Source organism: Bombina bombina, chromosome 1, assembly GCF_027579735.1.
Source record: "Bombina bombina isolate aBomBom1 chromosome 1, aBomBom1.pri, whole genome shotgun sequence".
NCBI classification, from domain to species: Eukaryota; Metazoa; Chordata; class Amphibia; order Anura; family Bombinatoridae; genus Bombina; species Bombina bombina.
The window spans coordinates 689,439,290-689,511,378 of NC_069499.1; the positions used below are offsets into that span (position 1 = coordinate 689,439,290).

Sequence of the window (72,089 nt, forward strand, 5' to 3'; positions counted from 1 at the left end):
CGAATAATGCTGATCTATACTCTATTTGTGCTATTGTAAGCCCTTTAATGCCTGGGGAGTGACGTAATTTGGATGCTAGGACTTCCATAGAGAGAACAAAAAGCAAAGGGGAGAGAGGACAACCTTGTCTTGTACCATTATGTATGGGGAAGGAATTTGATAATAGGCCATTAACCTTAACCTTTTTCTTTAGCGTACACTTAAGAAAAGACCAGTCTAAAAGGTCAAATGCTTTTTCGGCATCTGTAGAAACAAATAGTGATGGAATATTGTGGGATTCCGCATAATCAAGTAAGTGAAGAATTTTATTGGTATTGTCTTTAGCTTCTCTGTTTTGTACAAAACCCGTTTGGTCAGTATGGATCAAATGGCATAGAATGGGGTTGAGACAGTTTGCCAAGATTTTCATATATATTTTTAGGTCGACATTGAGGAGAGATATAGGGTGAAAGTTTGATGGGGTGTCTGCAGATTTACCAGGTTTGGGCAATACTGTAACATGAACTTCAAGCATAGTAGTGGGTAATGAAGAACGGGAAGTTGCTGAGTTGAATAAGGTTAATAAGTGGGGTGAGAGTATGGTTTTATAAAATTTGTAGTAAAGGCTACTAAAGCCATCCAGATCTGGACTCTTTCCTTGCTTTAGAGAGGCTATAACATCCTCTAGTTCTTGGATATTTATTGGTAATCGAAGAGAGTCAATATTTTTAGCACTAATTTGTGGTAATATTACTGAATCCAAATAGGCTGAGCATTTTTGAAGGTGAGTGCTTTGATTTCTATTAGGAAAAAGGTTATACAGGTTAGTGTAGTACTTATTAAAAGCATTTGCGATAGATTTGGAATTTGTTTGTTGTTCAACACCTATATTCTTCAAGCTATGGACGTAAGAAGATATTCTTTTACTTTTTAGGGCTCTAACTAAAAGCTTGCCCGGTTTATTACCTTGACTATAATATTTTTGACATAGGAAGAAAGCTATATTTTGTTCTTTAATTTCCAGAAGATCATTTAATTGACTTCTGGCATGTTTTAATTTCTCTTTTATTTTCAAATCTAAAGGATGGCGTTTATGGGCGTAATCTAGTTTTAGGATATCTTGTGAAAGTTCAAGATTTTTTTTATTTTGTTTATTTTTAATAGCTTTGTCCTTTATAAGGATGCCTCTAATACAACACTTATGAGCCTCCCACAAGATACCAGGAGTGATAGAAGGCGTGTTATTGAGTACAAAATAGTAGGTACAGACGCCTCCTTGGACAGAGGCGAAAATTGTCGAAAGAGGGCACCAGACCTAACATTCTTACTACCAGGCAGGTAGGAGACCACATAATTAAACCAAGACAAAAATAGCGCCCATCTGGCCTGTTGGGGCAACAAACGTTTTGCTTCAGATAGATAAGTTAAATTCTTGTGGTCAGTAAGAATGAGCACTGGTATGGTAGTACCCTTGAGAAGATGCCTCCATTCCTTGAGTGCCAAAATTATGGCCAGTAATTCCCTGTCATCAATTTCATAATTACACTCTGCTGGAGACAATTTCTTAGAGAAGAAACCGCATGGATGCAAGGAACCGTCAGGCGTAGGATGTTGAGACAAGAGGGCACCTACTCCAGTCTCAGACGCATCGACCTCAAGAATGAAAGGCAGGGCAGGGTTAGGATGAGCCAGAACTGGAGCGGCAGCAAAGGCAGTCTTAAAACTATCAAAGGCCTTAATGGCAGTAGGCGACCAATGGAATGGATCATTCTCTTTACGGGTCATGTCTGTAATAGGTTTGACCAAGGAAGAAAAGTTTTTAATAAACTTTTTATAGTAATTGGCGAACCCCAAAAAATGTTGAATAGACCGAAGACCAACTGGGCGAGGCCACTGCAGAACTGCAGACAACTTTTCAGGATCCATGGAGAACCCTGCAACTGAGATAACATAACCTAGGAAGGTTACTTGAGTCTGATGGAACTTGCATTTCTCGAGTTTACAAAACAGGCCGTTCTCACGTAGTCTCTGAAGAACCTGTGTAACATCAGAACGATGAGCCTCAAGTGTGGGTGAGTGTATGAGGATGTCGTCTAAATACACCACAACACACTGTTGCAACATATCTCGTAGGACATCATTAATAAATTCCTGAAAAACAGCAGGAGCATTACATAGGCCAAAGGGCATTACAAGATACTCATAATGCCCGCTCCTGGTGTTAAATGCTGTTTTCAATTCGTGGCCCTCCTTGATCCTAACAAGATTGTACGCTCCTCTCAAATCAAGTTTAGAAAAGACCGTAGCTCCCTTGAGGCAGTCAAAGAGTTCCGTAATGAACGGAATAGGGTAAGCATTCTTAATGGTAAGATGATTAAGACCCCTATAATCGATTCATGGTCTTAACTCACCACCCTTTTTCTTCACAAACGAAGAAGTCAGCCCCTGCAGGAGAGCAGGATTTGCGGATGATCCCCTGTGACAGAGCATCGGCAACATACTCCTCCATAGCACAATTCTCCACAACAGACAGAGGGTAAACCTGGCCCGAGGAGGAATGGCTCCGGGTTGCAGGTCTATGGCACAATCGTAAGACCGGTGAGGAGGCAACATACCGGCATGCACCTTGTCAAAAACATCTAGCAACTCTCGGTACTCCTCTGGCAATTGAGATACTGAAGAAGTGCACAAGACTTTAACTGGTTTCCAAAGACAAGTGGAAATACATTGCGGAGACCACGACAAAATTTCGGACCTGTGCCAGTCAAGACTGGGATTGTGCTTTTGGAGCCAGGGATAACCCAGAACAACTGGAAAATGTGGAGAATTTATCACCTGGAACTGGAGGGTTTAAAAATGGAGAGCCCCAACAGCCATGGATAACGGAGCGGTCTCGTGAGTAACGAGTGCAGGCTGAAGAGGCCTGCCATCAATGGCCTCAATAGCAGAACGGACCGAGGCAAAACAGGAATGGAGGGCTTTGATACAAAAGCACTGTCAATGAAATAGCCTGCAGCACCAGAGTCAACAAGAGCCTGGGTGACTATAGAGGAGTCCATCCAGGAAAGGACAACCATGACCAAAGGTTTCTCCTTTAGCGGTTCCAAGGACGAGGATAAACCACCCAAGGTCTGCCCCCGACAGGACCTTAGGTGTGAGCGTTTTTCCGGCCGTGTAGGACAAGACTTCAAAAGGTGGCCCTGTAACCCACAATAGAGGCAGAGCCCCTCCCTCCTCCTAAAGGCCCTTTCCGCCGCGGAGAGACGCGTGAATCCCAACTGCATCGGCTCAGCAGTACCTGGTGACTCGGGACCAGTAGGCATGGGAGGAGAGGGAGGCATGGGTGGAATGAACACGTAGGAGACACCGGAACAGGAGGCTTCCGCAAGCGCTCCTTGAAAGAGGGCCTCTCTCTGAGTCTGATGTCAATTAGGATCAAAAAAGACACCAATGCCTCGAGATCCTCTGGTAAATCTCTGTCAGCAACTTCGTCTTTAATCGCATCAGAGAGCCCATGAAAGAAGGCGGCAACAAGGGCTCCATTGTTCCAACCTACTTCTGCGGCAAGCGTACGTAACTCAATGGCATGCTGAGCAACGGATCTTGTACCTTGCTGAATGGACATGAGTCATTTAGTAGCAGAGGAGGAGCGAGCCGGAACATCAAATACTCTTCGAAAGGAGGCCACAAATTCAGGGTAATTTGAAATTACAGGTTTAGATTAGCCCAGGCAAGAGCTGTGTCAGAGAGTAACGAGATGAGAAATCCCACCCACGCCTGAGGTAACATCTCAAAGTAAATGCCCACCTGGTTCAAAAACCCTCTGCACTGAATAGGATCAACTCAATATCGCTGAGGTAGAGGTGCAGAACCGGACATGCTCCTGGTAGGACTAGGTGCAGCAGCGGAAACAGGAGCAGCCATACCTTGCGGGACATTTTGGTCCAAATGTGCAGTGCGAGTCAGCAGGGTTTGCAGGGCTAGTGCAAATTGATCCAAACGGTGATCCTGTTCATCCATCCTGGAAATGATGGTAGGTAAAGGTGGATTATTAGCACCATCAGGATTCATGGCCCTTGCGTAATGTCAGGGTGCCAGGAATCAGACTGAGACGAGAAGTGCAAAAATAATCACACCTTTTTTACTAGCAAACAATAATAAAAAGTCCACAAGTCAAATAACAAGCCAAGAGTCAAAACCAGAGCTGGTTGTCAGACGAGCCGAGTCAGGAGCCAAAGTGAGTAGTCAGACGAGCCAGAATCAGGAACATGGAGAACAGCAGAGTCAGGAACAAGCCAGGGATCAGGAACCAGGAGGGACATCAGACAGCCAGGTAATACACAGGAACTGGAACTCTCACAAACAGTTCTGAGAAAACGCAAGGGCAAAGCATACTGATTAGAGGCCCTTTAAATAATAAGTGATGACATCACAATTCTGAGACTGCAACCTGTCTCACATGGATGATGTACACCAGTCTGGCCATAAAAGTGGATGCAGGAAATGAGCAGCATCACACACTATGCACCAGAGTCAGCAAGAGAGGTGAGTAAAATGGCTGTTTGGTAGGGTTAGACTGTCTAGCTGGTGGGGAATCTAGCACACCTGAAGTAAACTTTATCCCAAAGTTTAAAGAGTTATAGTTAGTTGTAGTAGGTGGCGCAAACCAAGTTGCTATTCCCAATGTGTCTCTTACTGTAAATATGTGTGATAATATGTGGGCTCAATATATGTTAATGTTTTGATGAGTACTATTTTATATTCTCTTTCGGAATCGAATCGGATGTCGAATTCTCTTTCGACATCCAATTTTTTTCCGAAAGAGAATATAAAATAGTACTCATCAAAACATTAACATATATTGAGCCCACATATTATCACACATATTTACAGTAAGACACATTGGGAATAGCAACTTGGTTTGCGCCACCTACTACAACTGAGTAAAATGGCTGCCAGCATCACATGGCAAACAAAGCAGGGAAAAAATCCTGACACTCCTGGAGACTAGCGAGTTTGTGGATCTGGTAAAGTTTGCTTCCCAAACACTTCCCCAAATGCTTGGCATGCAGCCTCATACAGAGAGAATCTTGGTTGGAGCGGGCACACAGAACAGGGTCTCTAAGGAAGTTCAGTGATGGGAACAGTAGACCTCTCATAGTGGTGATAAGGTACCTTAACTTTCAGGATAAAGTCAATATCCTGAGACACTTTAGACAGGCAAATACATTAATGGTGGGCAATACTCGCATACACTTGTTCCAGGATTTCTTGGCAGAGACTGCTGCAAAGAGAAGGGAAATGGCCCCGTACTAAACCGCACTAATTAAAGCAGGGCTCAGGGCAGGATTGAGATACCCAGTTCAAATTATAGTTGATATGGATGGGGGTACCAATACACTCAATAATATAACAGAGGGACATCTCTTTTTTGAGAGAAATAAGATAGACCTTGCAGCACTAGATAGGAAAGGTAATCCCATTATTTAGCTGGAAATCTAGTAGGGGACTGGTAAAAGGTATCTCAGATGTACTAGGAAAGGCAAAGAGGCTAAGTTATGGTTGTCAATGACAAGTTTGTTTCAGTATGTAAACCCTTCTTACAACAGAAGGGAATGTTTTGTGTGTTTTTTTAATATTGAATGATGTTTTTATTGGGTCACAAGATGTACACTTTTTAATTTTTGTGTTTTATAAAAATAGATTCATTTTTTATGGCCTTCTGTAACTTTCTGAAGGATTATGAGGAATTGGGAAATTTGCTGTATAATTTTTTTTGATCAGTTAATACCTACACATGGTTTCCAATATATGATTTGTTCTATTATTGTTGTATTATTGCATTTCATGGTAAGATGTAAATTTTGTGAGCTTAGAATTTCATATATATCGCATACAAATAATTTTAAAAACAAAAATAAAAATTATGCTTACCTGATTAATGAATTTATTTCATGGTGATGAGTGTCCAGAAGCCATTACTCTGACTCTGACGTATATCCAAGAAGGAAGTAGAAAGGTAAGAAATGAGAAAGCAGGGAAAAAAGAGGTGCAAACTAGAATGGCCACTAGAAAAAATAAGTTAAAAAAAATAGAAATTGTGTGGTCTTGTAAATTCTCCACCATGAAAGAAATTAATTTATCAGGTAAGTATAACTATTTTTTTCTTTTATAAGGTGGTGAGAGTCCACAAGCCATTACTCCTGAGAAATAGTACCAAAGCAGTCCACAAGTAATTGGTCAGGACAAAAAAATGTTTTAGGGCAGGCACCTAATTACCAGACTCTACTGCATGAAGGACTTTCCTACCAAACACATAAAAGTGGTAGAAATTAGATTAAGGGCTAGATTTATTAAGCCCTTACGGCAGCAAGTTCTCACAAGAACTTGCTCGCCGCGATTTAACAAGCAGCGGTCACCAGACTGCTGCTTCCCTAAACTCTTCGCCACCTCTAAACTGGCGAAATTCAATCTCCGCGGTCGAGTCCGACCAAGGAGATTGACAGCTCCTGCCCGCGCGTGATTGGTTGTGCGCGGGCAGGGGGCGGGATTGCTTGCAAGTGCAAAATTGCGCTCGTGTGCAATGTTAATTACCTACGGGTAATTTTGCCCCGCCACAGGCGAGCTGAGACGTACAGGGGCGCGTATACGTGCCCCTGTACGCCTCAGCTATGATAAATCTAGCCCTAAGTATGTAAGAAAAAAAACAGTTGCTGCCTTGCAAATTTGTACAATATCATTCCTGAAAAAGAGGAAACTGATTCAGTAAAATGGACAACAATACATGTTGGAAAAAACTATTCTGCCTCCCAATGAGCCAGAAACATCTGAGATTGCCTGACCTTTACATGGAGTAAGGGACAAACAAATTAAAGGGTTGTCTAATTTATTTATTTTTTTCTGAGCAAAAGAGTGATTATGTAGAAGAACTTGCATTCTTGGAGGAGGCTAAGCCGCCACAACTTAAGAATTATAGACCACACAAACCTTTAAACCCTGGAGCAAAATCTGAAGCACTCCCTTGTATAAAGGAAACAAAGAGAGGTCAGATTCCCTTAGAGGCTATAGCAGCAGGCTCCTTTGGCCATGTATCTAATAGGTGTTTGGAAATGAATGCCAAAGTATGTCTTGTCATTTGTTGGCTCCTTCCTGTGCCTTATACACTGCAGCATCACAAGTGTACATACCAACATTCCGGAGTAATCAAGCATTGGTATGTATAATAGAGTCTTTAAATTCTGGGAATGTCCGAGAGATCTCTGTAATCCTTCAGTAGCATTCTCTGAGGTCTTTTTTTTTTTTTTTTAACCAACACAATCTAAAACAATCAACTTAATTATTAAAACAAAACAAATAATTAAACAGTTGAACAAAATTCCGATAGATAGCAAGTCACTCATGTGTAGTGCCAGAATCGTTACAGCATATTATATAAACAAAAACAAATAGCATGAGACTGTGCTGCACCTCAATCCCCCTCCCTCTAAAGGTATCAATCAAAGTTTAGGTTCCATTCCCCCCTAACCTTGCATTGAGTATGTACTCCGTGTTGTAGAGAAGCTGAGTTTGCATTTGTGTAGGCATGGTTAGTATGTATTCCTCCCACTTTTTCATAAAAGTTTGGGTTCTGAGTGTCATGTCCCCCATTGAGTCATGTAATTCTACTGTTAACTGATGGAGGAGGGATTTTTTAAGCTGTGCAATAGTTGGGATAGATCTCGAATTCCATGCTGCAAAGACTAATCTCCTTGCTAAAAGGATGGTAGTGCATACTATCTTTCTGAGGTGTTTCATACCCCTAGGTAGGTGTAGTAGCAGCACCGTCTCATCACTAATACCTAGTTGGATTTTGTGATTGCTTTGAAGCCAGTAGGCAATGGAATGCCAGTATTTTACTAATCTCGGGCAGCGCCAAATCAGGTGAGATAGGTCGGGGTTGTGTTTCTGGCATTTAGGGCAGATATTGTCTGTGTGTGGCGCCCACTTCTGAAACATTTTTGGCGTGATGCAAGCCTTATGCAGTAATCGCATGTGTGAGTCCCTTAAGTCTTTTGACAGGGTGCTATTTCTTAATGTTTCTAAACTTGTCTGGATCAGTTTTTTTTCAATTGGTATTCCCAGAGATGAGGCCCAGGACTGTGTAATATGTTCTAGCGTTTGTGTATTGATAGACTCAAGTAGCACTCTATATATTGGGGAAATTGAGAATATCCCTTGCGTGAATAATGAAACCATCTGTTCAATAGGCCACGTTTTTTTGATAACCTCTCCTTTTTAGATTAAGCTGGTGATGTAATGTCTCGTCTGTAAATAAGCAAAGTGATGCATGCTGGGTAGGGAGTATTGATTTTGCATAGCTCTAAAACTTTTAATCATGTTGTCTGTATCATCTAAAAAGGGTTGAATATTCATTAACCCCCGTTGTTGCCAATCTTTAAAAGGCTGTGTAGTGAGACCTGCTATGAAGTTGGGGTTTCCTAAAAGCGGTAGATATCTAGTGCAGGTCTGTGGGATCTTAAGCCACTTACAGAGCGCCCTCCATGTACGTAAAGGTTCAGTTATTGGGAGCAAGTCTCCTATGTGTTGTCGAGCCTGTTGTCTCGTCAAATGTGGTAGTACCGTTAGGGAGTATGGCGCTATCAACTCTTCTTCTAAGGCCTTGAAAGTGAAATGTTCTTTTTGACTCAACCAGTCATTCTATTACTATTTTAGAGACCGCCGCCCAGTTATAGAGCATAAGATTTGGTAGACCCAGCCCTCCAAACGGCACTGAACTAGATAGTTTCTGAGAGCTTATTCGGTGTCTCTTGCCCACCCATATGAAATTTAGAATTTTTGTGTTAATCAACTTCAAGTCGGTCTTTCGCCCACAGACTTCTTGTTTCACTTATACTAATAAGCTGTAAACAAGCTTGCAGGACAATATTATATTTAAGCAGGCTCACTTACCTTAATGCTGAGGAGCTCCAACATTGACGCACTCCCTCTGCAGCCACTCGGTCACAAATAGACTGAAGTGCAAGTGCCTCTAATTTTTGTTGGTTAGCGCTCTCCCTTGGCAGCGAAGAACACTTTAGGCAAATAAAGGAACTTTCAACATAAAGTATTTTATACTACCTGACTGAAATTCCACTTTATGTGTTCCACTGGTAAATCCTAGCGTTTCAAAAACATAATTTCAAACGCCAGTGCACACTTGCTGGTTGTCAGTGTTGGGAGCGTGCTCTCTTGCCGGCTTTTGAGACACAGCTCCACATTGTCATATTGTTTTATTGCTGCCTTTAAGCCTTACCATAACATCTTAAGACACAGGATCCCACGGATTTCAGTGAGGACAAGTGGAGGTCTAGGGAGGATAAGGAGCAATCTATCCTGATACAGAGAAACATCTGCCCCCTATTTGGACCCTATTCCCATTGGACCACAAGTTCCTCCGGCCGTGGAGTGAGACTGATGTTCACGAAAGAGCCTAACACACGTTTTGGATACCTCATTGTTTATTGAGGTTTGAATATGTGAGTGCACACTTTTTAGTTTTATCATTTAATGTGTTATTGAGTGCACCCATATCCTTTTTTATGACACATAAGAAAATACACTTGTGATTTTTTGCAACATAATTGTATTTTTTTTTTTACTCATTGTTACTATTTACATTGCTGATTGTACGCTTATTTTTTCTATGGATAATGATTTATGAATTGTATAGTATTTGTGTGAGCACTTCTATGAACTTGGCTCTCTAAAGTAGTTGTAATGTCTGCACTCTTACCTGTCTCTCTCTCACACAAGCGTATCAGGGGTTTCTCCCACTCTCTAAGTCTTTATGTCTGACCTCCCACCTGTCTCTCTCACACACAAGCGTAACAGAGCTGACTCTTATTCTCTAAGACAGTATGTCTGCACTCTCACCTCAATGTCTCTCATACACAAGCGTACTAGCAGCGTCTCCCACTCCCTAAACCTGTATGACTGCACTCTCACCTGTCTCTCTTATACACAAACGTACCAGAGGTGTCTCTCACTCTCTAAGCCTGTATGTCTGCACTCTCACCTGTCTCTCTCACACACAGTGGCGTAGCGTGGGGGGGGCCACAGGGGCGGTTGCCCCGGGCGCAAAATTCTGGGGGGCGCAAAATGCTTGGCTCCCAGCCTCCCCAGTCCCCACCATCTCAAGACAGTAGACAGTCACAGTCCCACTCCAAGCGGCGCTACAGGGAGGCTAAAAAATCTGACAGGCGCCTGCGCCCAGCCATTCTGTCTCTCAAGTGAACTGTCTACTACTCTGAAGTCAAGACGTGCTGTGTAATGATTTAATTATCATAATTTTATGAGTGTAATCCTATCCGACCGTTACCTGCTGCTAGACTAGTGTTTATGCCACTAGTTAGCACGGTCCACTCCCACTCCCAGCGCACATGTCAGGAGGGAGGAAGAAGTCAGAGCAGCAGAGCCAGAGTGGAGTCAGACTAGTACGCCGCGCCCGCAATGATAAGGTAAGTAGTGTCAACAGAAATTACCAAACTCATCACCGGGTCCGTATCAGAACCAGACCACCAGTGCCACTGCCAGCCAGAATTATAATTAAATTATTATAGCCCCTGTTTTTGCCTGGGCCCTGGGGAATAGGGATTGGAAATGGCAATGCACGCAAAATGCAGCTTAGCCTCTACCGTTACCCAGGTGACGTCGCAGGGCCAGCCAGCCAAGTTCCAAAGGACCCAGAGTCACTCTGAGCCAGCCAGCCAGCCAAATTCCAACTTCCAAAGGACCCAGAGTCTGAGCCAGACAGCATGCCAGAGTGTGAGAGTGATCTATGCTGCTTTAAAGTGAAAGCTGGTTATTTTATTTCAAATTCATTTTTAACCTGGGTAAAATAAAACATACAAGATGTAAATGATCTACATCTTGTATGTTTTACCCAGGTTAAAAATGAATTTAAAAAAAATAACTGGCTTTCACTTTAAAGCAGCATAGATCACTCTCACACTCTGGCATGCTGGCTCAGATGTATTTAAAAATTAAATCCCATGTTTAAATATTAAACCATAAAAAATTTAATTGTTAAGTTATATAATCTACTTACTTAATGTATATAATAAAGTAATGGCTGCCTGCCTCGCTACTGTACTGGTGGAAGAGACTCAGTCAGTGCTAATGGATTAGGGGGGCGCAATTCTTGCCTTGCCCTGGGCGCTGAGAAGCCACGCTACGCCACTGCTCACACACAAGCATATCAGAGGTGTCTCCCACTCTCTAAGCCTGTATGTCTGCACTCTCACCTGTCTCTCTCACACACAAGCGTACCAGAGGTGTCTCCCATTCTCTAAGCTTGTATGTCTGCACTCTTTTCACCTCAGTGTCTCTCTCATACACAAGTATGCCAAAGATGTCTCCCACTAGTAACCCATTAGGTCTGCACTCTCACCTGCATCTCACACACACAGGCATACCAGGAGTGTCTTCAACTCTCTAAGCCAGTATGTCTGAATTATCACACCTCAGTGTCTTTCTCTCTCACACACATGTCTCCCACTCTATATCCCAGTATGTCTGCACTCTCTTACATAAGTCTCTCTTACACACATTTTTACCAGGAGTGTATCCCACTCTATATCCCAGTAAGTCTGCACTCTCTTACCGCAGTGTATCACACACTCACATTGTACCAGGAGTGTCTCCCATTCTATATACCAGTATGTCTGCACTCACACATGTGTACCAGGACTGTCTCATACTCTATATCCCAGTATGACATCATTCTCACCTTAGTGTCTCTCTCATACTCAAGTGTACAATAAGTGTCTCCCACTATCTAAGCAAGTATGTTTGCAGTCTCTCACAAATACAGATGTACCAAGAGTGCCTCCCACTCTCTAAGCCAGTATGCCTACATTCTCTCACCTCATTGTGTCTCACACACAGAAGTGTACCAGGAGTGTCTCGAATTCTCTAACCCAGTAGGTGTGCAATCTCACCTCAGGGTGTCTCTCACAAAGGCATCAGCCCCCTTTCACTATAGTGTGTGTCTCTCCAGGACCAGAACTTTCTGCACTCTCTTCACTCTGCATCTCACATGCTGCTACATGGCAGGAGTCTATCCGCACTCTCTCCCCGAAGACACGTGTCTTCACATTCTCTTTCCAAGGTCACTCACCTCGGTGTCTCTTCACACACTTTCTTTCACAAGGCACTCATGTCAGTGTCTATCCGCAGTCCCTGCTTCCCACTTTCCATCCTGCGGCTCTCGCTATAGCTCTCCAGCTGTCATGGACAAATGAGCAGAATGGGGGGGGGGGAACCACATTACATTACTACACAACTTCTGATTGGTAGACATGTAGAGGCCGGTGAGCCACAGACTATCTACAAAGCCTGAGGGGGCATAGTTAGGGAGCAAGCATAGGCAGGGGCATGAATGACAGGAACACCTGGCCCGGTGTTCTATAATTTTTCTCTACCCCATAAGAATTCTGGACCACATCACTTCCGGTGATGTAGAATCAGCTGTTTGACTGCAAATCAAATTCCTTCACTGTGCATGCGCTCCACCTTGTCACCACATTATCCAGTGCATCACCACATTTCAATATCCGCAAGTCTGTCAGATCAGCCACATCTGAATTGAATCACTGTGCATGCGCTCCACCACAGAAGCTAATCTCTACAACAGAACTGCTTGCTAATCAGACATATATATATATATATACAAAGCACTATAATTCCCCCATCTACACTATTTTTTGCCTCCATCTGGGGGGGTTCAAGGGGGTGCCCCGCCGATCCTCTGGCATCCACCCCAAGTAAACCTTGTGGAATGAGGTTTACGATTAAGCACGGGGTTGTGTGATGGGCGTGGGGCCCTCAGGGGAGATCTTTGACCTCCCTAACGGCCCTTTGAAATGCTACAGTGCTCCTCCAGCCCTGTGTGCCCAGGCACACCCCGTACACACGCCTATACTCTGCTGTTAACACTCTCTCTCTCTCTCTCTCTCTCTCTGCTGTTCAACTCTCTCTCAAATGTTCAACTGCTCTTCGTAGTTTAATTACTAAATTGTACCTCTGTTGCTCAACTCTCTTTTTCTAACAAGCTGCCTGCTCCCCCTACCAATCAGACACCACCAAAAAGGTGTGCAAACTTCTCCCACCCCCTGTTACACGTGTCCACCAATGCAGCATGCAGGGAGCTGCTAACAGCTTCAGATATTGCATGTGATACTGCTACAATGGACATAAAAACAAAACCAGCACGAGCGTTGGACATATATACAAAAAATTGAATAAGTAAACAGAGCAAGAGGCAATAGCAGAAATCAATCTCCCAGCAAGGGGTGGGAGAGAGCAGCGGCTTGTCTGAGTAGGCCAATTCCACTATCAAAGGAATGAACAGGTAAGCATGTACTGAGAGTTAATCAAGAGCTAAACACAACCACCATCTGTCTTTCATTCTGAGAATCAGTCTTTCTTTTAAGAACAAATCTCCCAACTCTACTAACCCCATACAATAGCCCTCTATTATTGGACAACAGTATCAAGAAAAGAAAAATGACTAGTGTAATGGTGACAAACTGTAACCACACCTGTGTAAGCTTATGTATTTTGTACAGTTCAGTCTTAGTTTGTTCTATGCTAAAGTCCATAAAAAGCAAATAAAGATAACCCTCTTTTTAGAAGGTCTGCCAACAATTGTTATATAATGCCTCAAGGAAAATCCACTGCTGTTCTCCAGTTATATTATATTAGTCAGGGGTCAAGTCATACAAAAAAAAAGTGTGGGAGCTCACCAAGACTTCCACCCCCCCTCACAATTAATATTGATATATATATAAATATGTATATATATATATATATATATATATATATATATATATATATATACTGTATATACACACATACATATATATATATATATATATATATATATATACTCACTTACACACACTGTATTTATATGTATATAGACATTGGTTAATAAAAGAAAATTAAATCCAATGAAGTGTTGCATGGTTTTCTTTGGGCCTGAGAATCCTCCTCTGTCACAGAGTCTCACCCACTTAAGGTGCAATAGTTCTATTTCTGCTGAGGGGAGCTAAATAACCCCAGAGCAAGCCACACAGAAATGCAAGCACCATATGCAATAAAAGATAATAAAAATATCAATAACAGTGGTCATAACACAGCAGGACCGCTGACAGTCTTACATTTAGTGTATTGTAGGAAGTGTTACTGCCCATTACTAGAGGATCTCACTATCCCTCTAACCAGATTGTGGTCCAGTACCTCCCACCAGCAGCAGCAGTGTTTATTGAAGTGTTTCTTAGTTCCTCCTGCAAAAATAGTGCAGGAACTCAGTTCCCATGCGTTCCCGCCCAACTTGACCCCTTATATTAGTATGTATGTCCATTTGTATTGCATATGTTTCATTGTTTTAGTTTGGCCCATGAGACGGAGACCATCAGTAACCTTGGTCAACTCTGCTTATTTTATATATTTTCAAGGATCATGAACATGTTACCTGGGCATATATCAATAGAATATTTACTGCAGGGAAATACATCTTAAACAATTTGACTAACCTGAAGAATACCAGAATATGTCTTTGGCTATCTATCTATCTATCTATCTATCTATCTATCTTTCTATCTAGGTATATATATATATATATATATATATATATATATATATATATATATATATATATATATATATATATATATACATATATATATCAAAATAACAAGAGTATTACATTGAGCAATGATACTTTTTTTATTGGACTAACTATACATTTATAAGTTGACAAGCTTTCGGAAGAGTTCCTTCCTTTATCAAGTCTGAAGCAATACTGACCTATTCAATGAAATTTACAGATTATATCATAAAACACAGAATAGGTAAGAAGACAGAAAGTGCAGGGAGAGGAGGAGGTGTCGTAAAAATCATGAGGGGGGCTTAGGTAACAGGCAGACAGTGTCCAGTGTAGGAGAACAGACAGGGGAAATATATAAATATACATAGAGCATATACTGACATAAAGTTATATATCAACATTGAAACATAAAGATGTGAAATTGTATATACAGGGGGAATACAAAAGTTAAAAAAAGACAAAAATGTGGACATAGGCTTACCTGTGTACCTATGTATAAAGAATGTGGAATATACAATGTAATTGACTAAATGAAAGTACATTACAAAATTTTTTGATAATGTGTTAGGAATCCAGAGTTCACATTTAGTCCAGAATTAAACAAGTTGAAGCATTATCATTTTCATTTCAAAGGTTTTTCTTTCCATGGTGTTTTTGAAGTTGCCTCTGAGAATTTTGATTTTGAGGTTTTGGATGGAGTGGTCAGGTTGGGTGAAATGGTGACCAACAGGGGTGCAGTATTTTGTTTCACAGTGGTTTTTGATTGAGTGTCTGTGTAAGTTCATCCGAAGGTGCAGTTTTTGGCTTGTTTCTCCAATATAGCATCCCACTTCACATGCAGTGCAATGTATCATGTATACCACATTTGCAGATATACATGAATAGGCCCCTTTAATGTTATAGGATTTATTATTGTGATTTGCTGTGCTGCTTTCACAAATGTGTTGACACAGTTTACAGAGAGCTTTATAGCAGCACTTGGATCTATAAAGCTTTCTGTTCTTTTTCTCAAGGGGTAGCTTCCTATGTACCAGTTTCTGCTTTAGGTTAGGTGGTTGTCTGTATGCCAGGATTGGGGGTTTTGGAAAGATTTTTTTGAGTGTGGGATCCTCTAGGAGTAGTGGCTGTAATTCTTTTATGATTTCCTTCCACAGCAGGGTTGTATTTGACAACTAGTGGGATGCGTGATATGTTTTTCTTCTCCCTATATTGTAGTAAGTGTTCACGTGGAATATTGAGGGCAGAGTTAATTTTTTTATTTATAATCCTCGTTTTGTAACCTTTTTCTCTGAATGATTGGGACAGTGTGATGAGGTGTTTGTCACGGTCCTTGGTATCTGAGCAAATTCTGTGGTATCTTGTAGCCTGACTGTAGAGAGAGGAGCAGTGGTTATCATGAATACACAGGACTACATCACAGAGGGAAATAGACAATTATCAGATCAAACTTATTACAAAAAACTGGAAAAGGACCCCACCCAGGAATACACTTTGAAACTTAGAAAACTAATTAAAACATTCCCTAAACACACGCAACATAAACTGAACAAACTGGTGGCCTCTAACCCTAGCATAGGGACATTCTACATGCTCCCAAAAATCCACAAACCAGGGAACCCAGGAAGACCAATAATAACAGGCATGGACACTCTGACTGAGCAAATATCGGGCCTAGTGGAGAATATTCTTAAGCCTTTAGTTATTAACACCACTAGCTTTATAAAAGACACCACTGATTTTCTTAACAAAATCAGCCAGATAACAGAATTGCCAGAGGATACTATACTTGTGGCAATGGATGTGGAATCCCTGTACAGCAATATTCCACATAAAGATGGTATTGATGCCTGCTTAAACTTTCTTTCCTCCGACAGCCCTAACCAGACATATAGTGCTTCTACAGTCAGTAAACTTACAAAATTTATACTTACTCACAATTATTTCATCTTCAACCATTCCATCTACTTAAAAAACCATGGGAACAGCCATGGGCACCAAAATGACACCACAGTACGCAAACCTCTTCATGGCTGATTTAGAACAGAGATTCCTAGCCACTCACCCTTACAAACCCTTCAAATACTTTCGCTACATAGATGATATTTTCATCATATGGACAGAAGGAGAAAAAAACCTTGAACATTTTGATAAATCATTTAATCTATTTCATGCATCAATCAAGCTTAAAATGAACTTTTCTAGAGACTGTGTCAGCTTCCTGGATACAACAATATCCATCACAAATAGCAAACTGCCTTCATCTGTATACAGGAAACCAACAGATAGATGCAGCTACCTCCACAACTCCAGCTCCCACCCCAATCACATTAAAAAATCCATAATCTACAGTCAGGCTACAAGATACCACAGAATTTGCTCAGAAACCAAGGACCGTGACAAACACCTCATCACACTGTCCCAATCATTCAGAGAAAAAGGTTACAAAACAAGGATTATAAATAAAAAAATTAACTCTGCCCTCAATACTCCACGTGAACACTTACTTCAATACATGGAGAAGAAAAACATATCACGTATCCCACTAGTAGTCAAATACAACCATGCTGTGGAAGGGATACGAGAAATCATAAAAGACTTACAGCCACTACTCCTAGAGGATCCCACACTCAAAAAAATCTTTCCAAAACCCCCAATCCTGGCATACAGACAGCCACCTAACCTAAAGCAGAAACTGGTACATAGAAAGCTACCCCTTGAGAAAAAGAACACTCAGAATGGAACCAAGTGCTGCTATAAAGCTCTCTGCAAACTGTGTCAACACGTTTGTGAAAGCAGCAAAGCAAATCACAATAACAAATCCTATAACATTAAAGGGGCATATTCATATATATCTGCAAATGTGGTATACATGATATATTACACTGCATGTGAAGTGGGATGCTATATTGGAGAAACAAGCCAAAAACTGCACCTTCTGATGAAATTACACAGCCACTCAATCAAAAACCACCGTGGAACAAAATACTGCACCCCTGTTGGTCACCACTTCAACCAACCTGACCACTCCATCCAAAACCTTAAAATCAAAATTCTCAGAGGCAACTTCAAAATCACCATGGAAAGAAAAACCTTTGAAATGAAAATGATAATGCACTTCAACTTGTTTAATTCTGGACTAAATGTGGACTCTGGATCCTTAACACATTATCAATTTTTTTTGTAATGTACTTTCATTTAGTCAATTACATTGTATATTCCACATTCTTTATACATAGGTACACAGGTAAGCCTATGTCCACACTTTTGTCTTTTTTTTACTGTTGTATTCCTCCTGTATATACAATTTCACATCTTTATAGATATTGATTCAATGTTGATATATAACTTTATGTCAGTATATGCTCTATGTATAGCTATATATTTCCCCTGTCTGTTCTCCTACACTGGACACTGTCTGCCTGTTACCTAAGCCCCCATCATGATTTTTACGACACCTCCTCCTCTCCCTGTACTTTCTGTCTTCTTAGCTATTCTGTGTTTTAAGATATAATTTGTAAATTTCATTGAATAGATCAGTATTGCTTCAGACTTGATAAAGGAAGGAACTCTTCTGAAAGCTTGTCAACTTATAAATGTATAGTTAGTCCAATAAAAAAGTATCATTGCTCAATGCAATACTCTTGTTATTTTGATATCTAAATCTCTGGACTAACACGGCTACTCCAATCAACATATACAGTATATATATATATATATATATATATATATATATATATATATATATATATATATATATATAAGAAGAAGTCCTGACTGACTGACTCATCAACGCCCAGCTCAAACCGTTTAACCTAGGAACAAGAAATTTGGAAGGTATGTTGTTTTTATGACGTAGGCACCCACTAAGGAAGGATTTTTGCAAATTACTTCCCTAAGGGGGTATACCTATTTCTCAAAAATCAAACATGTTACAGACGTGAAAATTGGTATTTAGATTCTCCTTTAATAATAAAAAAAAAAATGTTTTACCATTTCCCAAAAATCCACTTAAGGGGGGTGAAAGGGGGGGGTGATTTATGAGGATACCTATAACTTAAAAACTGAAGATGTTAGAAAAGTAAAAATTATAATTTAAAATATTCATTATAAAGTAAGTTTGCATGCCAAATTTCTTGCTCCTAACATCAGTAGTTCTCAAGATATGGGCATCACAAAGAAAAGGGGGGATGTGATTTATGAGGATAATTTAAAATCTTCATTATAAAGTAAGTTTACATGCCAAATGTCTTACTCCTAACGTCAGTAGTTCTCAAGCTATGGATATCACTAAAAAAAAGAATACTCTTTTTTCCACATCTGACAGTTGAGTCATAATATATAACTACAATTTAATATAAGTAATTGTAAACAGAATAAAAATAAAATATTTTTATTGTGCCAGACGGATGACCCGCCCACAACTTAGCTGATTGGTGCCCATGTATGAGAAACATAGAGAATTAACGAAAACTCTAACAAAGTTAATGTCAGCGAGTGTGCAACCTGAACAGGCACACATGTGAGGGCACATCTCATGCAAGTGGTCGCGCTTTACACATATTTTAAATGTGCCTGATGGAAACACCGCCCACAACTTAGCTGATTGGTCGTTGCGCACATTGTTGCGAGTGGTCGCATTTTGTAAGTCTCATTCTTTGTTTGTAATTACAACACTAAAAAAATCCTGGACGCACATCAATGGAACAACTATCTTTCAGCAGAATTACAAGTTGTGCGGTACGGCTATACCGCTGAAAAATTGGCCATTGAGCGCGGAATATGCAGGTCTCTCGAATTACAAGTCGCGATGGTACGACTAATTTTGTTTAGTATTTTTTGTAATCTTAGTTTTTTTTTATTTTTCGTAATTTTAGTGTTTTTTGTAATGTTATAATATTTTTAATTTTCGTAATTTAGTGTTGTTTTTTGGGTTTGGGTATGTTAGTTTTTTTGTGTTAGGATTTTTTAATATTGTAATTTAGTTTTTTTTATTTTTAGTTTATTTAATTTTTTCAAATAGTTATATTAGGTTAATTTATAGTTTAATCTTAGTTTTTTTTTAATTTCACAGGTAAGTTTTTATTTATTTTAAGGTAGTTATATTGTACTTTTAATTTAAAGTTAGGGGGGGTTTAGGGGTTAATAGTTTAATTTAGTGTTTTGCGATGTGGGGGGCGGTGGTTTAGGGGTTAATAGTTTTAGTTTAGTATTATCGATGTGGGGGGCCGGCGGTTTTGGGGGTTAATAGTTTTAGTTTAATATTATTGATGTGGGGTGCCGGAGGTTTAAGGGTCAATACTTTATTTTAGTGTTGGCGATGTGGGGGGTCGGCGGTTTAGGGGTTAATATGTTTATTTAGTGTCGGCGATGTCAGAGGGTGGCGGTTAATGGGTTAATAACTTTAATTAGTGTTGGTGATGTTGGGGGGCGGCTGATTAGGTGTATTTAGACTAGGGGTTTATGTTAGGGTGTTAGGTTTTTACATAACTTTCTTTTCCCCACAGACATCAATGGGGATTGCGTTACGGCAATCGCCATTTCGCGATCGCAGGTGTTTGTTTTTCTAACACTTTCTCTCCATTGATGTCTATGGGGAAAACGTGCACGAGCATGTCAATTCAGACCTTGGGTTTGGCGCGGTATGGAGCTTATCGCACCATATCGCACATCAAAAGAAGGTTTTTCAGTAACTTGTAATGGCAGCGCTATGGAGTGTGCCTAACCGCTAATTTTGTTGCATTATTTACGCACCCGGTTTAGCGTATAACTTGTAATCTTGGTGTTTGTTTTGTAGCCAATACACCCAGACTAACGTCTGCAATAAACATTGCTTATTACGTTAAGACAACAACCTACAAATTATATTTCAGAGATTTTGGACTCATGTTTCTTTTAAAAACAATTGTCAGAAAATTCACACGAGCGAAGCCGCAGGCAACGGCTAGTTCAAAATATTAAGAGGTACAAAATACAGTCACAAGTTACACAGTTTAAACAGTGTGCAATATGAATTAAGTTTCATTGGAAAGCTTGCTGTGCAATGGTTGTAGTAAACTACAGAAATGTGCTCCTGTTTGCACTGCTATTTCTAAGGGTTAATGTTTTTCTCCAAGGACTCATAAAGGAAGTAAACAATTGCACAAAGGTCCTTTCCATGTGACCTCTGTTTGTAGATTACGTTGTAACTTCTCAGTTTCAGCTTCTCTTCCTTCTTGCTTCATTTGACTCTGAGGCTACTGTGAACGAAGGGAACAAGACAAACCTGTTCAGGTGCAGAGGATTCCGCTGCAAAGAAATCTCTGCTGGTTACTGGTATTTGTAAGTAGAATTTGGCACTTTCTGTGGGACTTTACATGGAAGGGAAAAATCTGAGAGAGAAGGGAGGGACGGACTCTGGACATTAATCTGTATTCAGGTTGGGATTCTTACTCACCTTTTCCTGTAGGTTTAATTATTTCTTTCTGTGTATTTGTCTTTTACGTTTTCTCTGTAAATATCTGCCTGAAGTAGAGGCTTTTATCATATGTCTTGAAAGATTTAACTTTGTTGTTAAACTATAATGACAGCAGAATTTAATTTTCTACTCTACACAAAGTTTTATTTGTAATAGATCTATGTATGGAAAGTGGCATTAAAGAAATAAAGAGAAATGTAAGTAACAATCTTTACAAAGGTAATTATACTGTGTAAAAGGATTTGATGACACATTAAGTTAATGGAACATTTCAGAGATGTAGATGTTCAGAGAGCAGGACTGGTTATAGACCATAACATGTGGAGGTATGAAAGTTTTTAGTGGTAAGGATGAAGAGGTTACTGATAGGGCCACATCTTTTTAAATCCATTTTCCCTCCCTTACTTCCCTCTCTTCTTACTCACTGTAGAGCTCTGGCATATAAAAAGGCACTGCCTTGCTAATTCAGAGTAGCTGGCACATTTGAAGTTTTGGGATGAACCTTGGGCCCCCAGATGTTTTGGAACTATATTTCCCATAATGCTCAGACAGCCTAAAGAGTGTATCAGCATCATGGGAAATGTAGTTCCAAAACCTCTAGGGGCCCAAGGTTGCTGATCCTTGTCCTAGAAAATGATAGATAGATAGATAGAGTATATTTAACATTCTGTCTGTCATTATGGAAATTATGTATGATCTGTGGTTCTCAGCTACAGTATTATAACACCAGATTAAACTTTGAAGATATTGATGCTTCAGAACATACATTGTGTATTACTTTATCATGAGGGGCCATAAACCACAGCAGGATTTTTTTTCCCTTCTTGTAGGTGATATATACATTTTTAGAAATTTGACTAGAGCATGTAATATCCTGTATACAAACTTTAAATAAGTGAATATTTTATAAAGAAAAGGAGAAAATCTACATGTACACAAACCAGGAATGAGCCAGCTGCCGAGAAGAGACACACAGTTTGTGGAGGTGTAGTGGGGTCAGATAAAGAGCACTTACTAAAGATAAAGCCATACTGTGGGCTCTGAAATTTAGGATGAACACCCATGGAGTGTAAATACAGTAGCTGTTGTTTAGGTCATTGAAAGTAAATAACGTATAATAACAGCTTTAAAAAGTGTTAAAAGCTTAAAATGTTCTAAAAAATATTTCTAAATACTTAAAGGGATATGAAACGCAATTTTTTTCTTTCATGATTCAGATAGAGCATGCAGTTTTAAGCAACTTTCTAATTGATGCCTATTATCAGTTTTGCATGCTCTATCTGAATCATGAAAGAAAAAAAAAATGGGTTGCATATCCCTTTAATTCCTTAAAGGGACATTATTATTATTATATGAATGCGTATATCTAACCCCTGCAAAGTGCTTAATTATTTATATATATTTAATTCTGCATATATATGATATGGGGACATCTCTTTGTGTTTTTAAAAGACCTGTGTAATTTTTACTAACTAATTTTTGCCCTTTTTGACTAAACAGAATAGGTAATTGCCCTTATCACAGTATAAAGAAGAGTACCAACACATGCCTTCTGTTTGCCATGCTGAATCCCTGCAAGTCACATGCAGCTGGAAGCTTCCAATCAGCTTGTCACTGGCTTTAAATAACCTTGACAGAGTTAAGTTACCTGGGGATACATGATTATGGATATGAAAGCTGCCATTCTACGTTGGACAAGCAACAACAAAGAAGATAAGACAGGCAAACAACATCAGTGCATGAGTGCAAAAAGATGGAATAATATTAGGCAAGATGGTACAATTACCATGTCTTTAAGGATTTCAAAAGATGCTGAGAGTATGATGCAGGTGGAGAGTTACAACAGGACGCCCTCTCCTGCCACAATAAGCAGGAGAAAGAGAGGACCAAGAGGGAGCTTGTTTGGTAAAACTGGGTCTCTACCTCTAGGAGGGGTAAGGATCTCCACAGCTTATTCTGATGGATGCAACAGTCAAGATGGGCAAGAGCCAGAATCCATTCGCAGCAGCCTGGTCCTGGACCCTGTAGAACATGCATGGATGATTATGGCTGCAGAGGGCAAGTTTGACGAGTTGCAAGAGTCACTACAGCAGGATCCAAGCCTCGTGTACAAAAAGGATTTTGTAACTGGATACTCCATTCTCCATTGGATGGCCAAGCATGGGAACCATGAGGACCTGATCAAGCTTATGGACTTTGCAGGTGCTAGAGAATACAAAATTGATATTAATGCCTGTGCTAGTGGGGGGCTTACACCACTCCATATAGCAGCTATTCAGGGGCATGGGATGCTCATCAAAGTGTTAGTTGGGGCATACAGTGCAGATATCAATGCCAGAGACCACAATGGACGCAAAGCCTGGCAGTACCTGAAGCATCATACTCCAAGACCACTTTTAGAATTATTGGGAGCTCCAGAAGAAGATGAGTCTGATGCTTTAATTGTAATGAATATTAATAACAATTGTTTGCCTTCTGATTGCCAGGGCAGGGTGCAGCATCGCTATGATGAAATGGATTCTGCATCCAAACTAACACTCACAGTATCACCTCTCACAAACCTTTTCAGAAATGCATACAGCTTCTTTAAAAAATGGTGACTATCAATTTTAATGCATACGGTAATTAACAGGCATGTGTTATATACATTTTACAATTGTTTTGCTCCTGTTTTATCCAAGGGAAACACATTTTGGTTATATTAAAGGGACATTCTAATGTATATATTGCATGCTTTGTTAAAGTTTGTAATTTTGCATCACTGAACCTAGATAACTATTTGTTTAACTTGAAAAAATAGGTTAAAAACATAGGGAAAAGTACAGCTCGGGAGCAGCAAGCATTGCAGCTCTAAAGAAAAACATGCATCGTGATTGGCAGGTCATGTGACTGACACCGCTTTATTAGCTAGATCATCTATGTCCTGCTTCAGAGCTGTAATGTTTGCAGTTTTTTAGTAGTGGGTTAAGCATATAGTCATCTGGGGTTAGTAATGCAAAAGAAATACTAAATTATTATTATCATTTATTTGTATAGGGCAGCCAACTTCCATATCGCTGAATAAGAACAGCTGTTTCATATGATGCTAAAGATCACCATTTGGAAAAACAAACACAAGTGAATGGAGTATATAGACAACAATTCTATAACTGTAAATATAAAACTACACACATTTTTGCAAAATTCTTGGGTTGAAGAAAATCCTCTCACAGTGGCCTAGATGCATTAAAGTTTGTTCTGCCAGCTGCTGCTACAAACTGTGTCAAAACGGCACACTCCTTTACAAGATGAAATAAACATTTTATATTAAAGCATTTGGTACTTTTTCCTTTTAAGAAATGGAAATGTGGTGCAAACACTCAAATACAAGTGAAATATCATTTATGTTCACTTCTAATAGACTTTAGTAGTTACTACCAGGTGCAATCATGTTCACCCTCACGGCCCTCTGCAAAAGCTACTTTCCACTGAGCCCCTTTACTTTGTGTTTAGCAGCTAACAGGAATTCAGGCCTAGTGGAGTGCAGTTTATAACGCAGGATGCTTTATCTTGTGTTTAGTCTGAAACTAAGAATAACGCACAATCATGTATTAAAAGTGGATAGTTAAAATAACCGGAGCATCTTAATGTGGTTGAAACTTTTTTACACTTCCTATACTTTTAATGGATTGCGTATATATGGATTGCTTAATATGCTCACATTACAAGTGGTGAGATTGTGCATTTAATGGATTGAGTAATATGCTCATATTACAAGTGGTGAGATTGTGCATTTAATGGGTTAAGTAATATGCTCATTACAAGTGGTGAGATTGTGCATTTAATGGATTGAGTAATATGCTCATATTACAAGTAGTGAGATTGTGCATTTAATGGGTTGAGTAATATGCTCATATTACAAGTGGTGAGATTGTGCATTTAATGGGTTGAGTAATATGCTCATATTACAAGTGGTGATATTGTGCATTTAATGGGTCGAGTAATATGCTCATATTACAAGTGGTGAGATTGTGCATTTAATGGGTTGAGTAATATGCTCATATTACAAGTGGTGAGATTGTGCATTTAATGGGTTGAGTAATATTCTCATATTACAAGTGGTGAGATTGTGCATTTAATGGGTCGAGTAATATGCTCATATTACAAGTGGTGAGATTGTGCATTTAATGGGTTGAGTAATATGCTCATATTACAAGTGGTGATATTGTGCATTTAATGGGTCGAGTAATATGCTCATATTACAAGTGGTGAGATTGTGCATTTAATGGGTTGAGTAATATGCTCATATTACAAGTGGTGAGATTGTGCATTTAATGGGTTGAGTAATATTCTCATATTACAAGTGGTGAGATTGTGCATTTAATGGGTCGAGTAATATGCTCATATTACAAGTGGTGAGATTGTGCATTTAATGGGTTGAGTAATATGCTCATATTACAAGTGGTGAGATTGTGCATTTAATGGGTTGAGTAATATGCTCATATTACAAGTGGTGAGATTGTGCATTTAATGGGTTGAGTAATATGCTCATATTACAAGTGGTGAGTTACATGTTGCGCTTGGCACAATCCAAAATACTGCTGTAAAATGTAGCCCTTTTTGAATCTTGAAGTGAACCATTGTTGTTAATATACAGATAGTACGCAGATAGTACGCCGCACTATCTGTTAAGCACTCAAGCCATATCCTACATGAATTTTACCACACACCTCCATACAAGTCTTTTATGATTTAGAGCACCCACGCTATCTGACAAGTTAGCACGCACCAGACTATCACTTAAGAAATAAAAATTACTTTGCACTTGTAATATGAGCGCAAAAATAAAAACTCTATTTATTACATCAGAGCAATGCTAATTCACAGTACAGATAATATTTCTGTGCTACACTTGTAATGTAGCCCTCAAAGTTTAGCGTTGTTCTATATTACCGGTATATTTAGTGTGAACTGACAATTCACGCACAGAGGACTTGAATGTATCTTGGCCATTATGAGAAAGGAGCATAAACCCTGCAAGATCTGTACATTTAGCCTATTTATATTGCACGAGCTATGACTATATGTTTACATGATATGTATATTAGGTACGTGATAAAAGCCAGCTGAGAATAGCTGAATATGTTTTCTCTGTCAAATTATAGATGATCTCCCATGTTTACTGTGCTACTAAAAAGTACATTTAACCTCTACTATTCAGGGGAATAGTAATTCCTATCAATATAACATTTAAACCAAAAGTCACTTTCCAAAGAGGTACTACCTTAAAGGGACATGAAACTCAAAATTTTTCTTTCATGATTCATATAGAGAATACAATTTTAATCACTTTTCCAATGCACTTCTATTATTTAATTTGCTTTCTTCTCTTGTTATACTTTGCTAAAAGGTTTATCTTGGCAAACTCAGGGGCAGCAAAGAACCTAGGTTCTCAGTGCTGATTAGTAGCTGCATATAGATACCGATTGTCATTGGCTCACCCATGTGTTTAGTTACAAACCAGTAGTGCATTGCTGCTCCTTCAACAAATGATACCAAGAAAATGAAACAAATTAGATAATAGAAGTAAATTAGAAAGTTGTTTAAAGTTGTATTCTCTTTCCGAATCATGAAAGACATTTTTTGTTTTTTATGTCCCTTTAAATAACTTATTTTAATGTGCCTCTAATCATAAATAGGCAGTTATAGTTTACTACATGTGCACTGAATTCCTGGTGTTAATAATTTGTGCACTCCTAAACATATTGTGGAAAAAAAACTTTACAGCCCATTAAAAGAATTCTCTGCTTTATTTTTAAATATTTAAAAGGGACATAACCCCCCAAAAAATAATAATGCCATGATTCAGATAAAGCATGTAATTTTAAACAACTTTCTAATTTGCTTGTATTAGCAAATCTTCTTCATTCGTTTTGTATCTTTTGTTGAAAAGCAGGGGGCGCAAGATGAGGGGCATGTACATTTGTGGAGCGCTATATGGCAGCAGTTTTGCAAGAATGTTATCAGTATGCAAGGGCAGTAGATGGCTGCATTATTTCCTGCCATGTACTGTTTCAGACACCTACTTAGGTATCTCTTCAACAAAAAATACCATAGGAACGAAACAAATTTGATAACAGAAGTAAATTTGAATTTTTAAAAAAAAAAATGTATGCTCTATCTGAATTACAAAAGAAAATTTTTGAGTTTCATATTCCTTTAATTTTTTAAAGAATGACCTGTCTCGCAGCTAATTCTTTCACAGGAGCACACTGTTGTACCGTGCTTGCATCCTCTTTATAGGAAAAAGAAATATTATACAGGGGGGGGGGGGGGGGGGGCTCCCAGCTAATTGAGTTTAGGTTTGTATTAAAGGGATAGTAAACCCCAAAATGTTCTTTTATGATTCTGATAGAACATACAATTTTAAACAACTTTCCAATTTAATTCTATTATCACATTTTCTTCATTCTCTTGTTATCTATTGCTGAAGGGACAGCATTGCACTACTAACAGGAAGCTGAAAATATATATTTAGCCAATCACAAAATACAAATGTGTGCAGGCACCAATTAGCAGCAGCTCCCACTAGTGTATGATATGTGCATATTCATTTTTTAACAAGGGATACTAAGAGAATGAATCACATTTAAAAATAGAAGTGAATTTAAAAAAAGTGTCTTAAAATGACATGCTCTATCTGAATCATGCAAGTTTAATTTTTACTTTCCTATCATTTTAAACAATTTTTTTTTTAAAGTACTCTTTTATAGAGCCCATTTTAGGCAAAACATCACATATATACGGTGCATAGATTACAATGCACTCTTTAATACCCACACAGTTATCACTACTACAGCTACAAATTCCAAAAGCAATGATTCCAAAATCCAAAATTATTAAAAAATCCAAACTTTTTAATTTTTAATAATATTTCTTTAAAAATTAAATTATTAAAAATTATAATTTTTCTCACTGGTAAGTCACAGTTTTCTCTTTATTTAAAACAACTATTGCTTTTCTGACTACAGTACTGGACTAGCTTTCTGATGGTGCTATGTATACAAAATTATTAAAATGATATAAAACTGCCTTTAGGTTGTATTTATAATCTGGACTATGACATGTAAATATTGCCTAAATGATATAAGATATTGTTGTTTACACTTGATCCTCTCCAAGTTGTCCCATTTTACAGATACAAATATTTTGAAATCCAAACTATTCCAAAATCCAACCCTTTTTCTGTCCCAAGCAGTTTAGATAAATGGTTTTATGCCTGTACTACTATCACTTTAACAACATAGTGCACAAGAAGAATTTGTTTAAAAAAAAATAAACTGTTCTAACAAAATAATAAAATATCCCTTTAAGACAATACATTTTTAATATGGTTGTTGATATTTGTTGAAAAAAATTATTAAAATATATATATATATAATCTCAGTGGAAAAAATATATTGTTCAGAGACCCTTTCCTGGATCTTGTTGAGGGATTTTTTTTCAGTAAAGTAAGAGTAGATCATTCATGTTGTCTTTGAACATGTGAATTAAAATCAGTAACATATATATATATATATATATATATATATATATATATATATATATATGTGTGTGTGTGTGTGTGTGTGTGTATGTATCTATGGTTACCCCACAGCTGGTATTTTACCGACACAGCTGGTATTTTTAAGGTTCAGGTAAAAGTTGAAAATGAAGAATTAATATAGAAATAAAAATGATATCATATGAAACTTCTTCTAAGTGTGTTAGAATCTAATTGTTGACCATTGATTATTTAATATCAGTCCTAGCAGCTTTAGTTACTAAGTTATGCTGTATATTTATTTATGCAAATTGATGTTAATGAGTATGGCCGGTATTTTTATCCAGAAAAGGTAGCAACCCTATGTATATCTACTATGTCAGATTTAACGTATTCACTGGTTGATTTATCTTGCAGTATGGGTGTCTATATACTGTACATCCACCATATTCCCTGCCATAATGGCTTTGTTTGCAGTTTGTCACAAAATGAATGTGGCCTAGAAATAAAATAATATAACTGCAGTAAAATGTTAATAAAACTGCTCAGATGCATAAAAAATAAAAATATATATTTTAAATATGCCAAAGACTAAATTAATTGTGTGTTATCAGTATTCTAAAAAAAAATCAAAGGAAAATATACCATACACTAAAAATACACATATGGCTGCTTATTGCCACAGAACAAAATGATCACCGCACAAGCAACAAAAAGGGGCATATGATGAGACCCCATTCCTTTGCCACAAGGGGTCTTGCCATTAATTTAAATACTGTATTGGTTGGTACTAACTCCAAAGAAGCCGCTATCCTTTAAGGAAACCACAAGCATATACAAAAAAAATCAGGGAATAGGGTCCCCATCATTGCCCCCACAATACATAAACATAACTCCCCTTATTTGATAAAATAATCCTTTTCTTTCAAATAAGTGCAGCTGCCATGTGACAGTCATTATAAAGGCAAATACACCACAGCATTTTTGGTCCAAGTATTTTATGTTTGGTTTAGTATTTTTTTACTAAGCTAATTGAATTTCGCCCATCATTAGAATTTTGCATAGTTTTAAAATCTATATAATATTTATACGCTTAAATATTATATTAATAGTTTTATGGTTAAATATTCTATTCTAAAATGACAAAAACAATCAATATTTTCTTCAATTTTTTTTTCTTAATTTTTTTATTGAAAACAACTTATACAATTGTTACATTGCATCGAGCATACAATATATAAGAAATTTGTTACAATATGGGAACAAACATTGTTAGTAGATATTTTGTGTTTGGTACATAAGGTATCTTGTAAGATTTAATACAGCGCTATAATTTAGGTAAGTTATTTCTAATGTAGTTTATTTTATGACGGTCTAAGACGTTTAGATCCAGTTTATTTAGTGAGAGTTACAATAAGTAACAATAAAGTTACAATAACCTTCCCAGAGGAAATTCATAGCTAGAAAGTCATCTATACGCTTAGGGGTCGATTTATGAAGCAGCAGATGCTGTTTCCAACCCACTCCACTTCAGGTCCATCTGAAGCGGAAGTAAAGAAGCAGCGGTCATAAAACCGCTGCTTCTTAACTCGTCCACCACCTCTGAGGCGTCAGACAGCAATTAGCCCGATCAGATACGATTGTTTTGATTGACACCTGTTGCTAGTGGCCGATTGGCCGCGAATGTGCAGGGAGCAGCATTGCACAAGCATGTAAAGAGAAATGCTTATGCAATGATAAATGCCGATAGCATATGCTATCGGCATTTATCAATGTGCGGCAGACATGATCCGCTACTAAGGATTTCCATTCTGAAATAGAAGGCACAATAGTTGATTTCCAGTTTCTAGGGATCAATCTTTTAGCACAGTTAACCATAAGGAACATCAGCTTAAGTCACAGGTTGCATTTAAAGGATTACTAACTTTTGGATTTTTAACCAAAAACGGAACCTATATTTTAAAATAAAGATATAATAAATAAATCACTAACCTATTTTCAGATTCAAACGAAGCTGAATAACAGCATAAAAATAAGTTTTATTTTTTTAATCCTGACGTCACCTAATCCAGCCCTACCATTTGGTAGTATTGAAGATTTGGCCTAGCTAGGCCATCTCTAGCTTTAGGTCTATATGTAGTGGATTTAGTAATCAGAGGGGGGGGGGGGGGGGTTGCCAAAGGTAAGCATTCAATGTACCTTGGAGTTTATTAAGGAATGTTGTAGGTAAGCTGGTTGGTACCGTTTGGAAGAGATATAGGGGCTGAATTATCAAGCTCCGAACAGGCTCACCAGAAACAGCAGTTATGAAGCAGCAGTTTTAAGACTGCTGGTCCGCTGCCTCGGAGGCTGCGGTCTGCAATCTGCTCGATCCTATACGATCGGGTTGATTGACATCCCCTGCTAGCAAATATGCAGGGGGCGGCATTGCACAAGCAGTTCTGGTGAACTGCTTGTGCAATGTTAAATGCCTACAGCATATCATGTCGGACAGACATTGATAAATTGGCCACATAGAATTTTAGGCAAGATGGTCATCCTAATAGCATGTAATCTTCTAAGCCAATTCATGGTTTTGTTTTGCCAGGAATTTATTGGATGTTTTTTAGCAGTGGGTAATTATTTGCAGAAAATAGGTTTTGTGGGTCTTTAGTTATTTGTATCCCCAGATATTTTATTAAAGGGACAGTCTAGTCCAAAAAAAAACTTTCATGATTCAGATAGGGCATGAAATTTTAAACAATTTTCCAATTTACTTTTATCACCAATTTTTCGTTGTTCTCTTGGTATTCTTAGTTGAAAGCTTAACCTAGGAAGTTCATATGCTAATTTCTTAGACCTTGAAGGCCGCCTCTTAAGAATGCATTTTAGCAGGTGTTTCACCACTAGAGGGTGTTAGTTCATGTTTTTCATACAGATAACACTGTGCTCGTGCACGTGAAGTTACCTGGGCGCCATCACTGATTGGCTAAACTGCAAGTCTGTCAAATAACTGAAATAAAGGGGCAGTCTGCAGAGGCTTAGATACAAGATAATCACAGAGGTAAAAAATATGTAAATATAACTGTGTTGGTTATGCAAAACTAGGGAATGGGTAAAAAAGGGATTATCTATCTTTTAAAACAATAACAATTCTGGTGTAGACTGTCACTTTAAGGTTTTAAGAAATGTATATGAATGGATTTTCATTATTTGGTCAGTTATTTCGTAAGGAACAACAATGCTCATATATTCAGATTTTCAAGCGTTTATTTTAAAATTGAAGAATTTGAAATATAATTGGAATATTTTCTTTTAATGTTTATAAATGAGTGATAGAGGTATAGAATTCTAAATATTACTGTTTTGGGAAGGTGAACTGAATAAAATATGGAATGTGTTTTTTTATGAAATACAAGGTAATAATGACTATCATGCTCTTGTTAACTATAAAAAATAGATTTCATTTCATATAGTTCCATTTTCTAAAAGTGCTTAAACTGCTAACAATAACCACAAAAAAAAAAAAAAATAACAACAAAGACAAATGCTTTGGTAGAGGGGTGTGAAATGGCTTAGCAGTGAAGGGGTTAAAATTGTACCTGTTCCAAAAGCTTTCTGCAACACACTTTGGAGTTTTGTCATTCTCAGCTATTAATGTATCTAATAAGAAACTCGACTCAATAACTACTTTCTTAAAAAAAAAAAAAAAAAAAAAAAAAAAGAAATGTGTTTCAGGATAGGGGATCTCACCCAAACCCAAAATCGTCAAAGCAAAACCCTCCTTATTAACTGTAATCCAAACATATAAATGATGTGAGAGAGTGACATAATGTATTTGATTTCCCTTTGTGGTCATGCAAGGACCCTCTGAGGCACAAAATGACTAGAAATATTAAAGTTTTGTATTAAAGTATTATAATAGTGGATTTCAGTAGATTTGTTTTATAAACAGCAGAAATAGTCTGTTGATCCATAGTTAAAAACAGAAACTGTCTGTTTATCATAGTTAAAAGCACTTCCTATATGACACTAAGGGTGTTGGCACATCCTGAGCAGGAAACATAGAAGACATCCTTAATTAAAGGCTCTAAAATAAATATCACAGAATAATATATATATATTTATACACAGGGCTTGAAATTTCCAGTGGTCCAGTGGTACCGGATGCAGCGGACCATTAAGAAAATTGACTTTTTGCTATCTTTAACATTGAGTGGACTACTAACTTTTCCCTCTGGGTTAGTAGCTTTTAACCCCTGCCTAGTGAACCATATAGTGATATTTTTCCACCCCTGTATAAATATATTTATAAAATCAAGGTATTCACAGATGCAACATGTTTTCAAAAAGTTGTCTTAGCTCTGGTTAAAAGATGTATACTGTACATCTATTCTTCTTATTTGCCTTGATCATAAATAGTTAAGGATATATTAGTCTAACAGAAGAACATATTTCACTCAGTTTATTTACTCAAACGTTGCCATTTAAATTCCATATTGACATAGCTCTGCACTACATTTTCTATATATGACTCATTCTCTGTATATATACAAAACACTAATTTACTGGCCTGTGCTCACTGCTCACACAGATATAATTTAAAAAAAAAAAAACGGACAACCCAGAATTAAAAAAACAAAAACACAACACATTTCAAATTTTTTTTTTTTTTTTTAATGTTTCTGTGCAGAATAAACCTTTTTTTTTTTATTAGGCTAGTAGAGTTCTTTCCTAGCATTAGAATTATGGAAATTTTTAGCGGTTATCATGTCTGCTTCACATGCTTAAAGGGACACTGAACCCAATTTTTTTCTTTTGTGATTCAGAAAGAGCATGCAATTTTAAGCAGCTTTCTAATTTACTCCTATTATCAATTTTTCTTCGTTCTCTTGCTATCTTTATTTGAAAAAGGAGGCATCTAAGCTCGGAGCCAGCCAATTTTTGTTTCAGAAACCCTGGACAGCACTTGTTTATTGGTGGGTGAATTTATCCACGAATCAGCAAGAAAAACCCAGGTTGTTCACCAAAAATGGGCCGGCATCTAAACTTACATTCTTGCTTTTCAAAAAAAGATACTAAGAGAATGAAGAAAAATTGATAATAGGAGTAAATTAGAAAGTTGCTTAAAATTGCATGCTCTATCTGAATCACGAAAGAAAAAAATTTGGGTTCAGTATCCCTTTAAGGTCCAGGGTTCATAGCCCAATGGGGCTAATTCTTTGCAGTCCCATTGTATAGTAACATTTTGGAAGTTTTCAAAAGATTAACAAGCTTTAATGAAATATAGCAGCTTACTTTTTTATTAGTGTCCCTTTAATGTTTTGGAAGTTTAAACTGAGATAAAATTATGAAATGATATAGAATCAGTTTAAGTAAATGGGTTTGGAACTGAAAACCTTCTCATTTTGACAATTGTTATTTATTTTATTTATTAATTCTATTCAGCTGTTTTCAGACAGAGTAACGTACTGAGACTGAAAACATTATACAATGTGTAGAAACTAGCAGAAGCACAGTAGCTATTGGTAAAGTAGCCAAAGGACTTCATGGATACAGAACTATATGCCAAGTACTATGTAGCTGACAAAATGTATATTTATGATTAAATGTATATGATCATGATTTAGAGATTTTTGAGCTTCTTACCTCTAATACTTTGTTGTAAAGTATTTGAATGTTCCTTTAGATACACTTTTGACAAAATCATTGCACTGAATTTAAGAGGAAATGACAGTTACAATTAAACTTTCATGTTTCAAATAGAGCATGTCATTTGAAAGACTTTTCAGTTTCGTTCTATTATCAAATTGACTTTGTTCTCTTGGTATCTTTTGTTTCAAAGCATACTTAGGTAGGCTCAGGAGCAGGAATACACTACTGGGAGCTAGCTGGTGGCTACACACGTCATTGGCTCACCAGATGTGTTTATCTAAGTCCCCGTAGTACATCACTGCTCTAGAGCTAATTTAAAATATGCATTTAACAACTTTATAGAAATTAAGCACATAACACTTTTTATGTCCTTTTAATCACAAATGCTCCCGCCCCCCTCAAAACAAATCTAAAGAGCAGGTGGTTCTTTTTAAACAAAACCAAAACAATGTTGAGTGTTATTTCCCTTACTAAGTTTTCTGGAACTTGTTTATCAACAAATCCATGGAAACTGACATTACTATAGGATATATTGTTTGTAATCCCTCTTCATTTATTGGGGTATGCATGAGAGTTATAAATGCTTTGCACAGTATAAAAATATGTAAATAATCTCTACGGACATAAGTGGATATCCTGGCAGTCTCTTGCTTAAAGGGATATGAAACCCAAAAAAATTATTTTGTGATTCAGACAGAACATACCATTTTAAAAGAGTTTCCAATTTACTTCTGTTATAAAATGAATGGTCCTTTATAAGACTATTTTATAAATCTGTATTGGGATAATGAATTTTCTTAAAGGGATAGCAAATTCAACTTTCATTATTTAAATAGGCCATGTCATTTTAAGCTACTTTCTAATTTACTTTTATCATCAAATTTGCTTTGTTCTCTTGGTATTCTTAGTTGAAAGCTAAACCTAGGTAGGCTCATGTGCAAATTTCTAAACCCTTGAAGGTCACCTCTTATATGAATGCATTTGATAGTTTTTCACAGCTAGAGGGCGCTTGTTCATGTGTTTCATATAGATAACATTGTGCACATGCAAGTGAAGTTATTTAAAGTGAATGTAAAGTTAAATTGTTTACCTAAAGTGAAACGATAGACGTTAAAAAAATGAATGAGAGTTTAATTCATGAAATCTTTAGGATATACTTATCTTCAGAGCTATTTCACTATAAACGCTACACGGATAAGAGCTGAAGCTCCGGTCGCCATTTTCATCAATTGATTGACAGATGACTCATCTGCAATCAACTTATCCATGTTTCCCCCCCAGGGCGTTCAGCCCCTTTGCACAAACGTCACTGCCCGGGGGAAAACAATGAACAAATGAGTAATCTGTCAATCAATTGATGAAAATGGTGACCGGAGCTTCAGCCCTTATCCGTTCAGCATTTATAGTGAAATAGCTCTTACAATAAGTATATCCTAAAGATTTCATGAATTAAACTCTCATCCCATTAAGTACACAAAACACCAAAAAGTAAGTGCTCTAATGTTGTAGAAAATGTATTATTGCACAATTACTTAAATACAGCTGTGTTCTTCAAGACATTGTTAACGTCAGCTCTATTGCAGCATTGTACTACTAAGATTTAGCTGGACACATCTGGTGACACGATTACAAGACATATGTCTGTAGCCACAAATCACCAGCTAGATCAGTAGTGCATTGCTGCTCCTGAGTCTACAGTAGTATGCTTTTAAACAAACAATGCCAAGAGAACAAAGTAGATTTGAGAAGATTGAAAAGTCTCTAGCTGAACCTTGAACGTTTAAAGGGACATAAAACACAGTTTTTTTAATTTCATGAATCAGACAGAGCATTCAATTTTAAACACTTTCCAATTTAGTTCAACTATAATTTTTGCTTTGTTCTCTTTGTATCCTTGGTTGAAAAAGCAGTAATAAAATACTGGGAGCTAGCTGAACATATGAGATAAACCAATGACAAGTCATGTGCAGCTACCAATCAGCAGCTAGTTCCCGTTGTGTTTTGCTGCTTCCAAACCTACCTAGGTTTTTTTTTTGTTTTTCAACAAAGGATTGCAAAAGAATTAAGCAAATTAGATAATAGAAGTAAATTTCAAAGTTGTTTAAAATTAAATGTTCTATATAAATCATGTAATACATTTTTTTTATTTATATCCCTTTAATTTTGACTTTCAGAGCTCTTTAAGTAAAGAATTGTGAGGGTGCTCAGGACAATATTGCCAGTGCTATCGTACAGACCCCAAAACGGTTTGTTTTCAAATATGGCAGTGAAATAGTTTATATAGATGATTTGTGCGCTTTAAGATAAAATATGGAATCAGTTTAGCATATGTATGTGCATTGATTTCTATGGATATTGTTATAGTTTGCTTTTGTGTTGCCTGTTAGATTTGGTACATGCTCAAAATTAAAGTGAATGTAAAATTTATGCTTAAGTGCCCGTTTTTTAAAAATTCAATTAAAAACAGGGGCACTTTAATTCATCAAAATTTACATTTCACTCCTGTTGTGAAAAAAACTTACCTTTTAATCTTCACAGCAGCTCCAGCTTCCTCCGGTAGTCGCAAGCCATTTCTGATGTCAGAAATGATGGATAGGTCATCCTCCAATCACGGCTTCCCCCCCAGGGGAATCAGTGTCTGATTCAACGCCGTGATTGGAGGAAGCCGGATTCCTCATTTTAGACCCAGGAAGAGGCTTTGCGACGGGTGGAGGAAGCTGGAGCTGCTGTGAACATAGGCGTAGCTACAGGGGGGCATGGGGGGCAATTGCCCCCTGAATATTATTCTTTGCCCCCCTGTGTGCCACCCCCTGCAAAAATCTCCTTCATCTGCCTGTTGCGTCCGCCACCCTAACAGTTAACTTTTAAATCAGAGCGTTGCCGTGGATTACCATGGCAATGCTCTGAAACATTTGCTGCTAATCAGGAAAGAAAGAGCTGTCTGCAGGCAGACAAGCTACATATCCCACATGACCACCAGGGTTCAGGACTCCCCCCTCCCTGGTATAAGGTACACTAGTGGTGGATCCAGGGGGAGGGCAACAGGCAATTGCCCCTCCCAACAGCTAGGACTGTGTGTGCATGGTGTAAGCAGAGGCCGCCCTAGCGTTAGGCAAAATAGGTGGTCGTCTAAGGCTGCATATAAGCACCGCAACAACAGCACTACTAGTAAAAAAAGGCACTAAGATTGCGCAGCTGTCAGATGTTTAAACATTTGTATTTAATTTTTGCACATGATCATCATGGTCTATACCGGGTGACAGATTTTATAAAGAAAGATGTGGGCGGGGATGAGCCATTGGAGGCAGAGCTATAGCAGCCTTGATTCAGGACCTTAGTGACAACGGAACTGCAGAGGTCAGGTAACATTCAATATATTTTGTGCTAAATCCAATTGGTGCGTCACTATCAACACTTGAAGGAGGCAAGTGGGAGGAATTTCTCACGAGCAGAGTGTACTCTGTATCTGCTCTCTGCTGCTGGCTTCCCTGCTGGTGTAGTGCCTGTGCCACTGCCAGCCCATGCCTTACAGACTCTACTATCTGCTTTAGCGAGGTAACAGAAAGCAAGCAGCCTAATAAAAACCTCAGTGCAGTGAAAATTAAATAATACCTAGCTAGACTCTAGACCAGTGCTTTCCAAACTGTGTGTCGGGACACACTAGTGTGTCGGCAGCAGTGTGTAGGTGTGTCCCTGCTTCAGCACAAATTTTTTTAAATTTAAATTATTTTTTTTTAAATTGTTTTTTGGTTTCTGACTTTCCACCTGCTTGCTACGCATATCACATGGTTGACACGTGAGTGATACCTAGTGGGTCACAGATCATCTTAACCAATTGGCACAGCTCAGTGGGAACTGAAATTATTACCATTGGCAGATTTGGCGGCACATTGACTCCTGACTGCACGTGTAGTCTCCTTAATTGGCTCGTGACTGCAAGTGTAGCTAGTGAGTGTGACAGCAGTGTGTTTGCAGCGCGGGCAGTAGTCAGTCGGGCTCACAGAGCTCTGAGGGTGGCAGCTTAAACGCTGAGCTGAAGTCAGAAGTCAGTGGGATTTCTTTGCAACTAGCTCCCAGTAGTGCATTGCTGCTCCTGCCCTTGATATATGGATAGGAAGTGGAAGCTTAAAAATGCTTGATGATGAAATGTAAGTGTCTTTATCTAATATTACACCAAATATTCTGAAACTGTGTTCATCTCATCAACCTCATACATCCCATTAAAATAGTAAGTAGCTATTGGTGTTATTAAACATGTTTTTTAATTCTTGCACATACTGTTACTTGTAAATACATTTTGTTATTATATAATTTATGTATGTGTCCGTATCTCTTAAAACAAGTTAGTTTAACCTCCTTTTTGCTAGTACAACTGAATTACTGTGTCGCGAAATTATGTAGGTTTAAACAGTGTGTCACCAACATGAAAAGTTTGGAAAGCTCTGCTCTAGACATTCTGGCCTGAATGTCTTTCCAAAACTGATTTTTGTCATTTGAAAGTTTTTTAATGCATTGCTCCGTGTTTGCACTAAGTAAGAAATCAGGGGGAGGAGTTTCCCCCTAGGAGTCTGTAGAGTGTGCTCTATCTGCACTCTGCTGCTGGCTTCCTGGGTTTGCAACAGCCTTTCATACTCTTCTGCCTGCTTCAGTAAGGCATGCAACAGCAGAACAAGCAGCCTAAAAAAACAACTCCTCCTAGTGCAGTTTAAGGTCAGTACTGTGTATGTATCAGCTACAGCTAGCCTTTAGTATTGCCCCTCCTAATGGTTATGTGATTTGTCATTTTTAGTGCTGTGTGCATGTAAGGCATATCTGATGCAGTCCTAAAAAAGTACCATATATTCTTACAATAAATCTTCTTTTATTTTGTTGTTTATGTGCTCAAATATCTTTTCAAAATATTACATTTCATTAAGCAGTCATACTATACTATCATGTAGGGTTTTTTTCTTTGAAGATTATATATATATAAGTATGTGTATAAATATATGCATTTTTTGTGCAGGGATTATATACACTTACCAATTAGTCAGGAGGATTACTACAAAGTAATTTGTAAATGTATGCATCTGTGTAAAAACACTATATACACTACACCCCCTATACCCCAGATACAGCTCCTATCCCCTTACTACAGCCCCTATCCCCCTACAGCCCTTATACCCCCAATACAGCTTCTATCCCCTTACTACAGCCCATAAAGCCTCTATAGCCCACTACAGCCCCTATACCCCCAATACAGCTGCTATCCCCTTACTACAGCCCATAAAGCCTCTATAGCCCACTACAGCCCCTATACCCCCCACTACAGCCCCTATACCCCAATACAGCTCCTATCTCCTTACTACAGCCCTTATTATCCCCGCCACTACAGCCCTTATTATCCCCGCCACTACAGCCCTTATTATCCCTGCCACTACAGCCCTTATCCCTGCCACTACAGCCCTTATCCCTGCCACTACAGCCCTTACACTACTGTATTTATAGATTGATGCATTTTATTTGCACATGATGTATATTGCATAGATGTTTTAGTTTGGATTGGATTCCAGAGGCTATAAAGTTGTATTGTATAGTATTTGTGGCACTATTGTGTAATGTCTATATGTATTATTAGTTTGTCAAAGTCTTTTTAAATAAGTCTTGCTCTACCGGACCATTTGCAGGGGTATGAGGCCTTTTTCCCCAGGCTTATACTGACCGATGCCAGGCCCGATGCTAAAACATCACTGAGGAGGTCATAAGGTGACACAACGCTACAGGGCAACACAGCAGTGAGGCCAAAGGTTTGGAAAGAACAAGCATGTGAGTGGTGGAAACTGCTTGAATGACAACGTTAACGGCATGTCAAGACTGGAGCTCTGTCGTGACAAAGAGGTATCCCATCCGCGATCTGGTGGACTCTGGTAAGGTAACCGGAGGGGGGTACGTAATAAGCTAAGAATACTGCTCCTTGTCAAAGTAACCGCAGAACTAAGTAGCCCATCCGCAATTGATGGACATTAGCAAGAGAGCTGGTGAAGGGCGAAAAGCTGCAGGGAAGTGAGACATTTATACAGCGTGTACAGAGAAAGGCTTAAATGCAATAACCCGCCTTGGTGGTGGCCCAGAAAGGAATATCTGGGGGAACAGAGTACTGTTATTTCTGGGGAACTCACAGAGAATTTACAGCAATATTAACTTGAGATGCAGGAACTGCTTAACTGTTTAAATATCGGCTAAAAATATAAAAGGGTTTGCCTCAGCAATATCAATCCCAGACCCTGGAACTGTCTAACGGTCAAAACCCTGGCCAAAAAAGCCAAAAGGTCTTTCCCCACGAAACAACCTGCTACATCAATTAAGGGAAACACACTGCCTTGAGCTGACAGCTGCATACATAGACAGGGGCAAATACTTCTTAAGAAGACCTCATCTGTGCATGATGAACTTTAACCCTGGCAGTTTTATCCAAATAAGGCTACATCCTAAGCTGGTTAATTATTTCTGTATTGTTGCCAAAAAGATCAAGTTAAAATCTCTTTTTTTTCCTTTTTTTGCAATGCTTTTTTTTATTCTTTTTCCTCTGTTTTTTTTCTTTTTTTTTTGAATGATTATGACTATGGTTGGTTAAATGCAAAGTAACAAAAGGGTTTTCTAAAATCTAGTCACAGGCTGTATACATTCGACATACCCTGCACCTCTAATCTGAGGCAGTAATACCAGAAGGGGGAAATACCCCTCTTTCTATTTATATGCGGGTTTACTTTATTGTAACTAGAGTTACTAGTACAAATTTTCTAATATATATAATTTGCTAAAGGTCCCTCATAGGATATTTTTATTTATTCCTTGTACCAACAGAGAAGGTCCGAGAGATTGAAACCTAGGTTTACTAAGATTGAAGTTAAATTTAGAATTGAGATATAACACCTAGAGAGTATTTGTAGCAGGTACTGCGGGGTTAACATTGGTATGGGACCATTTCATTGATCCTTATGGTACGCATATAACATCTTCCTCTTTGCATACATTTCTCTAAAGGTTCCTTGTAAGGTATCTATATTTTCTGACACAGAATAAAAAGGCCCGAGAAGAGTAAAACCTGGGTTTACTAGGGCTGGAAATAGCTATAGGTGTGAGATAAAATTACTCTGATAAAATCATATAGAGACAACTGATTTGTATGTGTAAAAGGGAATGTTTAGGCATGTATAGTTATTTATAAGTATATAAGATACAGGCTAATACATGTACTCATAATCTCTTCTTGTTCAAAGTTGCTATATAAGCACTTATTTGCTCTGCTTTGTTTTTTTCCCCTATTTATCTTTCTTTAAAGTAATACCATACTGCATTAAAATTGCAGCATATGGAGAAATTTATAACTAATTACAAGACACAATCTCCAAATATGCCAGTCAAAGCTAGAGATAAAAAAAACAGAACTAGTATTGATAATGCAGGGAATCTGCCTCTAACATCCCCTATAGTAGAGTCTACTAGTATAGAGTCACAGGATATAGTCAAACAGATCACAGAGCTTATGCTACCTCAATTCGAGCAAATTAAAATAGATATAAATAATCTGACCACAGAAATTAAACAATTTACATTGAGACTTAATGAAGCAGAACAACGCATATCCGATCTAGAGGACGCTAAGATAATGCAAGAGCATATAATGAAGGAACAGAATACACAGATAGAAAGCCTACAATATAAATTAACTGATTTAGAAGATCGCTCGCGTCGTAACAATGTAAGAATCTTGGGTATACCCGAAGCGAGCGAACCCCAAGACTTAATACACCTGGTCTCACTGTTAATACCCCAGAGACTTGGAATAACACCTAACATACTCCCATTGATAGTGGAAAGAGCACATCGCCTAGGGCCAATTAGGACCTTACCAGATGGAACAGTTAAAGCAAGACCAATTATAGCCAGATTTCTAAACTTTCAGGACAAGGTAAAATTCATGCAGTGTTACAGACAAAAAGCGCCATTAATTTTTGAAGGTAAATCTATCTTAATGTTTCAGGATTATTCATCTGAGACATCACAAAAACGGAGAGAAGTAACCCCAATATGCACGAAGCTAATACAGGCAGGGATTAAAGCCACAGTCATATACCCAGCAAAGATTAAGATTTTAACAGAGGGAGAAAATAAGACATTTAACACTCTAGAGGAAGCTAAAGAATTCGCAAAATTGAAAAATACCTAATCACTTAAGAATATGTTATTATGGAGTGTTTAATTTCCATATCTTTTGCACTGAATCCGGCCATGGAGACCGACACGGTCCAGTATTATTGTCTTTTTTATTGTATTGTGCTTGGTTTTTTTTTCCCTTTTCTTTTTTTTTTTTTTTTTCTCTCCCCTTTCTCTTTCTTTCTTCCTTTCTCTTCTTCTTCCCTTCCTCCCCGCCCCTCCTCCATCAATATTCCCCCTCCTATCTTGGAAAGGCTATACTATCAGATAATATACCTATGTAAAAATGAATAATAAACTTAATCTTGCCTCTTGGAATGTGGGGGGGATAACCTCGCCACAGAAACGTAAAAAGATATTAAAACAGTTAAAAAGATTTAAAGTAGATATTGCTTTTCTTCAAGAAACGCATTTGAATAAAATTGAGCTAGGCAAGCTTAAAACTGATTGGGTAGGCAAAGTAGTGGGGACACCTTGCTCAAATAGAAAAAAGGGGGTCGCATTTCTGTTCCATAAAAAAATCCAATTTAAAATACTTAACACGGAAATAGATCAAGATGAGAGATATCTCATCATGCTACTTGAAATAGCAGGGACAAAATTTACATTTTGCAATATATACGGCCCTAACAAAACAGATAATGCCTTCTGGGGAAAGTTACAAAGCAAACTACTACCCTACTTTACAGTAAACTTAATTGTGGCAGGCGACTTAAATATAGTTAAATACCCCACATTAGATAGATTGAAGCCATCACTAAACAAAAATAGTAAACAAGAAGCTAAAATATTTAAGAACTTCTCTAATCTACTACACCTTCATGATATTTGGCAGATTCAAAATCCAGATCTGAAAAAATTCTCCTGTGAGTCACATGCATATCGTACATTGTCTAGGCTGGATTATTTCTTAGTAAGTGATAAAATGCTCCGACTAGATTTGAAACCCGAAATACAAGAAATACTCATTTCAGACCATGCTATTATCACTCTGCAAATTAAAATACGCAACCCACAAGAAATGAATTTGGGCAGATTGTTTTTCCCTAGGCATCTTGTGGCTAATGTACAATTTAAGGCGTGGCTAAGGCTAAAATGGATAGAATTCAAACAGATCAATGAAACAAGTGAAATTAAAACAGAATTACTTTGGGAGACCTTTAAGGCCGTGATCAGGGGTGAAATAAAAGCATATCTGGTAGTACAAAAGAGAAAGCAAATGGCTAGGGATCTGGAGCTTGCCTCACAGTTACGTAACGTGTTTAATTCTTACATTAGTGATCCATCTGAGGTTCTCTGGCTATCATATCAAAAAGTTAAAAAAGAAAGGGAATTATTTCTGACACAAAAGGTGGCACAAGATGATCTTAGGAAGAGGTTTTTCTTTTATAGACATGGGGGTAAAGCAGGCAAAGCCCTAGCTAATTTAACTAGAGCCAAAAAGAAAAAAGAGCCAATTACAGCTATTAAGACTCCAGAAACCCGTATTACAAATAACTCAGCAATTCAAAGTTATATATGCAAATATTTTAAGGAAGTCTACTCCGAGACATTAGTCGACACACAAGCCAAAAGTGAGTTCTGGGGTAAAATCGGGGTCCCAAGATTAGAAAAATCAAGTTTGGATGAATTAAACCTTCCTATTACTTTACTTGAAGTAACTAATGCAATTAAAAAATTGGCATCTAATAAAGCCGCTGGACCAGACCAGCTCCCTGCAGAACTCTACAAACTGCTAGCGGAGGACATTGCACCTCTACTAGTCTCTTTATTTAATCAATTCTTTATCCAAAATAATTTACGTTCAAAATATTTTGCGGCTTCACTTATTACCTTGATTCTTAAAAAGAATAAAAACCCAGAGGAAATAGGCTCATATAGGCCGATCTCACTATTAAATAGTGATTACAAGCTCCTAATGTCTATAATTGCACAAAGGTTTAAGCACGTTATCGGATCTCTTATACATAAAGATCAGGTGGGCTTCATGCCAGGCAGAAACTCATCACGCAATTTACGTAAACTACAGCTAATACTTAATATATATCACAAACAAGTAAAAACGGAGTTATATACTACAGATCTAGATGCAGCAATAGTATCTATTGATGCAGAGAAGGCCTTCGACTCCATAACCTGGGACCATCTATTTACTGCACTTAAAAAATATGGAGTCGAGGGCCCTTTCTTTCAATTTATACAAGTAATATACCAACTATCGTCTGCTGCAGTTATTATCAATGACACTATTACAGATTATTTTCCTTTATATAAGGGCTCAAGGCAGGGCTGCCCATTGTCTCCCTACTTATTCAATTTAGCGCTCGAACCCCTGGCTATACAGCTTAGGAAAGAACTGGAAGGGATCAAAATAGGTAAAAGAAGGATAACAACATTGTTATATGCGGATGACCTCTTGGTGATGCTATCCAATACAAAAAAAAATATTCCTACTTTAAACCAAATACTACATGACTTTGGGGTATTTTCGGGCTATAAAGTAAACCTTACAAAAACAGAAATTTACTGGCTCAAAAAAAATAAGGACTCACTACAAATTTCCCCCTTTAGAGAAACAAAAGACCATTTTACTTATCTGGGCATTAAATTGTCAATTCATTTTGAAGATTGGTATGACCTTAACTACCCACCAATCTTTCTTAAAATAAAACACTATATGGAAAAGTGGGCAAAATTTAAGCTTACATTAACAGGCAAAACTAATTTAATCAAAATGCTCTTATTCCCTAAACTATTGTACCTAATGCAAAATCTGCCAATAATAATCAAAAAAAAGGACCTGATTAGGTTTAAACAGGAGTGTACACAATTTCTCTGGGGGGGAAAAAGGAAGGCAATCTCGTATAAAAAACTTATGTTGTTCAGAACAGAAGGAGGGTTAGGGCTACCTGATATAGAAATATACAACCTAGTCTGTATTGGTAAGATCGCCTTAGACTGGCTGACAGAAACTGATTATTACGCAGCCCTTCCATTAGAAAGAGTCCTAGTATACCCATTCTCCCTCAATGCTCTTCTGCACATTCCCAGAGATAAAAGACCTCATAAAATTAGGGACCTACCCGTCATACAGATGGTAATTACTGCATGGCAAAAAATATTACACATTTTACACATTGTCAGCTCTTTCTCTAATCATCTACCTATAGTGGGAAACCCTAACTTCACGCCAGCATTGGACACAAACATATTTAAGATCTGGGCCCAAAAAGGGATTACCAATATAGCTCAACTTATAGATAAAAATACATGGACTTGTAAGACCTTTGCTAAAATAAAGGAAGATTATGAGATAAACAACAAAGAATTCTATGCCTTCCTACAAATTAGGCATTACATACAAGAATTACTACAAAATAATCTGGCAATAGATGCATGGGACCCAATAGAACCTATTTTGAAGCTCTTCAAGGCAGGTAGATATAGTATTTCAACAATATATAGATTGATTATCTCTAATAACGGTACCAGTAATCTACAAAAACTAGCAGAAATTTGGCTGACGCCGCCAGAAAGAATCCAAGAAAGTTTTAGACTTATAGATAGAGCAACAGTCTCCTCCTCATGGAGAGAGACACATACCAAATTTATAAACAGAGCTTATATTACCCCACAAGTAAAGGCCAAATGGGATAAATCTATGACGCCATGTCAGAAGTGTAAGAGTAATAGCGCGGATTTGCAGCATTGTTTCTGGTATTGTTATAAAATTAAAAGATTTTGGTACAAGATAGGTAACTGGATTTCTAAAATTAACCAATGTAACTTTCAAATAACAGATAAGAATGTCTTTTTTTTTATTAATCAAGAAGAGACAGATATTAAAAACATCCGCCAACTGAATAATGTAATTATCACAGGAAGGCTTCTAATTTTAAAATACTGGAAATCTAAAAAGGCTCCAAGCTTGAAAGAATTCAAACAAAAGCTTCAAAACCAAATCATTTTAGAACAAATTGATACGTCTGTAAACTCAGAAGCCCAAGTTAAGAATTTTTTCTATAAATGGAAGAGCGTAATTACTAGCCTACCAGAAAATATGCAGAGACAGGTAACTGCACCCTTTAGAGGTACGATATACATGGAACAAGCTATAGAGAATAAGGAATATCCTATATAGTTGATCATTGGAGGACGGGGGGGGGGGGGGCAGGGGGACCGAGAGGACATATTCTTCTTTTTTTTTTTTTTTTTTTTTTTCTCTCTCTCTCCTTTCCTCTTTTTTCTATCTTTCCTTCTTTATTTTATTTTTTTATTTTTTTAAGATATAAGAAAATCCCAATTTCATCATGCAAACAAGGACTTTGTAACAATTAATGATCTCGTAGAAATACCTTTCTCTTATTTTTTGTTAAATATAGGCATCTAAATGTTTGGAGTAAGGTGTTTTTTTTCTTTTTTGATGATATGATATTATGACTAAATGTATCGTTTTGCATTACATCTTTAGGGATACTTGAGGTATTTATGTTATAGTGTAATTTTCTTTCTGGCTCAATATACAGCATCTGAACTAATGTATGTATGACTATGTAATACATCGTGATACTGTTAACAATTGTGTTGACTGTAATGCACTTATAAGGAACCCTGAGGTCTTTTTCTCGGTAATCCTTACTTGTTTTTGTTCAATGAAATGTTATGATGAACTTGATAATAAAGATATATTTAAAAAAAAAAAAGAATTTACAGAGTTTTATCTTCTATTTTATTGTATATTTTATCAATCGCTACTGCATTTCTGATCGGAGGCCAACTATGTTTCATTGTCTTAACACTGTACAGTGACAAAGTTGAATCTAAATCTAAGGTTGGCTGTTTGTGTGTCTGAGTGTGTGTCCCTGAGTGTGTATGTGTCTGAGTGAGTCTTTGAATGTGTCTGTCTGTGTCTCTGAATGTGCCTGATTGTGTGTTTGTGCCCGTTTGTGTGTGTGTGTGCCTAATTTTTATTTTGAAGTAGGAAGTGGCTGGCTGTGTAAAGTTGGTACATGGTACTTAGTATTAGTTACACACAAACACACACACACCAGCAAACACTTAAGGTCTGTTCATTGGTCTTCATTAGTGACATATTTAATATAGGGAATTATTTACAGAGCCCCGGTGTTTGCTGAAATTCCTTTAAACTATAAAGAAAATCTTTTGAGAGTTTTCCTCTCTTTCTCAGGTCTGAAGCAATACCTGAGGAAGAAAGGAAAACTCTTGAAAGCTTGTCTTTTAAAAGGGACATGAAACCCACATTTTTTCTTTCATGATTTAGAAAGAGAATGCAATTTTAAACATCTTTCTAATTTACTTCTATTATCTCATTTGTTTTATTCTCTTGATATTCTTTGCTGAAAAGGATATCTAGATATGCTCAGTAACTGCTGATTGGTTGCTGCACATAGAAGCCTCGTGTGATTGGCTCACCCATGTGCATTGCTTTTTTACTTCAAATAAGGATATCTAAAAAATGAAGCAAAATAAATAATAGAAGTAAATTGTAATGTTTTTTAAATTTGTATTCTCTATCTGAATCATGAAAGAAAGATTTTGGGTTTAGGGGCCCTTTAAGTATTAGGTTAGTAGAATAAAAAGGTATCATTGCATACCACATTACTCTTTTTTTTTAGAATCTAATTTATGTGTATATATATATATATATATATATATATATATATATATATATATATATATACACACACATATACAGGGAGTGCAGAATTATTAGGCAAGTTGTATTTTTGAGGATTAATTTTATTATTAAACAACAACCATGTTCTCAATGAACCCAAAAAACTCATTAATATCAAAGCTGAATAGTTTTGGAAGTAGTTTTTAGTTTGTTTTTAGTTATAGCTATTTTAGGGGGATATGTGTGTGCAGGTGACTATTACTGTGCATAATTATTAGGCAACTTAACAAAAACAAATATATACCCATTTCAATTATTTATTTTTACCAGTGAAACCAATATAACATCTCAACATTCACAAATATACATTTCTGACATTCAAAAACAAAACAAAAACAAATAAGTGACCAATATAGCCACCTCTCTTTGCAAGGACACTCAAAAGCCTGCCATCCATGGATTCTGTCAGTGTTTTGATCTGTTCACCATCAACATTGCGTGCAGCAGCAACCACAGCCTCCCAGACACTGTTCAGAGAGGTGTACTGTTTTCCCTCCTTGTAAATCTCACATTTGATGATGGACCACAGGTTCTCAATGGGGTTCAGATCAGGTGAACAAGGAGGCCATGTCATTAGATTTTCTTTTTATACCCTTTCTTGCCAGCCACGCTGTGGAGTACTTGGACGCGTGTGATGGAGCATTGTCCTGCATGAAAATCATGTTTTTCTTGAAGGATGCAGACTTCTTCCTGTACCACTGCTTGAAGAAGGTGTCTTCCAGAAACTGGCAGTAGGACTGGGAGTTGAGCTTGACTCCATCCTCAACCCGAAAAGGCCCCACAAGCTCATCTTTGATGATACCAGCCCAAACCAGTACTTCACCTCCATCTTGCTGGCGTCTGAGTCGGACTGGAGCTCTCTGCCCTTTACCAATCCAGCCACGGGCCCATCCATCTGGCCCATCAAGACTCACTCTCATTTCATCAGTCCATAAAACCTTAGAAAAATCAGTCTTGAGTTATTTCTTGGCCCAGTCTTGACGTTTCAGCTTGTGTGTCTTGTTCAGTGGTGGTCGTCTTTCAGCCTTTCTTACCTTGGCCATGTCTCTGAGTATTGCACACCTTGTGCTTTTGGGCACTCCAGTGATGTTGCAGCTCTGACATATGGCCAAACTGGTGGCAAGTGGCATCTTGGCAGCTGCACGCTTGACTTTTCTCAGTTCATGGGCAGTTATTTTGCGCCTTGGTTTTTCCACATGCTTCTTGCGACCCTGTTGACTATTTTGAATGAAACGCTTGATTGTTCGATGATCACGCTTCAGAAGCTTTGCAATTTTAAGAGTGCTGCATACCTCTGAAAGATATCTCACTATTTTTTACTTTTCTGAGCCTGTCAAGTCCTTCTTTTGACCCATTTTGCCAAAGGAAAGGAAGTTGCCTAATAATTATGCACACCTGATATAGGGTGTTGATGTCATTAGACCACACCCCTTCTCATTACAGAGATGCACATCAGCTAATATGCTTAATTGGTAGTAGGCTTTCGAGCCTATACAGCTTGGAGTAAGACAACATGCATAAAGAGGATGATGTGGTCAAAATACTCATTTGCCTAATAATTCTGCACTCCCTGTATATACACAACTAAATTTTATAATGATTTAGTGGTGAAAATTATTAGTGCCCCCCCAGTTTTGACTGTGGTATCTTATGTGCCCCCCCTATATATTGTTCCTAGAGTCGCCACTGGCTGTGAAGATTAAAATGTAAGTTTTTTTTTATCAACAGGAGTGAAATGTAAATTTTGATGAATTAAAGTGCCCCTGTTTTAATTTAATTTTTAAAAACCGTGCACTTTAGCATCAAAATTTACATTCACTTTAAGGAAAATAATAAGTTTTATTGATTTGAAGTAAAGTGTCAATTGGTTAATGTCTAGTATTACTTGGTGTAGAGTTTGGTATTTTTGTGTTTTAAGAAATAGTTTGAAATATTGCCCTATAGTTATTGATCATGTTGTTTTTGACAAATGGTATTTTTCATTCTCCTGTTTTAATAATATAGGTAATAAAATGTGGGAAAATGTTTTAAAGTCAACAGTCAAAAGTAAAACAGGGACAGAATCCCTAGATATAATAGACATGAAAGTCAAAACGGAACTTTCATAATTCAGATAGAACAAACCATTTAAAACAACTATCCTATTTACTTCAAATTTATTTTTATTTTTTAAAGCATACCTAGGAAAACTGTATGTAACATTTGCAAACACTGTGCCCTATAGTGTCCAACAATGTATGACAGTGTTAAAAAACATTGTTACAAACGCTTGCATCTGAGTCTACCTTGGTGTGCTTTTCAACAAAGGATCCCAAGGAAATGATGTCAATTTGATAATAGAGTTGTTTAAAACTGCATGATCTATCTGAATAATTCTAACTCTCTCTTAAAGTGCCAGTAAACCTAGAAAATAATGTTATATAATTATTACATAGTGCAGAATTATATAACATTATATTAGTGCTAGCTTTATATAACATAAGTGGAAAGAAGTGCGTGGGTCTAGCGCTAGTATAAGCACCTACGGCTCAATCCAAAAAGGATGCCTAGCCAACCTCAAATTGAACAAATACAATACGAATTGTGGATAGAGCGCCAAAAAAAAGGCAGAGGTGAAACAAGTCAATGAGCTACAATATGAACTACAAAATCTTCTATAAAAAGATTTGTTAAATAATTATTAAAAAGTACTTTAATACATAATATATGAAACACAGTTAAAAATAAAAGTCATGGATCCATGCTTACATAAATAACATTATACAATATACACAATGAAATAAATGTAGAAATACTGCAGTCAAACAGATAAGAAGAAATATCGTCTCTGATACGGCTGTATAATGAATCTTAATGGAATGGTAAACCAGCCACCACATAGGAATCACCTTCAGTCTTAGGATTTTTTCATCACAATGTATCACTAAATCACCATTTGACTTTGTATTGTGTTATTTTTTTCATTAATTTATTATTTTTTTCAATTTTTCACTTTTTCACACTATTTGACTTCTAGTGACAATTATCACCTATACTTTTTAATCACTTTTGGGAAACCTATTGGAGCCAACCCCAAGGATTTTAGTGCACATTTGATTTTCCACAATTTTTTGGACACAACATATATATTTTTTATTGGATCAGACATTTTGTATTGGATTAGACACTGATTTTGGTTAAACACATATTTTGGACACACGCACTGGATTCTTCACTTTTGGACATACATTGACAATTTTTTGGATTCAACAAATTCCTTGGATACTAACTGTAATCCCCACTTTTTATTCATTATACAGCCGTATCAGAGACGCTATTTCTTCTTATCTGTTTGACTGCAGTATTTCTACATTTATTTCATTGTGTATATTGTATAATGTTATTTATATAAGCATGGATCCATGACTTTTATTTTTATTTTTAACTGTGTTTCATATTTTATGTATTAAAGTACTTTTTAATAATTATTTAACAAATCATTTTATAGAAGATTTTGTAGATCATATTGTTACACCTCTGCCTTTTTTTGGCGCTCTATCCACAATTCGTACTGTATTAGCTTTATATAACATAATATTGCCGCTGGAATTTTTATTAAAGGGACACTGAACCCAAATTTTTTTTGTGATTCAGATAGAGCATGCAATTTTAAGCAACTTTCTAATTTACTCCTATTATCAAATTTTCTTCGTTCTCTTGCTATCTTTATTTGAAAAAGAAGGCATCTAAGGTTTTTTCTTGGTTCAGTACTCTGGACAGCACTTTTTTATTGGTGGATGAATTTATCCACCAATCAGCAAGGACAACCCAGGTTGTTCACCAAAAATGGGCCGGCATCTTAAATTACAGTCTTGCATTTCAAATAAAGATACCAAGAGAATAAAGTAATAGGAGTAAATTAGAAAGTTGCTTAAAATTTAATGCTCTATCTGAATCACGAAAGAAAAAATTTGGGTTCAGTGTCCCTTTAAAAAAAAGGGGTTTTCAGACCCTGTGCTTTACTGAGCGGGTCTGGTTTTTCCTCTGAGCAGCTGTCTAGTCACAGCCCGGCCCGACCGCGCCATTACACTCAATGTAGCTTGCTCCCGCTGTCAGACTAGACAGCTGCCCAGATGCTCTCAGAGGGAAAACCAGACCCGCTGAGTAGAGCACAGAGGGCGGGTCTGAAAAACCCTCTTTTTTAATAAAAATTCCAGTGGCAATATTTTGTTACTTAAAGCTAGCACTAATATAATGTTATATAATTCTGCACTATGTGCAGAATTATATAACATTATTTTCTATGTTTACTGGCCCTTTAAAAGGACAGTAAAGTCAAAATTAAACTTGAATGGATTGGATAGAGCATAATATTTTCCATTCCAACAACTTTCCATTTACCAATTTTGCTTATTCTCTTCCGATCCTTTGTTAAAGAGTAATCCTAGGTGAGCTCAGGAGCATGCATGTGCCTACAGTCATCTGGCAGCAGTGTTTGCAACATTTATTGCAGTGTTATACAATGTTGCAAATACTGCTGCCATAGACTTCTAAAGACACATGCACACTCCCAAGCTCCTATCACCGTTTCTAGGTTTAGGATCTAACAAAGGATACTAAGAGAACAAAGCAAATTTGATAATAAAGTAAATTTAAAAGTTGCTCAAAGTTGCATGCGCTTTCTGAATAATAAATGTTTCATTTTAAGTGCGCAGAATGGAAGTTCCAAATATCAGCTGTGGGCCACTTTTTGAACATGTTGTAATAAAATGAAAAGCCCCAGGTCACAGAGGTGCACCTGTTACTTGTGCCTCCACGTATCATTAAGGAGACAGCAGCCGTTTGGAATTAGTATTGCTATATTTATATGTTTTAGGGAAGTGATTTACTTACTGTTCCTGTAAATTAATAAACCCTGCCAGGACCATGTTTAGTTACAAAGGGCAGATTGCTTGGCACGGGCAAACCCTGGTTTTGTGTTTTGCAGCTCAGCCTTAGGGGAGAGTACGGATTGTGTAATATGGCCATTTGTGCTCTGTACACCTGCTGGCTCATGTCCTGCCGTATATACCAACTCCTCACAGTACTCATTGCTCTGTGCTTGTATTCCCACCTACATTGTGAAATGGTAATCCACTCTGCTTTTGCCTCTGGCTCTCTCAGTATTTATTTAGCACTCTGTCAAGTCACAGACTTTTACCTGGACACTAACTGGGTTTACCCACTTGCTGTGCTTGCAGTTTCACCCAGCTGTGAATTTGCTGTTCCTGTTTGCCAAGCTACAGTTCTTATCGTGCTGCAGGCCCTGTTATTGACACTCACCGGTGCTCCACAGTTCTAGCTTTCCAAGTTGCAGATCCTGTTTTTTACACTTCCAGGTATTCCTAGCTCCTGCCCAGCTACAGATCCTGTGATTGTCATTTACTGGTGCCCTTGTGTACCTGTTTGCCAAGCTGCAGTCCTGGCTACTTATCTGTTTCCAGTTATGTCAAGCCTCACGGCTTCATTGAAATCTTTCCTGCCACTATTTAATTGGGAAATACTTGTACTTACTGCAGAGCTTACCATGTATATTGACAAGGCCAGAAGGAGGCTACTATTGTGTCAATAACTTAGTCCAAGTATAAATTCAAATCAGATCCTTTTTCTTCTAACTACTACATAATCTGGTGCATAGCAAATACCACGGTCAGGCAAGGCAAACAGTGACTTACGAAACTACGTTTCCCAGCAAGCACGTTCATTTCAGTTAAAGGGACACTAAACCCAATTTTTTTTCTTTAGTGATTCAGATAGCGCATGCAATTTTAAGCAACTTTCTAATTTACTCCAATTATCAATTTTTTTTTTGTTCTCCTATCTTTATTTTTTTTTAAAAAGCAGGAATGTAAAGCTTAGGAGCCGGCCCATTAGCACCCTGGATAGCGCTTGCTTGTTGGTGGTTACATTTAGTTGAAATTATTTTTATTATAAAATAAAATAAATAACGAATACAGAATACATCACACATTGCATAGTTTTTCCCATTCGAATTTCTACAACTTTTCTCTCTATTTTTCTGGTGAGGGTCCATTAGGTAAAGGTCCATAAGAGTTGTCACAGATTGGTTTGCTGAACCAGAAAAACTGTGGATTGTCCAATCGCATTTATTTGAGCATGGAGAGATTTATCAAACAGTGTGGTTAACCATACAGTCGGTAAGAACTACAAAGACTAAAGGGTGTAGCAGATCATCAATTTCTGCAGATATTGAAAGTATACATGGCAACCCCTCAGTCCCCGTATCACTCAATTGTATTCTTTTATAACATTTCCCAATGTCTTTACCCCCTTACAGTATAACAATAAACCATAAACTAACATCCCCCCCACTCGATGAAGTATTAAACATCAACTTGCCTGCTTCAGCTTTGTTTCAGACGCCGATCCAGGAAGAGAGAGCCCCGCCACCAGTCGGCCTGCACAAATCTCTGCCATCTACTGTCTCTTCTTGATTCTCTAAATATATCCAGTCCTGTCTTGAACTCAAGGCTATGTCTCATTCAAACTCCCTAGTTGTGTCTAGTCAGTGCCCCCCCAATATCCAATAATTCCATACTTTTAAGAATTGGTCATGATTAGCCTGTATCAGTGATGCTGATTCAGATAGCGAATATGTTATCTTAATTTTCTCCAATATCTCCCCCCAAGAGGGTACTCCCACCTTCCAGTGTCGGGCCACACAAATCCTAGTGGCTGTGCATAAAGTGTGTATGAATATGTTTGTTGCTGAGTTAAAAGGTGTTATATGTTCATTCAACAGAGCTTGAGTTATTGTTAGGGTGATGCTCTCGGAGAGCAACTCGCTCAGTAGTTGGGATAGTTTAGACCAGACTTTCTGTACGTGTGGGCAATCCCACCACATATGAATATACGTCCCTGTCTCGCTACAGCCTCTATAGCAATTTTTGCTACCATTTTGAGTGTAGTGTGATGTGATTATCGGGGTAAGGTACCATCTAAAAGTAGTTTTAATACAGTTTTCTTTAAAATCCGCATTGATCATACCTTTACCTGACTTATGAAAAATCTCTGCCCAATTCTCTTTGAAATATGCTACATTAGTATCTCGGTCCCATTTTTCCATTAATGGGGATTTGTCAGTGTGTCAAGCTTCTTGCAGCAAGATGTATATAGTGGAAATTAGTTTTTTGAGTCGGGATCCAGAACCACATAGCTTTTCTAGTGTCGTCAAAGTCTGTCTAGATTGTTGAGGTAAAAACTTAGTAATAGTTGATGCTATCTGTAGGTATAGAAACCATTGCAATTTTTCTGGTAATAGTTTGTCTTGTAACTGTTGGTATGTAGCAATTTTACCCTTGTGTAGAAAGTCCGCTACCCTATACAGTCCTTTGTTTACCCATTTGTTGATCAGCCCATGAGAGTCTCTGTCTAATAGAGTTCGCAAAGGTCTCATCAATGAGTCTTGTGGAAGTAGCTTTAGGGCAGTGGTCAACGAGTGCCACATAGACATCATCTCACCTGTGAGTTTCGGAACCTTATTCAGCCTAAGTCTGTCTTTTGGATGCTCCCAAAGAACATCGTCTGAATGGCTATATTCTGCTATCTTGGTCTCCACTTTCACCCATACCAAATTCGTTTGTGGATTACTCAGTAGTGTTGTTTGTGCTAATCTCGCCGCTTGATAGTAATTAAGCAAGTTAGGTACCCCAACCCCTCCTAGTTGTCTATGTTGCTGTAGTATTTGTGAAGGTATCCTAGCTTTTTTGTTCCCTCTTATGAATCTAATCGAGTCTGTTTGGAGTTTGTTGAGTTCTGGTATGGGAATCTTAATCAGCAGGGCCCTAAATAAATATAGTATCCTCGGGAGAACGTTCATTTTAATGGTAGATAGACGTCCGTACCAAGAGAAACCCCCTGTTCTCCACTTATTGATCTCTTTTCTAATGGTTTTATATAATGGGGCATAATTCAGTTTGTAGAGTTCTGAAATATCGCCTGACAGCCGGACTCCTAAGTATTTAATTGCCTCCTTGGCCCACTCAAACGAAAAATTAATTTCAATGAGCTTTCTAGTGTGGGGAGGGAGAGCGATAGAAATCGCTTCACATTTCTCCTGGTTGATCTTGTACCCTGATATGTCAGCGTATTCCTTTAGGATTCGATATAAGTGGGGTAGAGACTCCATCGGATTGGACAGGGTAAGGAGGATGTCGTCTGCGAATAAAGATAATTTGAATTCCTCCCTACCTATCAGGACTCCATGTATCTCTGGGGTTAATCTAATCTTCGCTGCCAGTGGCTCAATACAAATAGCAAATAGAAGCGGTGACAAGGGATAACCTTGTCTTGTACCGTTTCAAATATCAATCCCCCTAGATTGATAGCCCGCCGCTCGGATGTAAGCTGTGGGGCATGAATATATACCCTTGATAGCCTTAACAAACGGGCCATTAAACCCCAACCTGTCTAGCACCTCAAACATAAAATCCCAATCTATTCTGTCGAACGCCTTCTCCGCGTCCAATGACAGGACCAGAGAAGGCGTCCGTGTCCTAGTCAGGTAGTCAACCAGGGAGATCGTGCGTCTGATATTGTCGGGGGCCTCTCTACCTGAAATAAATCCTACTTGGTCCGGATGGATCACAGTTGGTAGATGTGTTTTAAGCCTGTTTGCTAAAATTTTAGTAAAAATCTTTATATCCTGATTGATCAGGGATATAGGTCTGTAGCTCTGACACAATTTGGGATTCCTTCCCGGTTTAGGGATCACCACTATTTATGCTTGTAAAATTTATTTTGGGATTACCCTACCCTGTAAAATATCATTACAAAAAGTTACAACATGTGGGATCAAAGTAGATTTGAAAAGTTTATAATATTCCCATGGGAACCCATCCGGACCTGCTGCCTTTCCAGGTTTAAGTTATTTAATGGCCAACAGGACCTCCCTGGCCGACACCTCTGCATTTAATTCATCTCGGACGGTGTCGTCTATTGGAGTTAAATTAGCGTCATCTAAGAATCTGTGCAGTAACAGTCTGGTTTGGTTAGTTTTACTTGTTTTTTTCTCCATCATAAAGACATGCGTAATATTGTGCAAAAGTATATGCTATTACTTGTGGATTAGAGGTATATGTTCCGTCATGTGCCTGTAAAACTGGTATGGAAAAAGACTTTGTCTGTTCTCTAAGTTTGTGGGCTAAGTACTTATCAGGTTTATTGGAATAAATGAAGTACTGTGACTTCAGTCTGTGAGCTGCTCTAAGAGATGCCCTATTCATAATCTCTGATAATTCTAGTCTTTTGGCTTGTAGTTCTTGGAATACTGTGGTGTGTCCTGGTAAGGGTATCTATTTGAGTTTGAAGTAAGTCTATTTGATTTCTATTAGCCTTGCTCAAGGCCGCTTTTTCTTTGATTAGCAGTCCTCTAATGAAGGGTTTGTGTGCCGCCCATGTGTTGATAGGGTTGGAAGTGGTTCCCGTGTTCATTGTCCAATATTCTGACATGTTCTGTAAAATAGACTAATGTGTGCCTGGTTTTTGTAGTATCAAAGGATCATAGTTCCATGAACATGTCGCACTAACATGAAAGGTGTCTTTAATGTGAATTTGGACTATGGAGTGATCCGACCAAGCACAAGCGTGTATGGTGGAGGATGTCAAGTCCGGTATCCAGATTTGGCTTACATAAACATAGTCTAACTTGGAGTATTTTTTATGTGCGTGAGAATAGTAGGTATAATCGGATGTTTTACCATATAAGGTATCCCAGGAATCTATAATGTCGTGAGACAAACAAATCTCCCTTATTTTCTTAATCATAGAGTTATGTCTTAGTTGTTTATGGGTCAGTTTAGTCTGTTCTGTATTTTGGTATGGGTACATTGATATATTAAAATCGCCTCCTAAGAGTATCCTGGCTTGTGACCATTGGGTCAGTGAATAGGATATGTGTGCAAAAAAAGATATCTGTGTCTCATTGCGTGCGTAGATGTTGCATAGGATAATTTGCTTGTCCCGTTGTCTCCCTCTTACTATCAGAAACCTCCCTTCCGGGTCCCTAATTGTCTCCTCCACCACAAACCCCAAGGATTGATGTATCAATATCGACACCCCTCTCTTTTTTTTGTCTGATGTTGAGTGGTAGTGTTGTGTGAAGTGTCTTGACCAATATTTTGGAACCACTTCTCTAGTGAAGTGTGTTTCCTGCAAGAAAATGATCTTAGCGTTTAATCTCAGGTATTGTGATAATGCTGTCCGTTTTTTAAGGTCTGTGTTAAGGCCCCTTACGTTATGTGAAATTAAGCGTATATCTCTAGTCATTACTTACAGTTTGGTGTTTGGGGCTCCCCCCCCCCCGGATCCGCCCCTTCCACATTCACAAGCATCATCTCTGGATAATTCAAAAAGGGTACTTCCCCCTCTAGGAGTTTCACCCAAGTAGGGCAAGCAATGTAGGAGAACATAGACAACAACATTACTAGGCAAGTTACATATAGTTTGCATCATATCGTCTGTAGTATATCGAGTGGCAACATTAAAAACAATAAAAAACAAATAACTCCTACATTGGGTAACTACATGTAGAAGATAAACATAGAAAATTAACAAAACTAACACCTCACCCCCCCTCCCCCCTATTACTTCAAACATTTTCTGATTATTTTGTACTCCCACTGCTAACGTAGTAGAGTTGGGCAAGATCAACATTCAGAGTTGTTTTGAACATATTACACATAGTCCCCCCTCCCCAGACAAACTTTATCTAGGGATGTTATACTAAACCTTGATTTCTTATGTCTCCAAAGGGTGTTTGGTGAGACATACTACTTCAGTCCAGACCTTTGAACCCCAAAACTTGTAATGGATAAGGATATCATGTTTTGGTTTTCTTCTTTGTGACTTTTGTCCATTTTGGTTTTTGTGGGTGATTATGTCCAGATGTCTGCTGCCTAGTATCTTCTTCATGGCTCCATTGCGGCAGATCTGGGATCTCCAAGTGAAGTTTGCTGCAAATTGCTGGAATCTCATCCGGTTCTCTAAGACTTAGAGACCTGCCATTGTGTAAGATGTATAGGTTAAAGGGGAATCCCCATCTATATCTGATTTGATGTTTCCTCAAGATAGTGGTGAGGGGTTTCAGACCACTTCTTCTTTGCAACGTCTTGAGGCAAAGGTCTTGATAGAACTGAATCACCGAGCCCTGGAATTTAAATGTAGGGTTTTTCCGCGCCGCTGCCAGGATCTCCTCTTTTTCTGGGAATCTAAAGAACTTGACCACAACGTCTCTAGGTGGGGCTTCCTCTTTTGGTTTGGCACGTAGTGCTCTGTGTGCTCTTTCCAATTGGAATTTCTCGTCGCCCCCTTCTCCCGTTATGGCTTGAAAAAGCTGGTGCAGATAGATGTGTAGTTCTTCTGCCGTGACAGATTCAGGTACTCCCTTCAACCTTAGATTACATCTTCGGCTTCTATTTTCAAGATCTTCTAGTTTATCTTGCATTTCCATAACCTCTTGCTGTTGTGCAGTAAGTTGCTGCTTGAAGTTAGAGAGATCTTCTGTTACTGAAGTGTCAGCTTCTTCTAGGATCGCCACTCTGGAGCCTAGGTCCGTGACATCTTGCTTAATTTCTGCCAGACTGTTGGTTATAGTGCTTTGAAAATCGTCGATTTTTTCCCATAGTTTGTCAAAGTTCTGGTTGATATCTTGCTTTGATACCAATGCCTTAAGGTCAGCTTTTGTAGCGGGGATAGAATCATCTGCATGAGCTTGTGAATCTGTATCAGAATCTACCTCCTCATCTGCTTCGTTATTGATTGCCTCTATAACCTTCTCTTTCACCGGTTTAAAAAACATAGTTGCCGTTGGAGTCTTAGGTCCTTGAGAGGATTTAGTTTGCTTCCTAGCTGCCATATTGGTTATTATGTGTCAAACGGTGAGGTAGTAGGTCAACAGCTATCAGATGAATATCGGTGTTTTTAATCCCTTTTTTTGTGTATTAAATTATTTAAACCTTTGTATCTTAAGCAGGGTGTGTGCTGTTTGTTTCCTTGACTTCCTTAGATAGAGTAATCGCTATTTAGGAATTAACTATTAAGGCAGGCTACTCTGCAGCATACATACTATACAAAATTATTATACTTTGCAGAATTCAGCATCTTTGTGTTTAATGAGGCCTGGGTTCCTGTGTCTGTCAATATTCAGCATTATGCATCATGCTTGTAGTCATATCTCAAGCCTCAGAACGTTTTCTTAATAAACACATTAGTCTCTTATTTTGTAAAGATAGCTTCTGAGAATGTATAGATATTTGGCAGGCTGTGGAAGGGCAGCTATATTATGTCTTAGTGCAGCAGTTCACATCTTATTATATGTTTATATAGTCTTTTGAAGTGGGGTTAACTATGTTTCAGTAGTGTGGCATTATTACACCCACTGTTATAAATTTGCTGCGTCTCTTGCTATATATTAGTAAATAGGTAGCTTAACACACTTTCTCTGCGTATGAACTTGGATGTTATTTATTCATGCAAATGATTTCCTCCTTTATTCCCTTCCTCCATCTCCCAATAAGAAAAAAGACCCCCTTCAGTCTGAGTCGATTGCATTAATATTTTTGCAGTACACAAGTGGCTCCTCAATACCATGTCTCCCTTCAGAAACTTCTCCTACAAGCATGTGGTGTCTGCTGTGTATAAGCGGTACTACGCCACTCACTTATTATTGCTTGCTCTAGGTCAGTCCGTGACCGCGCCTCACAAGTTAATGGCCACCGCTCCTTTCTCTTACCCTGTCAGTCATTCCGTCGCTGCTTGGTCCAGTCTCCGCCTGTTTGTGTAGCAGGTATGACCCGGGTTCTGTGTATTCGGCTCGGTGTCTTTGCTTCCGAAAAGTTACTGACCGCGTGGGCAAGATGGCGGATCACTCCGCTTAGCTACCGCTGCATTCTTTGCTTCTGGAGTCCCACAGCGTTCAATGTGCGGCTCAGCTCCCAGTCTTGTATCTTTGGGTTCACTTCCCCTTCATTACCTCTTTCCTTAGGTTTTTAAGGCAGCAACAAATATATTTATGCCCTTTGCAGCTGTATAATGAGCAGTGTTTAGCGGAGCTCCAAACCTACACCACCATCTCTGTGAAGCTCCGGCTCCGCCCCCTGGTGGTTACATTTAACCATCAATAAGCAAGTGTAACCCAGGTTCTGAAGCAAAAATGGACCGTCTCCTAAGCTTTACATTCCTGCTTTTTTTAAATAAAGATAGCAAGAGAACAAAGAAAAATTGATAATATGAGTAAATTAGAAAGTTGCTTAAAATTGCATGTTCTGAATCATTAAAGAAAAAAATGGGTTTAGTATCCCTTTAAACCCAAAACATAGTATTTCCCTCTCTATTAAAAATTACAATTTTCAAAACCTATGGATATAATAATATTCAAAATATTTGTTCTATAGCAATAACACCATTGTAACCTTTAAATACCATAAAGTTTAGTCCACTCTAGATGGTCTTTCTGGTAGCCCTTCGGTCACACCCACCTGTAATGATGTATTTTGTGTTATCAATGAAGCAGAAGAAAAAAAGTAATTTACCAGACTGGTCTGGATCCATTTCATCTTGAGGAGGACAAACTGATAAAAGATAAACAGCATTCAATAAACAACCATCAAAAAGTTTATATGTTTATGTGTATTGTTGTCAATGTCTGTTTTCCTTTCTGCACAATTCCTGGTTTATGGAGAACCTTTTTCTTTAATATAAAATGACAACACCTATATGGTGCTAATATAATGGTCAGGTGAATCTCTGGTTGGTAATATTTACAGAAACAAGACACTCCAATAGTGCAGTACTTTTAGCCGAGTAAGAGAACAAACTGCACCGAAAATGAATAAGGACAGTCCCCTGGCTAACTGGAATTATGTTTATGGATAATCTTATCTGGTTAAGAGGGGAAAAACATGTTGTTCTGCTCCAATAAAGTGAATAAGCAGTGCACTATTTCTTACTTCAAGAACATCTGAATCACTAATTGCAAGCAAGTAATAAAACATCAGGATCCCCAAAGAAAAACTAATGAGGGTCACCTGGAAGAATGTAGGTGGACTCAAAAGCAGAAGTGTCAATAACAGTCCAATTATTACTCCAAATCAGATCTTATCTCCTAGCAAATACATAAACTGGTGGTTAACAGCTACAACTGTCAGTGAACAGTCGAGAGGGAAGGAGGTTCTAATGGAGCCCTTATTTCCCATTGTATAACCAACAGGGACAAAGTACCGCTTTCAAATGTGTGGTCTGTTGTCCTAGGGTGCAGACGATTGTATTTTTTTTCTTTTTATAGAGGGGCTGTTGCATAGCAATACTCCCTTCTCTTAAACTAGAGGGGAACGTCACCCCTAATGCCCTTATAAGTTATACAGAGGGCAATAGTGACCATTTTGGAAAGGGAACCCATCTTTCCAATTTTGAGTTTTGTACACCTGTTATTACTTATTGCCAGTCACCTACTGATACCATAAACACACAATACCCCACATATGAAGGCGCCTGCCACTGATAAAATCCAATGGCAATTATCGGTCTATTTAGTTTAAGGTGTTATCTAAAAGGGACCCTAGCATGGCTATAGAAACAGTACAATGGGACAAGTTATCTATTTTTTCAAGGGGGGAATGGTCCTTTTTCAAATGAGGGGACACATGCTCTGATGGCTATCAGGCATTAACAATGGCAATGTAAATTACATATTGTTGTGGAACAAAATGAGGATGGCGTAACCCACTGGTTAACCTTGGCACCCCTAATGTTTCAGAACTACATTTCCCATAGGTCTCAACCTAAACATCTTAGGAAAATGTAGTTTCAAAACATCTGGAGTGCCAAGGTTAGCTATCACTGGTGTAGCCCGCCACAAAAACACAGAATATAAGACTCCTAATTTGAAAGAGCCAATCATTCCCTTTTAAATGGGTGTTCCCTTCTTCTTCCAGCTGCCTCTCAGCAGTCCTATTTCAGGGTTTTGGCTACCCTAAAGATGTCCTTACAAACCCACAAAAACTCAGAATATCAAATATTTCCAGTCATTGAGGGATACAGTTGTGCTTCTCTGCCTTACTGTGCCCTTCCCTAAAAGATGATCAGATTGTTTGTGCCAAGCATTTTTATTTTTTTACCAGCACAGGTTTGGACTTTTGCATGATCATCTTGCAATGTTTGTTATCTCACTGTGATGGGACTTAATTGGAAAGAGTTAAAGTGAAAGTAAATCCTTGCGTTTTAGAAACGCTAGGATTTACTATTGAAACAAATAAAGGGCACTTTCATTCATGAAGTATAATATACTTCATGTAGAAAGCTCCTTTATTTGATTCAATCGGTCACCATTCTTAGCTTCTACAGCAGCACACGGCTAAAATATTTTTTGGCTAAGAGGTGATGTTTTCACCTCCTAGCCTATAGCAGTGCGGTAAATCCGGCTCCCATGGGCGCCAAGCCGGATTTACCGCACGGCTATTGGCTAAGAGGTGAAAACGTCACCACTTAGCCAAAAAATTTTTTTGTTGTGTGCTGCCGAAACAGCTAAAAACGGCGATCGATTGAATCAAATAAGGGAGCTTTCTTCATGAATGAAAGTGCCCTTTATTTGTTTCAATAGTAAATCCTAGCGTTCGTAAAACGCTAGGATTTACTTTCACTTTAAATGGACAGGAGACCCACATTTTTTTCTTTAATGATTCAAATAGAGCATACAATTTTAACAACTTTAATTCTTTTTATCCAATTTGCTTCATTATTTAGGTATCCTTTGTTGAAAAACATAGCCAAGTAGGCTCTGCGCCTGGGTGTTATTTGCTAATTCGTGGTTGCTTTTTTGATTCTTCTCTGTTAACCAGATACGATTATCCATAAACATTATTCCAGTTAGCCAAGGGACTGCTAATTTGCCTTGAATGCCCCTTATAATATAGCAAATTAAAAAGAAGTACATTGGAAAGTAGTTTAAAATGGTACGGGGTCTCCATTTCTCAACCGCAGTCCTTAAAGGGACAGTATACACTCATTTTCATATAACTGCATGTAATAGACACTACTATAAAGAATAAGATGCACAGATACCGATATAAAAATCCAGTATAAAACTGTTTAAAAACTTACTTAGAAGCTCTCAGTTTCGCTGTTGAAAATGTAGCTGGAAAGCCCACTGCAAGTAGGAAATAAGACACTCCCCCCTCCCCCTTCTTTTGCATATGAAAAGACCCTTTACACAAACAGGAGCAAGCTGGAGAAGGTAGCTGACAGTATTCAAATAAAACTTTGGGGCTTGGTTAGGAGTCTGAAAATAAGAGCACTGTTATTTAAAAATAAGCAAAACTATACATTTAAAAAACAAAAAACAACAACTTTATGGGCTATATAAATAGATCATCTACAAAACATTTATGCAAAGAAAAAATGAGTGTTTAATGTCCCTTTAAGTACCTCCAACAGGCAAGGTTTTCATTATAGCTGAACCAATGCACAGGTGAAGTAATCAGCTTATCAGTAACACCATGGTTACTAACCTGCTCTATCAGCTGATTATCTCACCTGTGCAGTGGTTCAGCTATAATGAAAATCTTGCCTGTGGGGGGTACTTGAGGTCCACAGCTGAGAAACAATAGTCTAACTGAAGCATGAAAGAAAAAACAAAAATTGTTTTCCTCTCCCTTTAAGAGGATGGCCCACTTCTTAATGTTACACAGCTAAATGATCAGCTCCTAATGTCTCCTTAGCACTGTCAGGCACTAATTTAACCTCTTCACTACTGTGACTTTCAGAGAAAAACGACCAAAATACCAGAGAATTTTTAGCATTTTGCTATCACTCCATTTAAACAAATTAAGCCCTGTGTTTTTTTTTTATTTACCTGTCAAAACTCTCATATATATATATATATATATAAGGGCTGCACGATTAATCGAATATGCGATTTAAAACCGCTATTAATCGACGCGTTTGTAAAACAGTGAGTCGTCACGATTTTTTCCTACATAAAAAATTAATTTAGAAGTGGCTGTAATGCATTGATTTATTTGTGATTTCTTGCAAACAAGCTCCATCTAGTGGTTGCTTTTAGCACACATTTGTAAAATGGCTGTTTTTACTTTCACTTTCTGTTCTGAGAAACAGCTGATCAATCTAGAAATCTAAAAGCAGAGCCCATGCAGGAATGAAGAGTAGAGAAAGCCACTTACTTATTTCTTTCATGTAATTAGCAAGAGTCCATGAGCTAGTGACGTATGGGATATACATTCCTACCAAGAGGGGCAAAGTTTCCCAAACCTCAAAATGCCTATAAATACACCCCTCACCACACCCACAATTCAGTTTTACAAACTTTGCCTCCTATGGAGGTGGTGAAGTAAGTTTGTGCTAGATTCTACGTTGATATGCGCTCCGCAGCAGGTTGGAGCCCGGTTTTCCTCTCAGCGTGCAGTGAATGTCAGAGGGATGTGAGGAGAGTATTGCCTATTTGAATGCAGTGATCTCCTTCTACGGGGTCTATTTCATAGGTTCTCTGTTATCGGTCGTAGAGATTCATCTCTTACCTCCCTTTTCAGATCGACGATATACTCTTATTTATATACCATTACCTCTGCTGATTCTCGTTTCAGTACTGGTTTGGCTTTCTACAAACATGTAGATGAGTGTCCTGGGGTAAGTAAATCTTATTTTCTGTGACACTCTAAGCTATGGTTGGGCACTTTGTTTATAAAGTTCTAAATATATGTATTCAAACATTTATTTGCCTTGACTCAGAATGTTCAACATTCCTTATTTTTCAGACAGTCAGTTTCATATTTGGGATAATGCATTTGAATTAATCATTTTTTTCTTACCTTCAAAAATTTGACTCTTTTTTCCCTGTGGGCTGTTAGGCTCGTGGGGGCTGAAAATGCTTCATTTTATTGCGTCATTCTTGGCGCAGACTTTTTTGGCGCAAAAAATCTTTTCCGTTTCCGGCGTCATATGTGTCGCCGGAAGTTGCGTCATTTTTTGACGTTATTTTGCGCCAAAAATGTCGGCGTTCCGGATGTGGCGTCATTTTTGGCGCCAAAAGCATTTAGGCGCCAAATAATGTGGGCGTCTTATTTGGCGCTAAAAAAATATGGGCGTCGCTTTTGTCCCCACATTATTTAAGTCTCATTTTTCATTGCTTCTGGTTGCTAGAAGCTTGTTCTTTGGCATTTTTTCCCATTCCTGAAACTGTCATTTAAGGAATTTGATCAATTTTGCTTTATATGTTGTTTTTTCTCTTACATATTGCAAGATGTCTCACGTTGCATCTGAGTCAGAAGATACTTCAGGAAAATCGCTGTCTAGTGCTGGATCTACCAAAGCTAAGTGTATCTGCTGTAAACTTTTGGTAGCTATTCCTCCGGCTGTTGTTTGTATTAATTGTCATGACAAACTTGTTAATGCAGATAATATTTCCTTTAGTAAAGTACCATTGCCTGTTGCAGTTCCTTCAACATCTAAGGTGCAGAATGTTCCTGATAACATAAGAGATTTTGTTTCTGAATCCATCAAGAAGGCTATGTCTGTTATTTCTCCTTCTAGTAAACATAAAAAATCTTTTAAAACTTCTCTCCCTACAGATGAATTTTTAAATGAACATCATCATTCTGATTCTGATGACTCTTCTGGTTCAGAGGATTCTGTCTCAGAGATTGATGCTGATAAATCTTCATATTTATTTAAAATGGAATTTATTCGTTCTTTACTTAAAGAAGTACTAATTGCTTTAGAAATAGAGGATTCTGGTCCTCTTGATACTAATTCTAAACGTTTAGATAAGGTATTTAAATCTCCTGTGGTTATTCCAGAAGTTTTTCCTGTTCCTAATGCTATTTCTGAAGTAATTTCCAAAGAATGGGATAAATTGGGTAATTCATTTACTCCTTCTAAACGTTTTAAGCAATTATATCCTGTGCCGTCTGACAGATTAGAATTTTGGGACAAAATCCCTAGAGTTGATGGGGCTATTTCTACCCTTGCTAAACGTACTACTATTCCTACGTCAGATGGTACTTCGTTTAAGGATCCTTTAGATAGGAAAATTGAATCCTTTCTAAGAAAAGCTTATCTGTGTTCAGGTAATCTTCTTAGACCTGCTATATCATTGGCTGATGTTGCTGCAGCTTCAACTTTTTGGTTGGAAACTTTAGCGCAACAAGTAACAGATCATGATTCTCATAATATTATTATTCTTCTTCAGCATGCTAATAATTTTATCTGTGATGCCATTTTTGATATTATTAGAGTTGATGTCAGGTTTATGTCTCTAGCTATTTTAGCTAGAAGAGCTTTATGGCTTAAGACTTGGAATGCTGATATGGCTTCTAAATCAACTCTACTTTCCATTTCTTTCCAGGGTAACAAATTATTTGGTTCTCAGTTGGATTCTATTATCTCAACTGTTACTGGTGGGAAAGGAACTTTTTTACCACAGGATAAAAAATCTAAGGGTAAAAACAGGGCTAATAATCGTTTTCGTTCCTTTCGTTTCAACAAAGAACAAAAGCCTGATCCTTCATCCTCAGGAGCAGTTTCAGTTTGGAAACCATCTCCAGTCTGGAATAAATCCAAGCCTGCTAGAAAGGCAAAGCCTGCTTCTAAGTCCACATGAAGGTGCGGCCCTCATTCCAGCTCAGCTGGTAGGGGGCAGGTTACGTTTTTTCAAAGAAATTTGGATCAATTCTGTTCACAATCTTTGGATTCAGAACATTGTTTCAGAAGGGTACAGAATTGGTTTCAAGATGAGACCTCCTGCAAAGAGATTTTTTTCTTTCCCGTGTCCCAGTAAATCCAGTGAAAGCTCAAGCATTTCTGAATTGTGTTTCAGATCTAGAGTTGGCTGGAGTAATTATGCCAGTTCCAGTTCCGGAACAGGGGATGGGGTTTTATTCAAATCTCTTCATTGTACCAAAGAAGGAGAATTCCTTCAGACCAGTTCTGGATCTAAAAATATTGAATCGTTATGTAAGGATACTAACGTTCAAAATGGTAACTGTAAGGACTATCTTGCCTTTTGTTCAGCAAGTTCATTATATGTCCACAATAGATTTACAGGATGCATATCTGCATATTCCGATTCATCCAGATCATTATCAGTTCCTGAGATTCTCTTTTCTGGACAAGCATTACCAGTTTGTGGCTCTGCCGTTTGGCCTAGCTACAGCTCCAAGAATTTTTACAAAGGTTCTCGGTGCCCTTCTGTCTGTAATCAGAGAACAGGGTATTGTGGTATTTCCTTATTTGGACGATATCTTGGTACTTGCTCAGTCTTTACATTTAGCAGAATCTCATACGAATCGACTTGTGTTGTTTCTTCAAGATCATGGTTGGAGGATCAATTTACCAAAAAGTTCATTGATTCCTCAGACAAGGGTGACCTTTCTGGGTTTCCAGATAGATTCAGTGTCCATGACTCTGTCTTTAACAGACAAGAGACGTCTAAAATTGATTTCAGCTTGTCGAAACCTTCAGTCACAATCATTCCCTTCGGTAGCCTTATGCATGGAAATTCTAGGTCTTATGACTGCTGCATCGGACGCGATCCCCTTTGCTCGTTTTCACATGCGACCTCTTCAGCTCTGTATGCTGAATCAATGGTGCAAGGATTACACAAAGATATCTCAATTAATATCTTTAAAACCGATTGTACGACACTCTCTAACGTGGTGGACAGATCACCATCGTTTAATTCAGGGGGCTTCTTTTGTGCTTCCGACCTGGACTGTAATTTCAACAGATGCAAGTCTCTCAGGTTGGGGAGCTGTGTGGGGATCTCTGACGGCACAAGGAGTTTGGGAATCTCAGGAGGTGAGATTACCGATCAATATTTTGGAACTCCGTGCAATTTTCAGAGCTCTTCAGTTTTGGCCTCTTCTGAAGAGAGAATCGTTCATTTGTTTTCAGACAGACAATGTCACAACTGTGGCATACATCAATCATCAAGGAGGGACTCACAGTCCTCTGGCTATGAAAGAAGTATCTCGAATTTTGGTTTGGGCGGAATCCAGCTCCTGTCTAATCTCTGCGGTTCATATCCCAGGTATAGACAATTGGGAAGCGGATTATCTCAGTCGCCAAACGTTGCATCCGGGCGAATGGTCTCTTCACCCAGAGGTATTTCTTCAGATTGTTCAAATGTGGGAACTTCCAGAAATAGATCTGATGGCGTCTCATCTAAACAAGAAACTTCCCAGGTATCTGTCCAGATCCCGGGATCCTCAGGCGGAGGCAGTGGATGCATTATCACTTCCTTGGAAGTATCATCCTGCCTATATCTTTCCGCCTCTAGTTCTTCTTCCAAGAGTAATCTCCAAGATTCTGAAGGAATGCTCGTTTGTTCTGCTGGTAGCTCCGGCATGGCCTCACAGGTTTTGGTTTGCGGATCTGGTCCGGATGGCCTCTTGCCAACCGTGGACTCTTCCGTTAAGATCAGACCTTCTGTCGCAAGGTCCTTTTTTCCATCAGGATCTGAAATCCTTAAATTTAAAGGTATGGAGATTGAACGCTTGATTCTTGGTCAAAGAGGTTTCTCTGACTCTGTGATTAATTCTATGTTACAGGCGCGTAAATCTGTATCTAGAGAGATATATTATAGAGTCTGGAAGACTTATATTTCTTGGTGTCTTTCTCATCATTTTTCTTGGCATTCTTTTAGAATACCGAGAATTTTACAGTTTCTTCAGGATGGTTTAGATAAGGGTTTGTCCGCAAGTTCCTTGAAAGGTCAAATCTCTGCTCTTTCTGTTCTTTTTCACAGAAAGATTGCTATTCTTCCTGATATTAATTGTTTTGTACAAGCTTTGGTTCGTATAAAACCTGTCATTACGTCAATTTCTCCTCCTTGGAGTTTGAATTTGGTTCTGGGGGCTCTTCAAGCTCCTCCGTTTGAACCTATGCATTCATTGGACATTAAATTACTTTCTTGGAAAGTTTTGTTCCTTTTGGCAATCTCTTCTGCCAGAAGAGTTTCTGAATTATCTGCTCTTTCTTGTGAGTCTCCTTTTCTGATTTTTCATCAGGATAAGGCGGTGTTGCGAACTTCTTTTGAATTTTTACCTAAAGTTGTGAATTCCAACAACATTAGTAGAGAAATTGTGGTTCCTTCATTATGTCCTAATCCTAAGAATTCTAAGGAGAAATCATTGCATTCTTTGGATGTTGTTAGAGCTTTGAAATATTATGTTGAAGCTACTAAGTATTTCCGAAAGACTTCTAGTCTATTTGTTATCTTTTCTGGTTCTAGGAAAGGCCAGAAAGCTTCTGCCATTTCTTTGGCATCTTGGTTGAAATCTTTAATTCATCTTGCCTATGTTGAGTCGGGTAAAACTCCGCCTCAGAGGATTACAGCTCATTCTACTAGGTCAGTTTCTACTTCCTGGGCGTTTAGGAATGAAGCTTCGATTGATCAGATTTGCAAAGCAGCAACTTGGTCCTCTTTGCATACTTTTACTAAATTCTACCATTTTGATGTATTTTCTTCTTCTGAAGCAGTTTTTGGTAGAAAAGTACTTCAGGCAGCGGTTTGTTTGAATCTTCTGCTTATGTTTTTCATTAAACTTTATTTTGGGTGTGGATTTTCAGCAGGAATTGGCTGTCTTTATTTTATCCCTCCCTCTCTAGTGACTCTTGTGTGGAAAGATCCACATCTTGGGTAATCATTATCCCATACGTCACTAGCTCATGGACTCTTGCTAATTACATGAAAGAAAACATAATTTATGTAAGAACTTACCTGATAAATTCATTTCTTTCATATTAGCAAGAGTCCATGAGGCCCGCCCTTTTTTTGTGGTGGTTATGATTTTTGTATAAAGCACAATTATTCCAATTCCTTATTTTATATGCTTTCGCACTTTTTTATCACCCCACTTCTTGGCTATTCGTTAAACTGAATTGGGGGTGTGGTGAGGGGTGTATTTATAGGCATTTTGAGGTTTGGGAAACTTTGCCCCTCCTGGTAGGAATGTATATCCCATACGTCACTAGCTCATGGACTCTTGCTAATATGAAAGAAATGAATTTATCAGGTAAGTTCTTACATAAATTATGTTATTTCCCTTAGGGACCTCTGCAGTCTGAAACTTAGGGTATGTAAACATTATGGAACCTCCCACACAATCTCCTGCTCTCTGAGAAACGGCTTAAATACATATCAGATGCAGTTAACCCCACGGCTCCCAAAAAGGCTAAAACTGCAGTCCCCTCTGCTATTAGCTGCTGGGTTAACTTAAAGGGACACTGAACCCAATTTTTTTTCTTTAGTGATTCAGATAGAGCATGCAATTTTAAGCAACTTTCTAATTTACTCCTATTATCAATTTTTCTTCGTTCTCTTGCTATATTTATTTGCACTTAAGTTATTTTTTTTGTTCAGCGCTTGTTTATTGGTCGGCTAAATCAATCCACCAATCAGCAAGAACCCAGGTTCACCACAAATGGGCCGGCATCTAAACTTATTCTTGCTTTTAAATTAAAGATACCAAGAGAATGAAGAAAATTTGATAACAGGAGTAAATTAGAAGTTGCCTAAAATTGCATGCTCTATTTGAATCACGAAAGAAAAAAAAAATTGTGTTCAGTGTCCCTTTAACTGCTTCTACAATGTATTTTATATCAGCAAGGCATAGCATTTCTGAAAGGAGCACCCCCCCACCCCTACTGCTATATGCCTGTAATGGATTCCTGGACAGGAGCAGGGCTCATTTTCAGTCAAATTAAAATGTTTAATATAAATATATATATATATACACACACATATACATATATATATATATACATATACACATATATATACATATACATATATATACATATATATATATACATACATACACATACATACACATATATATACATACATATATATATACATATATACATACATATATACACAATGAATTAAATATATATTGCAATGTAT

General features: G+C 38.0%; 1 protein-coding gene across 6 annotated transcripts; it reads left to right on the plus strand.

Moving 5' to 3' along the window:
• Nucleotides 1-20,817: 20,817 nt before the first annotated feature.
• SOWAHD (sosondowah ankyrin repeat domain family member D) lies at nt 20,818-46,578 on the plus strand. Of its 6 annotated transcripts, XM_053699194.1 has the most exons (3): nt 21,136-21,280; nt 22,584-23,704; nt 39,906-46,578. In XM_053699194.1, the coding sequence occupies exon 2, from the start codon at nt 22,742-22,744 to the stop codon at nt 23,681-23,683; it is 942 nt and encodes a 313-aa protein (XP_053555169.1). In that variant the 5' UTR covers nt 21,136-21,280; nt 22,584-22,741; the 3' UTR covers nt 23,684-23,704; nt 39,906-46,578. The 6 variants fall into 6 exon arrangements, with proteins under 6 accessions (XP_053555166.1, XP_053555164.1, XP_053555167.1 ...); XM_053699191.1 differs by lacking the exons at nt 21,136-21,280; nt 39,906-46,578 and adding an exon at nt 20,818-20,947 and having other exon boundaries at nt 22,584-28,538; XM_053699189.1 differs by lacking the exons at nt 21,136-21,280; nt 22,584-23,704 and adding an exon at nt 20,881-20,947.
• Nucleotides 46,579-72,089: the final 25,511 nt, after the last annotated feature.

What these genes read in the sequence shown, in the direction of transcription:
- SOWAHD (XM_053699189.1), top strand. Translation starts at nt 42,722, where the DNA reads ATGAATAATAAACTTAATCTTGCCTCTTGGAATGTGGGGGGGATAACC.